We start from the raw sequence: 72089 nt of genomic DNA, 5'->3' as shown, positions 1-72089 counted from the left end.
GTAAATATATAAAAAATAAACCTACTTGACATACTAAGAATAATATGAATGGAAGTAAGGTTCGTATAATCATGGATATATATTAACTAATTATGCCAAAACATTTTTTATTCAAATTCATTGTTTTAAAATGGGGGGTTTTAGTTTCAGATGGAATATAAAGACAATTAAAAAAACAAATTTTGTTGGATTATAAAAACCGTTAATTAAAATGGTCGGGAAAATCACATAATAAAAGCTAATTTTAACACCAGGACAATTTCTTGATTCGATTCACCTTACAATCATTAATGGTCACGGTGCAATGATCCTTTTAATTAATAATTTGTAATAATACTAGACGTCACGTCGTTCCAACATCACTTCATCTGATGTCTAACCAAGCACAGTTCATCAATTAGAGTCACACTCAACCCACTACTCTAAGCTCGCGTCGTTTAGATCTTAGTGTGCAGGTTGCATGATAGAAGTATTAGGTATAATTAAACACTCCCATCGTTTGGAAAATTTAATTAGATTATATGATTCTATAATAATTTGGGGATCAAGGACAAACTCAAAATATTACTTGTTACTTATATCAAAATTTAAAATCTGATTAAAGTTTTAAATAATGTTAAACTTTATTAGAAATGCTAGTAAGTTGATCATGTTTATTAATTAACAAACCAATGTTTTTGTGTTTCACTTAGGTTTATGAACATTGAAAATAAACCATAATGTTGAAACTAAATAATTCTAGCCTGACATTTTTTTTTGGAAGGAATGGATCAACCGGTTACCTTGGCAGCCTCTAGGCATATCCGCTCAGGTTCGAATCCGCCGGCCCGCAATGCGGTACCTCTCGGTTGGTCTGGCCTAAGCCCCGTGCAGGAACCTTACTGGCCCGGGATCGAACCCGTGGCCTGTGGGTAAACCGTTACACCTCTTACCAGCTGGGCCGGACATGACCGTGAAAATAAATCAACAAAAATACGAAACAAAACATTAAATTGAAAACTTGCGAAACAAAAAATTAATCGTCTTGAAACCCAAAAAATTTCCAATCGCTACTTGCTTCTCAATCCCTTGCCGTCCAAGATTTTGATGGTTTCATCCCAAGTTTCACTATATGCAGCCCAATTAAGTAATTGATCCATAGCCCGCTTTGACTTTAGTAATTGCTATCTCTAGAGCTTCAGCCCAATTGAATTTCTTTCTTTTGCTACATCAGACTCAGAGGTGAACAAAATAATCGGTTAATTCTGTATCCGGTTAATAACTGTTTAAGGAATAACCAGTTAGTGAATATTTTTAACTGTAGGTTAGTAACCGGTTATAAATATTTAGTATGGTACCCGGTTCTTTTTAACTGGTAGGCCGGTTAACCGAAAAAATTCAAAAAAGGGCCAAAAAACCGGTTATTAACCGAAAATAACCATTAATTAACCGAACCAATTAAAGTAATTAACCGGGCCGGTTAAAAAAATAACCAGTTAAAGTCAAAAAGTCAAATTAACCGGTGTAACCGGTTAACCGAATTGGTTATTGAAATTAACCGTTTTGTGCACCTTTACAATAAGCTAGAAGGATCTTTCCGTGCTTTGCGACGGGAATTCAACTTACAGTACTAATATTCATATAGCAATTGAAAGAAAAACACAAAAGTAGAGTAATTTTCACTTTGTTTTATTCATACTTGGTTTTTTTATTATACTATTAATGTAATACTAATAATAATAAATTAAAAAATTGGAATAACTATGTTTGGGAACTGCATAAATAAATCATAGAAAAATGATAAACTATTGTTTAAACCACTTTCTCATCCACAATTGTTTCAGCTCCTTCCGTTCATAGTTACAATCGATATCTCCAATGCTCATTATATTTCACAAACGACACAATGACCCACACACATAAAAAATAAACCAAAAACAAGTAAAAGTAGATTCCGTTTAAATAAAACTATCAACAAGATCTGCGCGTGTTGCGGCGCGAATACATACATCGAATAAATTAATTCACATTATGGGATGCGTTAAGCATATGAAAATGTGTGTTTCGACGTATCCGATTGATCTCAATGTAACCTATATAAGCATTGCGATTGGATCAAAACGTAAAGTAAACCGAGTTTATATCGTACAATCATAATGTGTTATATGTGATCCCACTCATACATAGAAAACATAACGGGTATAAAGGAAAAACTGACACGTGTAATCAAAAGTGATTAATTAAAGCTTTTGAAGAAAAAAAAAATAAGAAACCACAATTTGACTCCACTCGGTTGGAAACAAAATTTACGAAACATCCATAAAATAAGAACGACAACATATTATATTTGACCTAACTCATTTCCCAAAAGAATTAACGTCCAATCGTAGGCCAACTCGAATTTATACGAAAACGTACATAAAAATATGCACCTAACGTAACAATGTTTTTGTAAACGAAAATGTATTGTATTTGACCTGACTCATTTCCAAAAAAATTTTACGTCGAAACGTAGATCAAATCGAGTGTATACCGACACGTAAAAAATAGTTTTTTAAGTAAAGGAAGTACAGAGGTAAACTCAAAACAAACTATTAGTAAAAAACTTAATACGTTAACCCGGTGGGCCCGGTAGGGAGTATCGTGACGTAGTTGATATCATCATACACAATTATATAACCCTACAAAAAGTAACTTGGGTTGTCTCTCTAAAATGAAAAGTTGCAACTTTTAAAAAAATCACACACATCCCTTTGATTAACACATACCTTTGTTTAGGTTGTCTCTCTAAAATAAAAAGCGACCATTTTAAAAACAAAACTACACATACATACCTTTTTTATTAACACATACCCCTTTATTTAACAAGACATACCCTTTTGATTAAATCTTGCCATAATAAATAATTACATAAGATTGGATTAGTTTAACATGCATACATGATACACCATCGGCTACCGAAACGTCATGCCTCTTCAAACCATAGCTTCAAAAAATATACTATTGAATTAATAAGACAACGTTTGATTTATACCGATACGTCTCATCAAATCACACCGTTCAAAGAATATTCTATTGATAAGAACGTTTGATTTAATCTAATAACTGTCATTTGAACACACCACCTTCAAGAAAATATCTGTTAAATTAAAATAATAATATTTGCTCTTTACAATCTTCATTCCACGTATCCCACAATCACATTCCCCGTCATAGATATCCACTGCAAATGAAATAACTAATTAAATGAGTACATACAAATGATATTATATTACTATGGTATATATTTTCACCAGCATTAATACATAATACTTATCTTAAATAATCATCCACCTAATTCTTAAAACCGTTTCATATATCCAGACCCCAATCGCATTTTCCCCATCTTCTTCCACAGGCCTTCAAACGCTCTTCATCAGAAAATTCTACTTCGCCATTACGTACATAACTTTTGATTCTGATGATTCAATTCATCCATTAAATGTTCATCATATTTGCCCTACTAATTGAAATTGAATTTCAATCATCATACTGACTCCCACTCGGCCAAGTTGAATATAATTAGGGTATATACTTTCCGATATTCTCTCTATTAAAATCAAATTAGTGTAAATTTCACATCCAATAATCACTGGATCAATCAGTCGGTTACATTGTATATTGGCTTAAATTTATTGACCCTCACATTGTAACCTTTTTATATGTCTTCTTTCAATAAAGAACCAATTCTAACAGTTTGTTGTAATATTAGGAATTTTGTATGCATATTTTAAGAATTAAAACAGGATCACTCTATGCATAACGATTTAAAAAGTTCCATAAGGTACCAATTCTACTAATTTATTGTAATATTAGGGCCTTAGGGGTATTTTTTCATGATGTAAGAATTAAAAATTATATCTCACTCTACATATTGATTTAAAAAGAAATAAAAAGTAAAACTTAAAGGCTGATATGGTATACACAATTATGTTATAGGGTATATTGATTGTCTCAGATTAGGGTATATGTATTCCTATTACAATTTATCCACTACGCTTTAAAGGTACTGTCGACTTAAATCACATTAGTGATTTAGTGTAAAGGTTCACATTCATATTTCGTAAGTTTATATTTTTTATGATTATGTATGAATTTTTTAGTCCACTTTATTCATTCTTTAAACTTTAATTATCTTAAGGTAGAATTCACATCTGATTATCATACGATTATAGTTATGTTTATTTCTGTGAATTGTTTTTTTTTCCTCCAAAGATCATTCTTTTTCCATGCTTTTCTTACTTGATGTTCATGTAATGAGAACAAAAAAACTAGAAACTTAGAAGATCATTAAGTTGTACTTATTCCATTATCGTTTATTGTTTGAAATCATAAGAAAACTGAAATTCTTTCAATGTATTTAATTCCTTCTTTGGTCATGGTTTTGATTTAGATGATGAACCCTGTCACTATTTAAGTGCTGAAGTGTTGCTAGATTCTTCACTTTTGTCATGATATTAAGTGCTGAAGTGTCACTATTTAGATGATGTTCCCTGTCGTTTTTATCCTGGTATGATGTATCACTTATTACAAAACTACATTAGTTGGTGCTTCATATTGTTTGCATACTTCTCGAAGGACAACTCATGTGTTTTACGTGTTGTGTTTAATTACAATTTTTACTACTGATCCACTTATTCAAATCTCTTTATTTACCAAACATGAATTTTATGTCTTATTATAATTTGGAATATATATATTTAATCATTGTATACTCTTTTTACCATTACATTGGATCACATAGGAACCTCAAAATGTCATTCATTGAAATATCAGCGATTCGACCACATGACAATGCTAAACCTCTTCAAATAAGAGTAATAAGAAGATGGATAGCATACGGGAAATTACAAGAGCTTTACAAATCAAACAGCTGGTCTGTGCAATGGAACGAGACTTATAATCACACAACTATTACCTAGAGTTGTTGAAGCACCAGTTATCACTGGTATCGCATCCGCTCATCGCGTATACATTCCTTGCATATATCTGACCTACAAAGATAATGAACTACCGTTCATTTTCAAAAGAAAACAATTTCCAATTAAGTTATGTTATGCCATGACAATTAACAAAAGTCAAGGCCAATCTTTAAACAAAGTAGATGTTTATCTTCCTCAGCCCATTTTCGGCCATGGTTAGCTATATGTTGCCTTCTCTGGAGCCACCTCTCCAGATGTCTTAAAAGTACTCATCGTACCACAAGAAAATGACCTTCCTAACATAACAAAAGATGTTGCTCTCTCGGACTTCCTAAATCAAATACTCCATACATAGGTATGTTCACCTCAATACATTTGATGAGAATATACATAAATCATTATGACATTCGTTAAATATCACATATATTTACTTTATTTCATTGATTGATTTACAGGGAACTTCTAATGATATTCAAGGAGATATTTGTGATTAACCTACAAGATACTCTAACTAAGGGTTATAAGGAGATGGATGTTATGCTATCTTTTAGTAGATAATCAATCATGTCAGCTTCATAAAATATATGTTAATAATTATACATTGTTCCTTTCAAAAATAATATACATTGTTATTATTTTTCACACACATTAATTTTTTTCCTCATTACGCAGATCATACTCCAACAATAACTAAACACCATCAACCACTTGATAATTCTCATATGAGGCAACAATATTGCTATGCTATTAAACGTTAGTTATGCTACACTTCAACACCATATAGGCCCCTTACCAAATTTCAACTTTGTACAACAATTGTGAGTATAATAATTAGTGTGCCCAATAATATCAAGATATTATTAATATTTGTTTATATGGTTTGCCAAATGTTGTGTATGTTACTATGGATATAAATAAATTTAAGCTAGAAAGAAGTTTTGCATATATAAAAGAGCATTCACATTTGATTCTAAAAAGTTTTATATTCAACTTCCGCCGCAACGCGCGGATAGTGTCAACTCGTTAAACACAAAATTGCACAACGGAAGTCTTGGAATAAACTTACTATTACAAACCGAAGTGTTCAAGTACCAAAAATAATATATAGATGGTTGTAATAAGAATCCACATGCGGATCAAATAAAACGTATACAAATGATGTTCAACAGACTTTAGGCATTCTAAGGATTTGCAAGATCCTCTTATTGACACCGAGCAGCTTCCAGCCTATTTAGTCTTGTACCTGTAACTTGGTCTTTTGAAAATACGTCAGTTTACACTGGTAAATACAATTAACTGACACATTTGAAAACATTTCCAAAATTGATTTAAGTGCACATGGCACATGAAAATCTTTTATAACTTGGGACAATTAAGAATTTTAATCTTGTACACAGTTTTACACGTTTAACAATACATATGGGGCCTAGTATAGAAACCGAGACATGATTAACTGACACACCACTTTATAAACCCACAAAGGAGTTATCCCCAACCTTGTGGGAAAAAATATATTTTTGCATTTGCATCTGTCAGGTGTATGCCTACACCCCGTGCATAGATCGTGGCCACTTGCAATTAAATGAGCCGAGGATATCCAGGACACGGTCGCGTTAACCCCCAATGTTTAAGTTATCAAACAAAACAGGTTAAAACGGGTTATGCAGATTTGATAGCCACAATCCAGCTAAGTGATCCCATACCCGACCAAGCGGTAATAATTTACCGTATCCCAAGCCCGTATAGGGAAAATAAGTTAAAAGTATTTACCTGAGCTAATACTCGATTCAATGCAAGATTTATATAACTCAGTCGTATAATTCACTAGACAAGTGTAGGTAGCTTTTACCGGAAGGCTCTAGTCTGGAATGATGGTAATATTAACCAATTGGAATGCTAACGAGTGCTATTTAAGTCATAGACTTAGACCAACTAGCTTAAAGGATGAAATACGGTATAATGCTAGATTAGGCGATGACCGGAATAGAATGAATTTAGACCCAACAAGTATGAAGACTTGTATAATGTGAGTAAACTAAATACATTCTGGAATTTGAAGTTAAAACGATAAGCTTAAACCCGTTTTGGTTAACTTGTGTAAACTAGTTACATAAGTTGAACCGTACGCTATTAGCATTAACGGGTAGCCAGATGAGCTATATATAAGTTCCAAATGTTATTATACTTAAAACATGTTATAATATCAGTAGGATATCAACATGTATGTCCGTTAAGGTTTTAAAATCGAATTAAGCCCCGTAAGAGCGTTTTGGTCATTTTACGAGTTATAAAAGGAGCTTGTAAGTAAACTGATGTTATGCTCATAAACATTCTAGACAAATATTTAATTTATGATATAATATCAGTAGGATATCAAATATATGTGTGGTTTATGCTTTAAGACCAAACTATGCACCGTGTGGGCATTTTGGTCATTTCACACATTGTTATGAGAACTTATTTAGGATTCTGAGTTCATGACTTATACCCACTGTAAAAATATTTAAAATTATTTATAAAATCAGTAGGTAACAAGTCTTTGTTCATAAATATGGTTTAAAACCATACTATGCGCCTAAACGGCGTTAAAGTCGTTAAATGACAATTTAGGTGATGGTTTAAGATATCTGATGTTATGACCAGCATTGAATAGTCAAAATATATTATTTATCATAACATATCAGTAAGCAAAGGTTTTGTATGCATGTCATATTTAAAACCCATTTTAAGTGCTAAAAGGGCATTATCGTCATTTAAGAACATTAAACAAGAACTCTAAGTTAAACTCAGAATATAATCTGACTTAACTCTAAGTTATGCATGTTGACACTTTTAGTCCCTCCACATACATCTTTTCATCATTTGGCAATAATAGTCCTTCTTAGTCAACGTTTGACATATTTATGATCAAGGACACGTGTCGATACATTATTGGACACGATTTTACGAGGTGTTACATAACCCGACATAGATACGAGAGTGAAAGCCAATATGAACGCCGCCACCCCATTATCATGCTTCACATTTATGCTTGGTATTTTCCTTGAGAAACTGGTGGCAACAACTTCAGATTGAGAATCAATGTCAATATATCAATCACTAAGTATCATGTGTAATAGATATATAATCAAAACAAACAAATTGGGATGAACTTAATTTACCAACGAATAGAACAAGGGAACCAACAACAACGGGTTTAACTGTTGGCCCGAATAGATTACCAAGTGATTTGGCCCCGACTCCTATAGCACAACCTAGTAGAGTTCCCCAACTGTTGTTCAAGCATTTACGTAGGCTTTCACCTAAATTCACAAAACATCAAACGTACACATCATGATAAGACTTAAATTTGAATAATTACCTTATACATTATAATATCAAACACACACACACACACATACACACACACACTCACCCACAGTGTAATCAAAAACCCCAATGACAGTCACGATAGCGCATATTCCGGCATCGCCTAGTCCTTTATACAATGGGCGAATATAGTAAACCATAGAGATGAGTGTAACCGACAACACCGCTTTCAAAGAATGTGTAGAGGTTCTTGGATCATCAACCCATGTTTTCTTGATAGTCACGGCAAAGTCGACTATCGTCGTTAACTTTTTCTTCAACATATTGCTTAATATCATCTTCAGGTAAGTGAAAAAAGTCATTGCAAGAGTATTGAGGTAAGTGATCAACGGAGCCATGGCTAGAAACTTCACACGAGTGGGTGCAGATAGTGATGGTTGTTCAGCCGCATTCTCCATGTTTTCAAACGATCGAGGTGGTGGTCAACGATGGAAAAGAAGTAAAAATGCAGCTGAGCAGTGAAGATAGATGATATAATTAACTTGACTCCTACTCATTTATTTATATACTAAATTATAATTATAATATATAAGAACACTGTTCACCTCATTTAATTAAAACTAGAACAAAAAACGACGGTTTGGTTTTATGTTTACATAAAAACCAAACCTTCAGTTTGGTATTGGTTTTGCATGTAATAAAAACTGAAAAGTTGGGCCTAAGCTTGAGGAAGTTCAAGGCACGGTCGTCTTCTCCTGGCTCTAGCGAACCTAACAGGAGTTATGGATTTCAAAATTTTATTTAGTTTTAAGTCATTTTAAATAATTTATGAATCAGTTATTAATTAACAAAAATACTAGTATTGGGACCCTCATGTTGAAACAGGCCAGTAATTGACCACCACCTACACCCTTCCCATCGTTGTCTTTGCAGTCACCCAACGTGCCTACTTTGCTACCCATCCACCTCACCCCGCCACTGCCCCGCTATTTTCCAAACCAACCTTGCCCACCACCCCACTATCCATCACATGTGCCATGCCTGCTGGATCTGCGACCGTTGCCGCCATAGTCAATTCCTCCATTGTCGCCCTGTACCCACCGCCACCAACTTCTTTTCATTCTCCCCTCAAAACCCACTTTACCCACCGCCACCAACTTCTTCTCAACTTCTTCAATCTTCTGCTTAATCCTTTTGTTGTTTTACTTGATTTCTTTTCTGTATCTACAATTCTTTAATCTACAAATTGAAAGTTGTGTTTCTTTTAATTTGGTTTCATAAAACCTCAATATAGGGTTCCATAAATACTAATTAAAACCAAGAATACAATATCTCAAAGCTTGGATTCAGTTCATATATCCAACAATCAAAACTTTTGTAATCAAAAGATTTTTGGGTTTGATTCATACAAAGGTGTAAGGAGATAGAAGATTAAAGAAGAAGATGGTCAAAGAGAGAGAAGAATAGAATGTTAGATGGTGAATATATAATATGTTTGAAGCAATAAGTACTTGTACACCAAGCTTAAAGGTTTGCAAAAAGTTAAATAGTAATTTTACCTCACATAGAAATTTTGATGAAAAATATATATGAAATTTAGGTCCAAGTATATTATTGTGAGACAACTATTTTTCGTCCCAAAAATTTCATGATTAAATGGCAAAACCGAAAAACCGAAAAAACCAAAACTGAAGCAAACCCAAATGGTAACCGAAAAAACCGAATTGTTTTCGAAAACTCAAATATCAAAATTTTTGGTTTTGGTTTGGATTCAACGCAAACCAACCCATGCATACACGTACTTCCATTCCAATTGTCCAGTCTCACCTCAGCATATGTTCTTCTCTCGCTTGGACTGCAAGAGTATATTAGTTCATATCAAATATTATTGTGCATATCTTTATAATATTTGTATATTATATTCCGCTCTAGTCTTAGCATTTGTTCTTCTCCCGCTTTAATTGCAGGGTATATTAAATCATACCAAATATTATTCCCCATATATGTAACATCCGCAAAAATGGGTGCTAGAAAAATCCGACCCGTTTTGAAAATCGGATCATAACCTTAAGAAATATAAACGCAAATTCAGATGGATATCCTTTAAATTTTGAAACAATAATTAGTTGTCATGAGCTATGGGCAATCATCATGCCCCGTACCTTTCCGCTATAGGTCGGGGTGTGACAATGTAGTTATAATATTTGTATTACATTTTATAATCTTATCTCAAAATATGAGGCTCGTATTGTAATTATATATATAGTTGATTAATAATACAAAACAATCAACTTTGGGCCAATTTTATTATTAGGCTTTGCATAAGGAAATCGACGACTTGTCCTTCCAACTGGATGATAATGACGATTTGAGTAAACCCGATGAAGATGAACAAGACGGTGGTGGCGATAAGCACGAGGAGGCGGATATGACGGATGCGTTCAAAGTATTTGATAAAGACGGAGATGGATACATATCGGCGAAAGAGTTACAAACCGCGTTGGTGAAGTTAGGGTTTGCGGAAGGTAATGAGATTGGAAGAGTGGAGATGATGATCTCATTCGTTGATCGAAATCATGATGGACTTGTTAATTTTACAGAGTTTAAGGATATGATGCATAATGTGATTGTTCTCAGGTGAATTGCGGTTAACGTCGTCGTTATCGTGGCCGTATTCCAGTAGTTTTTGTGTGATAACGGGTTTTTTAGGCGACTGTAACAGATTCCGACAACCGTGACATTGTATTTGGAGGTTATTTTCTGTATTTTGTTTAATCTTCGATATTGTATACTTATGTAATATTGTTACAATTAGGTGATTGGAATTTAAAAAATTTAAATTAAATTATATAACTTTTAATAAATGATTCCAATTAATTTTACATAGTATTCTCTCATCCAAACTCACAATTTTTACTTATACTTTTAGAAAAACAATCTTAATTTTTTTATTATAATAAACGATTATAAAGAATGCCACATATCAGCACCAAACCCATTCTCCCAATTCGAATATTATATATATTTGTTTCTCAATTTAATTTTAATATATATATATATATATATATATAAAATTTAATTTAATTTTTACCCTAAAAATTGATCAAACTTTCTAATATTATAAAATAAATATTATCACAAAGACGTTTTTTACAATCGTACAAATAATATTAAAATTTTGATATATAATATTATAAACTACCTCCTCTGCACAAATCGTATAAACAAAAAACGATTGAATTGATCACACGAAAAACTTATATCATATTATAATTAATGGAACAATTGATATACTTATCAACAATACACGATATTCAACAGTGTGACAAGATTATAATATTATTACAATTATTAACCACGTTACACATTTTATAAGATTATAGTTACATATCCTCAACTTGTGTGATCAAATTCATAATTATAATATAAATGTATTAGATTATAAGATTATCACTTTTTTAGTTAATGTGATAAGGATTATATAGAAGTTTATAATTTACATTTGTTTCAATATTTAACTCGTAAAATACACGAATTTGTAATACATATATATTAAAATAATACTTGATTAATTTTTTTTATATTTAACATATTATAGTACAGTATAGGTACGAATAAAGGTATCGGTACCGGTTCGCTACAATGCCCGATTTAGTACTATTTTGTTTTTTTTTTCTATCTTTTAAGCACTCATATAAGAACTAAATAGGTAAAATCGGTACGAGTACCAATATAGTACATTTACCAATAAAGTAAACTGGTATGAGTAGTAATACAATACGGATACTAAAAAGGTAAAATCGATATGGATAGCATAACATGAAAATAAAATGTAATATCAAATTCATTCATAATAAGGGCCCCTTTTTCTATTTCTCAAAAGAAATATAACAAACTTATAAATATCGTTTCTTGTAACAAACCTACAAAATTTATTGAACTGAGTATATATAAAATTTCAACCATATATGATATTTCAAGAACTATAGTTATGAATTTACATCGAGATAAATGATCGAGTAATTCTTTAGAATTTTTTTCTCACGTTAGTATATAACTAGATTGGTTTGAAAGAAGCAAAATAGTTTGCAATGTTATGGACAAAAATTTGTTTGTAGCAAGTTTTGCTCATAAAGGTGTACGCAGTGGTCGCGTCAACCCCTTTTGCCGCTCGGCAAACACCGCCGCCACCATTGTATGCCGCTCGAGGAGGAGAGTATTTGGGGAATGGTTGCCGCTTGCGGGGAAAGGTGATTTGACCGTTTGAGTTTGATTCAACCAATCATGTTTTTTTAAATTGTTTGGGTGAAACCACCTCTTATGTTTTTTGGGCAAGAGGAGAGAATCAGAGGGGAAATAACATGACATAAAATGATTGGGTGGGTGGAAAGTTTGCTCCATCTTATTAGGCATGCACCCCTTACACCCTAACGTTCTAATTCCATGCCAAATAAAATTTTAAATATCAATAACAAACCTTTGGTCATTAAAAAAAGAGGACTATGATCAAATATAAAGGAAAAAGAAATAAGAAGGGTAAGAAGTATTTTGGTCCATCTAAGATTTGGAGGGTTAGATTAGTTTTAAAGAAAAGATATAAAAGGAATCATACATTTACTTACTTTCTCTATCGAGATGCAAAACACATGTCAATTCCCCCATCAATTTAAAACGTCCATAACCTTTTCATACGATATTTTTTTTAAAGTTCACCATAATAACAAGCGTTTTTTATCTTTAATATGAGTATGATATTGCTATATAAAAATTAAAAAAATATCATTTTTACTGGTTTTTTTTTGTACTGTGTTAAAGGTTCAGATCATTGTGTCTTTTAACTGGGTGTTGTTCATTACGTTTTTACTAGGACTTCTATACATTGTTTTATTATCAAAACTTATAACACAATGTTAATTTGGTATAGAGTTTTCTTTTCTTTCTTTTTTTTAACCGAGCTAGGTTAAATATGATATATTTTTGTTGTTTTTTTAACATACTGTTTTTATCTACACTCATTTTAATTTTATTAGTCAAATATCATATATTTTTCTAATAAAAATTCATGAAATTCAATTTGGGACTCTTTTAACTCTCATTTAGATATTTTACTTTTGCTTTAAATTCATTTTGGTGTTTCTTGACACTCATTTTCACAACCACGTAATTACCCTTGTGTCGTGCTAATTTTTATTCAAGTCTTAGTATAAATTTTATTTTAAATCAAGCAAACTCTAAACGACCATTGTCCCATTGTGGTCACAAATTACTACAGTTCATAGCAAAACTGTATATAATCAGAATACAACATAAAAATATACAATAAACCAAAGCAAGTCAAAGTTTTCTCATAATTAGTCGTTCTTAAACAAGTTCATACGTATCACAATCAACAACAAAAGTTATACAACTTAAAATGTGAAAAATACATGCCACAAATTCTATTTTGGCAAAAATCAACACCACATTGATGTCGACTGATTAGTGAAAGTTAACATTGGCTTGGTAAGTCAACCCGACGTTCCAATTAGCCGGGGCGACATTGTAAGCCGTTATGGTCTGCTTGGTTGTGTACGAGGTTAGCCTAAACGACAATGCTTGACCACGAAGTGTTGCAAAAGCTTGATACGATGCTCCCCAGTTATGGCTCATGCTTATCCAAGCCGTCTTGGTTCCCTTAACCCACATGCTCTTGATGTCACCCGCGCCACCAACGTTCATTACATAGACTAGCAACCAGTAGCCATTTCCTTGGAAAGAAAATCTAAGACCACCTTTCCTCACACAAGGCACCCTATACAAAAAAAGGAATATAACTGAGTTATTAGAAATATATTTGGATATGATTAGGGCGGTTTGTTAAGAAATATATGTGTTCACGAACTGTTTATGCGACGAACTAAAATGAATGTTGATGAATACAAATGAGAACAAACTAATGTTCATGAACACAAATGGAAAAAAAACAAACACAAACAAACGTTCATGAACATAATATATAATACACTGACACTTATTAAATATTTTATTTGTAGAAATTTTGAAGTATTTAAATAAAATATAAAAACTGAAAACACTAGTGAACTATCGAACACCTTACCAAACGTTCACGGACATAAATGAATTACGAAACGGGCTCTGTTCATGTAACTAACCGAACAGAATTTCTTGTTCGTGTTCATTTATTTAATAAACGAACAAACACAAACGAATTTCCCGCCGAACGCTTCACGAATTATCCGCCGAACGTTTGTTTCGTTTGCAACCTAGATATGATTGCATTATTTCGTTATTATATCTATATGTTTACTTTAATAATTATCTTGTTCTATATCTATATGTAAATAGATAAAGAGCTTATTAAGAGTTATTCAATATAAAAAAATAACATTCATTATGTTTTAGTTTTCTCTAGTTATTCAATTAGTACTCAACGAAGAAACATACCTACGATACATGACGGGGACAATGCCGGCTTTCCATTGGGCTATTTGCATAAAAGCGGGTTTGGCCATGTCGAAATGGGTCCTAGGCGGGTTGCACCATCCACCGTTGTTAGAATCCTGAGACCAGTTTGGAGGGCAGAGGTTGGTGGCGGTGACCGTGGCAATGCCTTTCGAGCACCATGGAGATTGCACACACCGCATTTGATAACATTGCCCGCATGCATAACCGTTGTTAAACATTGTCGAGCTCAGTGCGGCTGTGTTCGTGCCATATCCGTTAGTCATCAAGTTTCCATATCCACATGCACCTCCTGATATGTTCAATATTATCTTGAAAATAAGAAATCACATCGAGATAGAAGGTAAACGAGCAACAAGCTGTGCCACTACCCAAAAATTCGTTATGAGAATTTTCGAATTTTTGAAAGATAACATGAGTTTATGTACTATGTACAAAAATAGATTTATAGGTTAGCCCCTAACATGTCCTAGTCATGTTAGATATAATATTTACCTAGAATAAAATAGAAATAACGAGCGTTATTTTATCGGTTTTAACGATAAAACCTTTATAAACAAAAAAATTACACTCTTTGTGTGTGTATAAAGATAAAGTAGTACCCATGGTTGAAGAGGCGGACTCGTCTCCATAAAACGTGGCATGGGCGAGAGTCCATGGACTCGGGCGGTACACAGTAGGTGCACGAGGGACCGCATACGCAGCTCCAGCTAAGACCGATCCAAACGGGATGAATATTGTGATCATAAAGAAGAGGCAAAACATTGTTGAACGTTGGAATGAAGCCATTGTTTTGTGCTTATGTTGTTTTTTGCGTGTTATACTTCAAAAACGGTTGAGAGATATTTATAGGCCCAATACAATGCTAGAAAAGAATTAGTTTGTGAATTGTGACCCTCACGAAGAGTTGTGTTTTTAGTCAACTTTTGACTTGTTTATATTAAACAAAAAGAATTAAGACTTGGACATGTAGGCAACAAGGGTTTGTATAAATGTCAAGGTGAAATTTAGTGACAACGTGCAAGCAGGTTTTATTTATTGTTATTATAAAGATAAAGCATGGGGTGTTACTAATAAATTAAAAATATTTATCTCAAATGGGCTTACGTTACATTTTGAAGCAATATGTTAATGACCATAGAATAATATTTGATCTTTTAAGATCCGAATTCTGTATGGTTTCTGAAGATGGCTAACTACTACTAAAAAATGTAAAATTATTTAAATTATACTTAAAAAATTTAAAAACTAAATAAAATTCAGTCAGAAGTTATACTTTGCGTAAAAAAAGTTTGGTAGCAAAAAAAAAGTCTCATCGGTCTGTTGCGGCGAATGTATAAGTGACCGTCAAGATGGTGCATTTACGATCGTTGTAACTGTTGCAAATTGTAGTTTTTGTAGTAGTGTGGATACGGATTCTCAAAGTAAAGCTCTTATAGATCAAAATTGCGAGGTTGAACATAAAACTGCTTAACAAAAAAGGAAAAGTCAAAACCATTTAATTTTAAGTAAATTACACGTTTCTCCTTGTGTTACGCAAAATATGAAATTCTTGAACAAATTTCATTATAACACGTGTATAAATTTTATATATAGAGGTGAGGGGTTTGAAGGATGAACTTGTAGCACATTTGTGGAACACTACAACATAGCATGAAAGATTAGAAACAAACCATACCACTCTGATCTTCTTACCTTAAAAAATATTTTAAGAGCATTCTAAGTATTCTATGATCACTTAACTCTCCTATCATTTCTCTAAAATCGAGGGAGGTGGTGCACGATATGGGCCGGGTCCGAGAAAATGATTAAATAAGAGAAACGATTAAAACAATAATAACCCTCAAAAAAAAAAAATATCCATAGCTGTGAGACTTGAATTCAAAACCTCTAAATTTAGATGTTCTTAAAGCCTTTGGTTTTCTCAATCGTCCATAGCTCCTAATAGAAGAATAACAATTAATAGATTGCATACTAGCATAATAGCATATTGCACAATTAAACAAACAATAAATCACGATGTTACCCAAGAAACAAGATTAAACAATAATCACAAGTAAATAAATAAATTTCAACCTTACAATTTTTAAACAACACTTCCAATTTTCGAAATCATTTGGTCTATATCGCGTCAGTGGAGGGCGAAAATCAGTGAGACGACCTGTAGTAAAGTGTCCGATCGGCAGTGAACATAGGAAACTACAACAATGCGAGAAGATTGATAGTGGAGGGCAAGAAGTGTCGGTTGCTTCTAATTTGAAAGAATAATGTTTTCCAATTTTCGGTTTTGCTTCTCTCGTCTCTACGAGTTAGTACTTAGTAGTAAATTCTTGAAATCAAACACAAAGGTCATGACCTACATCCATAATGATGATTTTTCTTTCCATCACCCTTTACAAAGAGTTTTACTATTTGAAAGCACAAATGATATTTCTAGTTAAACGATTATAAGATTTTTAATCTTAGTTTTCTTAGTCTAACTTATGATATTTTGTTTGTCGAAATAAGCAAAAACAATCATAACAATTTGTATATCCTTTACATATAACAATTTGTATATCCTTTACATATGATCTTCTAAAAAAAGTATCAAGTAAAAGTCCAACAATCTGCCAATTAGGTAGTGATGGAATAGTTGGGAAAAGAATTGGTGTTTCTTGTGACCCAGGTTCGATTCTCACTCTTCTCATTATTTTCTACGGCATCCAGGTGACGAACGAATACGGGTGGCGCCGGTTCGACTTGGATGAGAGGCAATGTTTTACCAATTATTTCACTGTCGTGCCTTCGGTTGGGTGGAGGTCGGGTTTCCGCGCATCTGGGGAGAGCCAAGGGGCTGGCGGCGGTCGAGTAGTCGACCTTGGCCACAGCGCCCGGTGTCACGGTGGTTGACACTTCGTTCCTTGCCGTTCAAAAAAAGTCCAACAATCCAGTGGTCAAAAGGTCCACCCTTCCAAATAGAGACGCAAGTTCGATTCCCGTTTGGACCATTTTCGAGGGACATCTGGGTGAAAGGACGAATCAGTGTTTTAGTCTCGGGTTCGAACCTGACGGGGGACGAGTGTTTACGAATTCCATCCGATTCCCGTGCATCAAAAGGGCACGGTCTTATGACGGTCAATGAGATAGCCCCGAGCAGAGTAGATTTACACGTGAGATTAACCTATATATTTGAAACAAAATTTAATTTTCATGTTATTAAATTGTTATCTCTTACTTGAAAAGCTTTTGGACCAAACATACAAAACCCGAAACCGAAACCCAAAATTTGGGCTTTTCTCAAAATTAGGGCACAGCTTATCCGAACGCACCATCGAAATCCACTCGAAAATCATCGTTCTTCGTAAAAAGGTACTGTATCTCGTTAATTTCATCATCTGTTTCTTAAATTTCGTGTTAATTTCACTGTTTTTCGTCACATTTCGATGTGTAAGTTCGTTTTCACCACCAAATTTCGACGAATGTGTTGTTTGTTGCTGTAATCTGATTGATGCTTTAACTTTCAATGCCGTAATCTGTAGTTTTGTAGTTTAGGGTTTATGACTTGTTTCAGTAGAGTTTGTTTTGTTATTGAAGTGATGGATACAATAGGAAGCGTACAGCAAGTGCTAACGTGCACTGGATATTGTTGTTGTTGTTGTTCAATAGAAAGTGTTTTGCAAGTGAAGTGTAGGTTTGTTGAGTGTTGATACTGTATGATTTGGTTGCCTGTTGGTTCAGTTATTTGAATTCTAGGGTTTGTTCACAGTAATCCTTGAAAATATGAGGGACTTTGTGTCACAATTAGTAATTCGAATGCCGAGAATCGTTTTTTTAAATATACTTCAATTGCTACATAGTACACACAAGAAGTAGGATGGTCAATTCACTTGGTGATGTTACAATCTGATCATAGTTGTCAATAGCGGCTATAGCGACCGCTATAGCGCGCTATGTAGCGAGGCGACCAAGTGTCGCTATTTGGGTCATAGCGACCAATAGCGTGAATAGCGACAGTTAGTTTTTTTTTGATGTAAATAGCAATTAGATATAGCTATAAAATAGCTGGATTTATAAGTTTCTGTTAAATATACATGTAAAATAGCATATATACCAGGATATTTTGATGTAATATACATATAAAAATTTTCATAATTCTTTTTCTAGTGTATCGCTATTTATAAAATAGCGGTCGCTATTTGTCGCTATTCGCTATGTAGCATATAGGTCCCTTGTCGCTGTTTGTCGCTATTCGCTATTAACAACTATGAATCTGATTTATTTATCTATAAGGAGCTTTACGAGATTAACCTAAGTAAGGTGTATCGGGATGTAGAATAAAAAGGCAGGGATTTATCGTCAGGAACGTGTAAAAAACAAAATGTGAATAATAAACAGCAAGATTGCAGTCGTAAAAGATGCCAAATTTCGATCTTTGTTATGTAGTTACGGCCAGTGACTTAAAATAAATAAAGGTTATCAGTACTTATCACACAATAATTTGGTTTATTCTTTGTAATAAATTGCTTAATTCGAACTGTGTTTATTCTTTATTATAAGTTGGTAGTTTGAATTTCTACTTCCTTTTGTTGATAGTGATCTCACTTTATCTTGTTATGTTAAAGCGTGTGTTACTCTCTTTATGATATCAGGAAACAAAAAGGGTCATGTCTGTTGATAACTCTGTTGTTGATTCTTCGGTGACTGATTGGAAGCTTGACGTGGAGAATAAAAACAATCGAGGTATCATTACTAAACTTAACTCATTCTAAAAAGAATCTTACTATGATGTTTTATCTATGGTGGGCCCCCGTTAGTCACTCTTGAAAAACGTTAGATTTATGTCAAGTATTAGTTAAATCTGTCTGTTCTCACTAAATATGATAAAATTTGATCATGTGTCGAAATATTTTTTTAGTAGTTAAAATGAATGAGCTAGAATGTTGTTATAGAGAGCCCAAATGAGAAAGTAGACAAGGATGCTTACCGTTCTGGGGCAGAAGATCAAGACGTTTCCTGCGAACAGGTCGGGACCTCAAACACAAATAAAAGGAGTAAATCCGGTGATACGAGATATTTCATCATAAAGAGTTTAAACCTCGAAAACATCCAATTATCAATTCAGAGAGGAATTTGGGCCACCCAAGTGATGAACGAACCGATCTTGGAAGAAGCTTATCACGTAAGTTGTTCATTGTCCTCTCTGTCAATATCTTCCAGAACCTTCTAATAGTGCGCACCCACGTCTTGCAGAATTCTGGTAAGGTGATATTAATATATAGTGTTAATATGAGCGGCTACTTTCAAGGGTATGCTCAAATGATGTCATCGGTTGGTTGGAGAAGAGACAACGTTTGGAGTAATGGATATGGCGGAAGCAAACCGTGGGGTCGTAGTTTTAAGGTAAAATGGCTACGGTTACATGACCTGCCGTTTCAGAAAACTCTTCATTTAAAGAACCCTTTGAATGACTACAAACCGGTTAAAATCAGCAGAGATTGCCAGGTATGTTTAATGTCATACATACGTATGTACATTCATGCATATATATAGGGGTTTGAATTTCTGACACGATCCGAAAATACAACACGAACCTAACACGAATTTCACAGGTTTGGGTTTAAGTCTAAACGCGTTTGGGTCAGTTTCAGGTTGAATCCATGAACACGTTTAGCTAAACGGGTTGGGTTCGGGTCAATCCGGTCGGGTTGGCGGGTTGACCTGTTTAAACCATTTATATGGTATTATATTTTTTTACAATATGTTTTATGTCATAAATTAAATTAGGTGTGTATTTTATACCTTAATTATAACTTAAATAGAGATATTGACATAACATTTTATAATTTAAATGTAATTGTTTTTTATACATTTGTGTTTTTTTTTAGTAAATTTTAACTTCAATACATTAATTAATCAAAAAATTAAAAGAATTCGGGTTGAATGGGTCGTGTTCGGGTCAACCCGCGAATATTTGGGTCGTGTTCGGGTCAACCCGCGAATATTTGGGTCGTGTTCGGGTTCTTATGTATGACACAATTTTGTGTTTAGCACCACTAAATATATATATATGTGTGTGTGTGTGTGTGTGTGTATTATTTGTATGCATTTGTTTCAGGAGTTACCTCAAGATATTGGAGAAGCTCTATGTGAACTGATTGATGGGGAGGGGGAGGGTGGAATGGACGAAAACCAGACGTTTTGCGGTTTACAAGATATGGGCCCCATGCATTTAGGACCATTGATGTATCCTTCGTTCTACCAGCATGCATCACCGCAAAACCCGTTTATTAGCAGAAGCGTTGATGATGTGGATATTGGCGGCGATGGTTCTTCGTTATATGATGGGTGGGATACGTCTGCAGAAAGAAGCCTACATGCTAATGCTCTTACCGATGATGATATTCTTGATATGGTATGTAATTCTTTGTTTATTACTATAAACATGCACAAATGAGTTCATTTACATTTTAGAGTAAAATGCCATTTTCGTCCCTAAGGTTTGGCTAGTTTTCCGACTTTCGTCCAAAGGTTCGTTTTTCCGCATCTGGATCCAAAAGGTTTGAAATACTTCGATTTTCATACGGTCGTTAACTCCATCTATTTTTCTCCGTTAAGTTAGGGGTATTTTTGTCTTTTTTTTGTTAACGTAAAGGGAAATTCGGTCTTTTGAGTACTTGTACATTATGCTAAATGCTTGTACATAAAGCGAAAAAGACCGAATTGCCCTTTAAGTTAACAAAAAAGACGGAAATACCCCTAACTTAGCGGAGAAAAATGGATGGAGTTAACGAGCCGGATGAAAATGGCAAGATTTCAAACCTTTTGGATTCAGATGCGGAAAAACAAACCCTTGGACGATACTTCGATTTTCATACGGCTCGTTAACTCCATCCATTTTTCTTCGTTTAGTTAGGGGTATTTTTTGTCTTTTTTGTTAACGTAAAGAGAAATTCGGTCTTTTGAGTACTTGTACATTATGCTAAATGCTTGTACATAAAGTGAAAAAGACCGATTTGCCCTTTAAGTTAACAAAATGGATGGAGTTAACGAGCCGGTTGAAAATGGCAAGATTTCAAACCTTTTGGATTCAGATGCGGAAAAACAAATCTTTGGACGAAAGTCGCAAAACTAGCCAAACCTCAGGGACGAAAATGGCGTTTTACTCTACATTTTATATTCTGTAATTTATGATGGTCTCATTGTTCATGCACTTATGTAGACATATGAAGAGTACCTCGAAGCGCATAGCAGAGGCAACCGAATTTCACATCAATCGGTCAGTAAGCTTGTTTAAGTTTATTTTCGTTATCGTAAACTTCTTTAAGTTCATATTTATTTCATATATTATTTTCACATCATACCAATCTGTAAACAAGATGTTTTAAACAGGTGAACGAGTCTTCCCGAAAAAGTCGAGATTCATCTGTTAGCAAAGCGAACGATGATGACGCGTAAGCATCTTTCCTTTTACTTCCAAACCATCCAGAATTTTTACTAAAATTTAAAAAAAAAACTGTTACAGTTATTCACGATCCCGCTCAAAGAAGAGGGCTCGCCATCATGATGGCCATAGTCATGATGATCATCATAGTCGTCGTGATCATCATCGTCACCATTCGTCCTCTAAATGAGAGTAGGATGAAGTTAGTTTCCGTTTATTCATTGATTGGTGGGCGGCGAAGTTATGTGACAAAGGAAAATGTTTTGGTGATATGTAAAGTACCATTTTAATTGATAATATGTGTAAACTGAATTTGTAAATACATGTTCTACTGTTTTTGTTATCATTTAAATAGTGGTGACCATTAGAGGCAAGTAATTTATCTTTTCTTGTATCTATTTGCTTATAATTCTTTAATTTAATGTGTTTATTTATTTTTCTAGAAAATTGTATGCCGATAAAATGCACCTATACTATTTGTTTTCACGTTTTGATCAAGTTTATGGATGTTTCTACCATTATATAGAAAAAAATCAAGAATTATGTAAATGATCTCGATTTATATTGGATCTTAGTTTTTGGTTCCAAGTTGAATATCACTCATAGTTTTATATAATGACTATTACTACGTTATAACCCTCTGTATTACACGGGTTAAGTAAATAAAAGAGTAAAATGCACGGATAGCCCCTGTGGTTTGGTGAAATTTCACCTTTAGTCCCCAACTTTTCAAAATTACACGCTTAGTCCCTGTGGTTTAACAAGTTGTTACTCGGATAGTCCCCAAAGCGGATGGAGGTTAGTTTTTCTGGTTAAGTGGGTGTCAAATGACAAGGACTATCCGAGTAACAACTTGTCAAACCATAGGGACTATCCGAGTAACAACTTGTTAAACCACAGGGACTATCCGAGTAACCTTCATCCGTTTTAGGGACTATCCGAGTAACAACCTGTCAAACCACAAGGACTAAGAGTGTAATTCTGAAAAGTTAGGGACTAAAGGTGAAATTTCACCAAACCACAGGGACTATCCGTGCATTTTACTCTAAATAAAATATCAAATATGATCAAAATTTGTGATGTTTGTCAAGTTTATAAATATGAAGGCATTTGAACCATCGATTAGAAGATAAACTGTATCATCGACTTTCTCACAACGTGAACCTAAGTTTTATATAAATAATAGTGGTCTTAATTTATTAGTTTTAAAAATATTGTTGAAATGTTTAGATTAGGCATATAACAATTAGCCAATTAGATAAGGTTATAGCTACAAAATAATATTTAAATTAATTAGATAAGTATAAATTAACGGTAATAATAAGATAATTTATGGAACTTTATCTGTAAGTTCTTAAATGTTTGAAACATATATTAAATTTAATAATTTAAATTAAATAATAATATCTACAATTAAGTTATACTAGATGATCTTGAAATAATAAAAAGTGTCATTTTCTTGCTTTCTTTTGTTATATCGTATAGATATAGATTACGTGACATAAAAAATGCGTATTATTAAAAGAAAAGGATTAAAAAAACTGAATAAAAGGCTAAAAAAGTCTTTCAAAAACAATAAATATTTCATCGTCATAAAAAAGTCACCAAATAAATATTTCATAGTTTTATATAATGACTATTTTTGGTTCCCGTTTTTTTTCTTCTTTCCTCTGTTCGACACTTCCCCTCCTCTTCTCTAGGGTTTTCAAGCAAAGGAATTTTAGGGCGATTTCGAGTCCGCGCAAGGTCAAGATATCAAACTATGGGGGTGTTTGGGGTTTTTTTTTTCCACATCCTTTTAACTTATTAACTTTTATAAGTTAATAAGTTACAACAATAGTGTTTACCTAAGAAAGTCCTTTTAATAAAAAGACAAATTTGAGAAGTTAAGATTTGTAACTTCTTAAATAGAAAAGGACTTGTGAAGAATATATGACCATTACACCCTTCCCCTCCAAACACTGCCGTCATATTCAACAACAAACATATCTTCATCTTTCAACAGATCTTCATCATTAATGCATGCCTCCTACCCCATCTTCAACAACATTAACTTCAATTCATCTTTCAACCCATCAAATCAAACCTCTGTTCATCAATTAAGGTTACCAGCCGCCTTCATCATCAATCTGCAGCAAAACAGAACAGCTTCGTTAATACTAGCACCATTAATCCTCCAACTACCGCCTTCAATTACCCCCAATCCACCATGCCAGTTTCGTTTATATCCAACCCTTACATCTCCCCCCTATATATCTACCATCAAACCTTTACATCTCAACAACAAAACAGAATCACCATCTCTGCTGTTGCTCGTTGCTGCCGGAGCCATACCGGAGATAGAATCATCTTCAAAAGGTAATAATCAATGCTGCTGCTGCTGTTGTTTCTTATTTATTTATTTTTTTGTTTTTTTTTTTTGCTTTGTTTTACAGTTTTTCGAGATTTGACTACACTTAGCATTGTGATATTTATGAAACCTCTTTTATGCTTTGTTTATGAGTTGTGTTTGCACTGTCTGCTACTTGGTATTGAACACAAGGTTGTTAATTCTGATAGGAGATCGTAGCTTTTCAACTGCACTAACATTTTTTTTTTTTTTTTTTTTTCATCGGCAAATTTATAATGGCTTCTGCAACCTAAAAGTTGAAAAATGATACAGTTTATTAAAAGTAAAATGCTAAAAAAAATTAAAGTAATAAATAAAGAAAAGTAGATCTAATGGCTTCTGCACTAACTAATGTTTCTTCTTGAACAAGTGATTAGGGTATGTTGATAGGTAACACAAACTCTTTTAATTGTTTTGATTTTAATTACTTTACATTTGTGGTGAAGAAATTGATTTTTTGGATCTGAAACCAGGGTAATTTAGTTGTAAGTTTTTATCTGAATTATTAGGAGTAAATTGATATTGATTATGGTCGAAATCAGGAGGTTTCAAATGATTAACAAAAAATTAAAGTTTCATTAACTTTAAAATAAAACAACACCTTGAAAATCCCCACGATTCTTTCAACATAACGTTTTCTTTTGAGTATATCAGCGAATTCTTTTAATTGCCAAATAATGTACAACAAGAACAAGACAAAAATGATTCTTGGTTTACAAATCGACTAACAAATGCTTGATGTTAATATTTATTTATTTTTCAAAGTTTTGCATTATAACCAGCCCATTTGTTTTTATAACCTTAATACTTGCTCGCTGCTGCATCTTATTCTTCTCCATCACGACACCATTCTTCAACTCCATAAGCCAGTTGTTCAAGCATTCCTTTCGGTCTGGTTTGATTTCCATTTTCCGATACAGCCTTTTTAATTCCATTTTCTGACTCAGCCTTTTCCTTTTACTCGTTTTAATATTTCTACAATTTTTTAATTCATAGTTTGTAAAATCGCAGGAGTCGACGATCGTTGTAGCTGAATATCAAATGGTTTTACTTGTTTCGTGTAAACTCTTTGACCGTGATTTCTCTGTTTAAAGAAATCTGTATACCGGAACCAGATGATCGCCTGTATGAGGTACATATTGTTTTTTAAAGTTATTTTATTATAGAGTTAATTACTGTTTTCGTCCTTGTGATTTGTCAAAAATCACTATTTCAATCCAACAGTTTAAAAATTGCGATTTCAGTCCCTGTGGTTTCACTTTCATAATCATTTCAGTCCACCTCGTAACCATTTCAGTCACTGTACTTACAGAATAAATGGATTGAAATGGTTACGAAAGTGAAACCACAGGGACTGAAATGGTTACGAAAGTAAAACCACAGGGACTGAAATGGTTATGAAAGTGAAACCATAGGGACTGAAATCGCAACTTTTAAACTAATGGACTGAAATAGTGATATTTTACAAACCACAGGGACGAAAACAGTAATTAACTCTTTATTATATTTTGAGGAACATCTTAATAAAAAATGACCACATTTATTTTGTTTTAAATACTAGTTCACAACTTCACATGTGTGTCGTATCTTGTATCTTAACTAGTTTTTGTCTCGCCCGCGTTCCGTGGCACTAAGTCGAATATTTCTCTTTCATAACATGTACGTCTGTATTTCGGTTATATACTACTTACTCATAACACGATCTTAAAAAATTACATCGAGTCAACCAATTAAAACGAAACACTACCATACTTTTGCTAAAAAAATTAAAACGATGGAAAAACTATAATTTTAAACTGTGGGAAAAATTGTAATTATTCAGGACAGGACAAATGAGCGTGTCACATGCAACCGTCTAGCAGAATAAAAATTATACCGATTCGACTATTTATAACAAAACACTACCATAGTTTTGTAAAAAAATATAAACCAAAACAAAACACTACCATAGTTTTGTCAAAAAAAAAAAAAAAAAAAAAAACTATGGCATGATTATAATTTTACATGGGGGCAAAATCATAATTTGATAGAAAAAAAAAAACAAAAAACGATGGCAAAACTGTGAACTTGAACTGGGGGCAAAATCGTAATTTGGCCGAGAGAAAAAAAACAAAACCCATGGCAAAATTGTAAATTTAAATGGGGAAAAATTGTAATTTGGCTGGACCAATGAGCCGCCTGACACTATTTCCCTCCTTGGTATTTGTATTGTATAGAAATTAGTATGTATGTAACATATTATCGAGTTAAATGCTTGGTTGGTCCCTGTGGTTTGCGAAAAATGCAGAATTGGTCCCAAGGGTTCACTAATTACACATTTGGTCCCAGTGGTTGTAATTTCATACCTGCTCGACCACCATGAAGCGCAGACCAAACAGTAACTAAAACTACGTTAAACCGTTCCTAGTGTGACTTTTGTATGCTTTGTAAATAACTATTACGTTATGTATGTCACAACAATAGACGCGTGTACTAGTAACTAAAACACGTACCTAATGCCAACCAATGGTTTTTATTACGCAGCAAAACAGGTCTAAACGTCGCAAGCTAGCAAACCCCGCAGCAAGACATGGAACAGGAGGTCACAACAGAACAACTAAGCCCAAAATAAATACTTGAATACGAAAGTACAAAATCAAAATAGTCAACTTACATACCATCAACCAAAACAAATTCAATTCTCAAAAGTCTAAATCTTAACCAAAGCATAATCTGGAAGTCATGGTTAATAAGCTCCGGTCTTGATCGACCAAATCGCAAATTTGGGCACGTGCAAACCCTTCTTAATCGGGCAATACGCTTCCAGCGTTATTCCGCAAATTCCTCCGTAGCTGTTTACATTACGTTCCAACATCATGAAGCCCTGTTGTTTAACCAGTTTAACCCTCAAGTCCAAAAATAGTAATTTACTTTTTATTTTATTTTAATGTTTTTATTAATATGTACATTTTCCTTGGTAGTCTGCCGCTGTTGAAGAAGCTAACTTCACTGCCTTGAAATGGGAAGTGAAATGTTTACAAGTAAACACCTTAATTTCCCTAAATCCGAAATTTTGAAATGTTTAATAATGGACACTAACTCTTGATTGGATTTAATGCTTCAGGACAATCAGCTGTTAATGCTACAGAATGAACGTTTGAAGCTTAAAAATGAGTTGAAGCAAAAGATTGGAAGCCTCGAAAAGGAATTGCAGAAGGAGCAATCCCAGTTGCATGCAAGTGAACAGTCTGCATCAGCACAGACTAAAAATCAAGCTGAGCGGGTTAGTCTTTCAATAGTAGAGATTAAAATCAAGTTATGATTTCTGCATGATATTTATCTATATGTATTTTTTTAACAGGAAATTTATGTGCTTACTGGCTGACTTGACTCGTCGGATGCTAAATGGGAGACACGACTGCAGGTCGTGAAGGCACAGGTGGAAGCTTCGAAATATGAGGTGACGAAATATTGTGTTGGAGCGGTAATATCGGTAGGGGGTCTTGTTCTCGGGGTCGTACGTTTTTTGATGGCGGGGCCACCAAGTGCTTAGGATGTTGTTTGGCTATGGTGGCGTCTTTTTGTTTTGCTTTCAAAGAGTTCCCCTCTCTAGCTTGTTGAATGTGGTGTTTTTATGGTTTTATATGAACTGATGGATTGTAATAGTCAGAAATGCATCACATTTTGACATTAGCAGCGATTCAGGTCCTTTAAATCAAGAAAACACAAGACTTTATAACTTTTAGGAACACAAGATAAACAATTAATTTAAGTAAGGATTAACCATCTAAACTCTAAAGATCATCAAGAAGCACATGAACCCCAAAGTATCATATTAGTATTATTTTATTATACATGTTTATAGACCATGTCCCAAATCATACTATTTCATGTGCATATATACACACACAGAATATATACACATACAATTATTACCAATTAATGGATAACTCTTCCTGAATTCTAATTCCGTTTAATCAGAAATGTAGATTAGTATCAAAATAATGTAGTTTTAGGAAAAACCTTATGCACTCAAAAAATATATGTAAAGTGAGATTTCAAAGCAGTAGTATGGAAAATATTTAAATTAACTAACCGACCTCCGGGTATCTTCAACAGCAAGATTAGTCCTCAAAGAATCACAAAATAAATCAACTCACTCAGCCTTACCTTACTATCACAAGCACGCAAAGCCACCCTTCATCACCAGAGAAACTACATAAAATAAAAAACAATAACATCGACTCTCATTTGACACAATAGACAAAAAGCCAAATCAACCCATTAATAGTTGTTAATAGCGATGATGGTGAGTGCTGTAGCGAATAGCGTAGCGTTGGATCATCGCTATCTGATGTTTAGCACTCATTCTGCTCAATAGTGACAATTAAGGCTTTTTTTCCTTTTAAATATTAAAAACCGAACTTTTAGGCATTTTATTGGTGGGAAAAGTGCCCATGTGGCACCTAAAAACATCACCAAAAATGTCTATATTGGTGATACTCTTAGTAAACGGGTCAAAATTGCCACCTCTTGTGACCTATGTATAAAGGACAAAAAAGTAAAATGTACCTTGATATCTTTCAGATCTGATCTAACACGTAGATGTAATCCCTCTTGTAGTTCACGATATACGGGCCCGTGCCTTAATCTAAGTGCTTTGGCCTTTTCCTCGTCAAATTTACCTATAACCACAGGCAACTCACAAATGTACAGAAAAAAATATCACTGGACTTTATTGCAAACTCGTCTTCTTTGATCCCATGGGTTTCGGGTCACAACAAAACAACTGATATTTTGACTTCATCATCAATTAATTCATTTGATCATTTATTTTTTAGGATTATCATCTAATAAAACCCTATCAGATTTGGATGATGGACCAAAGCATCGAGTGTGAACCAACTGCATTTGGAATGAGAGATTACACTGCAACAACTATATATTATTATTTACAATCCGAGGGTCCCTATACAAATACCTTCATATACCAATCAAAATGAATATTGGCAAATATAAATCATTTCAGAAATCAAAGAAACCATTAAGAAAATAATAATTCAATCTATCATTATATGTATGCTTACATATATATCCCTTCTTCACCAGTGTCAGCTAATCTCAATAAAAGACCTGCGAAATAAATTTTATAAACTTCAAATCTAAATTGAAAAAAATACGCAAGCTTAAGAAAATGCACAGACCCAGTAATCCATCAGCAATTTTAAGGCAGACATGTGAAAGAAATATGTGATCGATCTAAAACACAAATGCTAGCCATCCCCATTGCTATAAAAAAGTCTTTTTGTACGTATTTATGATGGCATTTTTACCTTTGAGAGTGAAAAAAAAACCACATTATAAAGAGTTTTGCTTGAGTACAAGCAAAGATTCAAGTGTGGAGATATTTGATGGAGATGTGAAAGAAATAGGATTGTAAATAGATAAAAATAAAACTTAGTAAAGATCTTGGAAATCCCGACACTCTATGACAAGCCCAAAACCTTTTCTTCTACCCATTCCATTTGGTAGTGAAAAAAGCCACATTATAAAGAGTTTTGCTTGAGGACAAGCAAAGATTCAAGTGTGGGGATATTTGATGTGCAAAAAATGCAACATATAAATTACATCAAATATGGCATAAAACTAACCCTTTTTAGTACTAATGTTGGAAAAAGTATGTTTTTTCTTCCTTTTGTATTTTCAGGATTAAATGAGCTCAAATGAACAAAAGAAGCAAAAAGGCAGCTAAATCTAACATAAATACAAGAAAAGGAACAAACGTGGCATGCCCAATCCCCCGACAACATCTTCCCAAGCAAAAACAAGAAGGCAGCATGCTGAACACGCCCCGTGCTCAGTGAGCACGGGGCCGTGCCCAAGTGTCAGTAGAAAAGACAAACTCATAGAAGCTTCCACTGCTTACCACGGGGCCGTGCCCGGCAGACACGGGGGCGTGGTCAAACCTCCTGCAAGCGCATTTATTGTAATTGCGAATTACAATTAATGAAGAGAGAAACAAAGTTGGACACGGGGCCGTGCCCGAGCTGCTGATCATGTGACAACCCTCTCAAAAACCAGGTATCCGTACGACTTAATTAATTATTAATTGTTGCCTAATTACTGTGCTTTACTGAGTTTGCTGATAAACTGCTACTTGATTGTTGATACTTGTACATATCTGCATCATACTTTGATATTCCTGTCACTACACTACTTATTTACCGAACCTTAGTGACAAACATGATGCACAAAAGCACAGTAGCACTAAACGGATACACAGTGAACATGCTGATATAGCCAGCATCAGGCAAACACTGCCTCTAAAGGCCTGAATAAGCCAGAATCATTTTACTACACCCATAGTGTGTGTAGGGATACAAGGGTTGTATGATTACGTCTCTAGGAATAAGATATAGAGATTTGGATGTGCCTAAAACGAACTTTAAGCACGAAACACAGCACTTTTATCAACACACTAGCTTCTAGCTAATTAATAAAGTGCCAAAATATGAGGAATTATTCCCGACACTTTGCAGAATAAATTGTGTCGCTAAAAATATTATTTATGACGCTTAACGGATATCTTAAGCACTTTAACGGATTACTATCCGACCGAACAACCGGACAATACCCGGAACATAAAAATATTGCCAAAATTAATATTGGTACTTTTCTGAGCCAGTTAGGGTCCCTGATTACCCTAACACCCGCTTTTAATACACTAAAACAACTAACGGGGTTAGACCTTAAAAGTAACGCACTTAACCAAACTAAACCGTAACTGAACGATTGGAAACGAACCGAGCACCATTACAACTCAATGGAATCGGCCAACTAGTGGGGCCAAGGAGAGTACGCTTTTGAATATTTAATTGGATTGCACGAGGATCGAGACAACTTTTTCTATTTAAACCCCTCACCTCTCACACACACAAACACACACACCTCACCTTCACTCTCTCTCCCTCTCCCTCTCCCTCCTCTCGGCCGAGATCACCACCACCCCACATCCGTTTTTCGGTTCAAGTCTTGACATTCCAAGCATACTCAAGTGTCGGTGGTTACGTACAACGGAGCTCGGAACAAACGGAACGCGGAGGACCTCTACCGTTTGCTATTATCCACGCAGTTTTCGACTAGTTTCTTCCCTAGCCCCGAGCTAGAGGTATAACGTTTAAAACTCATTTTTGGTCATGTCTAAAGTGGTTAAAAGGATATTTGTCGGTTGAATGTCGGTAACCCGCTTAATGGAACTTTAAAGTTTACTAAAACGTCTATATCGTTGGATAAAAGCTCAAAACGCGTGTAAATGTCGTAGTATTTGAACATGTTGATTAAAATGGCCCGATCTATGATGTGGTGGCTCTCATCATCGTTTAACCCGACTTTGTTAGGATCACGTATCTTGACATACACTGGTTTCTTTGGTACAAGGGTTAAAAGGTGAAACTCCACCACACGGGAAACATGAACTTGTGTAAAAATGTTTTAACGTGAAAAATAGTATTTAAAACAAGCCGATCTACGTATGTACAAGTGGTATATTCGTAGGACCGGGTGTCGAGAAAATCATGTTTTTATAAAAATGGATAAAGTGTTAACAAATACGATTTCTATAAACTACAAGTGTAGAAACACTTGTAGAATGAAAGATCCGACGAAATAACAATGTTTACAAAAATTGTCGGGAAGTTGTAAGAAGTGATTTGTTCCAAAAACGAGGTTTTTGCAAGACTAAGTTATGCTATATATAGATCCACTAAAAATAACGAGATCTACACCGTAGTTTTTGTAAAAACTACAAGTTCATGAAACAACGCGGTTTTACATACTAGTCTTCTATTTGAAGTGTTGAAAATTGATTCGGTTGATTTGATAAATTGTTGAGATGATTTTGTAAAAGAAAATGATACGCTTGAAAGCGTGGCCACCTCCAGTTACAGGGGAAACTCTGGCGAAATTTTCTAAAAATCTAACACTTAGAATTATTTACAAGTGTTAGACTACCTTGACATGTTTCCAAATATATTTCGCCACAACTTTATTTATAAATAATCGGAGGTGGGATTTTCACAAAACTAAAAGTGATAAATATTTATTCGGAAAATATATTTTGTCACCTCACTGTTTATGATTATTTTGTGAAGATATATAAATATTATTTTTAGAGTAAAAATAATATTTACTAACCTTGTCAAGCCCGAAATAATACAAACGCCTTCACGGCAAACATATAAGTTACAACGGTAATTATCATTACCACTTAATCACCAAAACGTAACTTACGCTTTATTCGGAAGTATTCATAAGCATGTATTGTTAAAACATTATTTTGGGAAAATATTATGAGAAAAAGGAAATATATTATTTTTGAGAAAAATAAATATATTTTGAAATAAGAAATAAAATATATTAAGTGGGACTTAATAAAATAAAATAAGTATACATGTATTTGATTCCCCCATCCTTGGGAAGGAGAATGCGTATCAAATATATATACGAAACGGTTGACTAACTGTTTCCCAAAAATATAATCTATGAAGCTAAAGCACGGCCATCCGTCTAATAGAATTAGCACATGTAGGTCGTTGCACAGCACTTGGATATTTGGATTGCTTGATTTTGTGACGCATTCACTGTGAGTTCATGTCCCCCTTTTTCTCTTAACTGTTTTCAGTTTTATAAACTGCGGGGGTGAAATACATGTTACAATGATTATGGATATGTTATACATGGTATGGTTAGCATAAGGAGGGTTATTACTTAGATCATGTGAGTGGGTAGGCAGAAACTTGAGGCCATTAATCCTCGTTGAGGACCGAGGGACAGGAGCGGTAGATCTATCTGGGTGTAGCGAGCCCAGCCCCAGGTCCAGCTGAACGGACCTCGGGGTGACTTAGTGCCCGACGCATAAATCCGCTAGGTTTGAGTCATCCCTACTTGCACTTCACACATATCAGTGGACTTGCAACCCATTGGTGATCTCTTTTATTTCCTTATTTGCTACATACCAGGATTTTTGATAAAGATAAAGGTTTATTTACTCATTTTCGCATGAACTCGCTCAACATTATTGTTGATTTTTCAACTTACATGTATTTCAGGGAATTAAGGATCTGGCACGGTTTAGCAGGATTTCCCGCTGCATTTAGATTCAGAGTCATCCGGGTTCAAGGCTTATGGCTCTTTCCTGGACAAGCCATAGCCCCTGAACCATGTTTATTTTTGTTGCATTATGGTAGTGGTTGTACTGTTTAAGACAAGTAATGGTTGTTGGGTGTTTACCCATTTAGACAATGTTTGACGATTTTATTTTCAATGGATGACTTTGCATGATTTTAAATTCATATAGCTTGTTATGGTTAAGCTATGGTATTAAGAAGTCACACCAAATTAACCACGCTTCCGCAAAGCCAGGGTGTGACAGCTTGGTATCAGAGCTCTGATCATAGCGAACTAGGATTCTTTCTTGAGTCTAGACTATGATCACTAGGGCTCTCACGAAAATGTTTTTCTGCATACCACTTAGGTCCAGATCCAAAACTTTTTATAAACAAATGTTGAGCATATTTTATTATTTTATGCTCGGTCTGGGAGGCTGAGGCTCGGTCTGGGAGGTCGAGGCTCGATCCAATCGATCGAGGTAGTTGTCTAGTGGGACTAGGGAGTCAGTCTGGGAGGCTGGGAAATGTTTGTCTAGTGGGACTAGGGAGTCAGTCTGGGAGGCTGGGAAAAGTTGGCTAGTGGGACTAGGAAGGACAGTCTGGGAGGCTGGGAGGCTAGTGGGACTAGGAGGAATATGTGATTATTATGTGGTAACTTGTGTGATTACCTGATTTACTGATATTTGTACATACTTGTGATTGTATTACAGACTCATGGATACCTCAGATACCGGAGATTCGGACACTACTGGACCCCGACCCATGGAGTCAGACGAGGTTATGTCATCAGAGCACGAGGTGCACACCTCGGATTATACCAGTACAGACGACGACGACTTTCAGCCGTTCGCACTACCTGACGGCGTCGATGAGCCCATCGTTGGTGGTCCTGCTGCGGATCTTCCTCTCGCTGTGATTCCCGCCCCGATTCCTCTTGCATCCTACCCAGCCTATGAGCTTATGCTTGATGCCGAGGCTGGTGACGATATTGATCTTTTCGATGACGAGCTATACGAGGACGAGGTTCCTGACCCAGCTCTTTTGCCCGCTGGCGGTCTTTTGATGATCGCCGGTGCTCCTGTCGGAGACTCGCCTGTTCATTCTCCAGCTCCAGACTCCTTTGAGTCTGTGGCATCTGCTCCATCACATGTGGCGAGCACGCAGCTTTTCGTTCATGACTCGGATCCTGACCAGGCGTCATCTGCCGCCCCTATGCCGAGCTTTGTTTTTGAGCATGACGATATCGAGGATTCTGACCCTGTATTTCCTCCTGGATTCGATCCAGACCGTGATATTGAGTTCGTTCATATGGACCAGCCTGTAGAGGACCCCGTTGACCCTGCCGACCCTTTTGATCCTATCGATCCGGACTTTGACTTCGATATGGCGTTTGACGATCCCGAGCCTGCAGTAGCTCCAGAGCAGGCCGCTGCTTTCGATCCCGCACATGAGCATGGTTTGGCGCATGCTGATGTTCCTGTTGATCCTATTTTGGTGGGTCAGCCACTTGGCGATGTTCCTGTTGATGATATTCCTTTGTTAGATGCTGACCATGTTGTTGATCCTCTTGTTGACCCTCTGATCGCTGACATTCCAGTTGACCCTCATGTCGATCATATTGATCCTATTGTTGCTCACGTTGATCCTGTTTTAGCTCCTGTTGATCCCTTACCTATTGAGCCCGAGCATGCTCTGTTTGCAGAGCACATGGATCCCCCTGACGAGGAGGCTCAGCACGGTTGGATACCGGCTGACGAGGATGTTCCGCCGCTTCCTCCTCACCGCACTGATGCTCACCATCCTGAGTTCTCGTTTCAGATTCCTTCTGTCATACCTCCAGCGGGGCCTGGAGAGGGCTCTTCCGCCCATCCATTTGGCCATGTACCGATGCCATTACCTGTCATGCCTCAGATAGCATCCATCCCATCTTCTGTTGCACCTATCGATCTTACCAGCACGCCATTACTTTGGTCCTCTTCCTCACCCATGCCACCCACAGATCCATACCACCCATTTCATTTGGGCCATACTATTGAGGACCTATTGATGTCATTTGTTCTTCAGCATGATTCCCATTCTCAGCGTTTGCAGGAGCTCGAGAGAGCTCAGATGCCTCCTTGTTCTGGTCCGTCATCCTCATCTGCTCAGCCATTTCGGTCATTTCCTCCTGACATTGCTGCTCGACTTTCGATCCTAGAGCAGCAGATTGCATCCGTGATCCGCACCCAGCAGGCCTTGGAGGAGGATTGGCTTCTCTTTCGCCGCCTACATTATCCTCCACCACCACCCTTCTAGAGATCATCGACGTTACCAGGGTAGACACGGGTGAGACAGCCGCGATTGTTATGCACAGCTTTTGAAGACCATTTGACTACACGGATTTTTGTTGATACATGTGATGTATTGATTGTATGTAACACTGATATGATGTATTTTGTACAGGGGTGATGTAACCCCTATGTGATTGATGGATGTACTAACACACTTACTATGCTTATGGTCTTGATATATATGCAATCGCCGCATTCTCATCATATCTGATTTACTTGATTGATTATTTTTGTATTTGGACATGGGATGTTGGACATGGGATGTTGTGTGTGATATATTGATAACATGAGATGTTATATGCTATTACTATTACTATATACGTATGATTTCTATGGCCTAATCGACGTACACATCTTTAGAGAATGGCACCAAGACGTCAACCGCAGCCGATGCCCACGACTCAAGAAGAGCTGCAAGGAATCATTGCTGCCGCGATTGCTCAGTATGCTGCATCGCAGGGAGGACCCAGCTGGAGTAGCTCCAACGGCAATGGCAACCAGAATCCCACTCATGGGTGCACCTTCAAACAGTTTCTGGACTGTAAGCCCACAAACTTCGACGGCACGGGCGGTGCTGTTGCCTTCGTTCGTTGGGCAGAGAAGACTGATTCCACCATCCGCATGAGCAAATGTGCGATCGACCAGCAGGTCACTTACATTTCAGGGCTGTTTCTAGATGGAGCCCTATCTTGGTGGAACCTTCAAGTGCAAACTCTAGGCGAAGCTGCCGCCTACGCCCTGTCTTGGGCCGAATTGAAAGAGCTTATGCGAAGGAAGTACTGCTCTCGCGCGGAGATTCAAAAGCTTGAAACTGAGTTTTGGCACTTAAAGATGGAAGGGTCGAAGATAGCGGAATATGTTCAGAGATTCCACGATCTGTCTCACGTGGTACCTTATATGGTAACACCCGAGTTTAAGAGGGTTGAGCGCTTCATCTGGGGATTGGCTCCTCAGATAATCAGTATGGTGACTTCTTCCAAACCCGCAACCATCACAGAAGCCATTGATCTCAGTGTGGCTCTTACTGAAGAAGCGATTCGGTTAAACAAGTTCGATGAGATTGAACCCAAGAAAAAGGAGACTCATGTGGAGTCATCTAGTGGTAATAAGCGGAAGTTTTCAAGTTTCAAGCAAAGCACCGGGACGGTGGTCAAGAAGGGAGAATCGAATGCACCAGCTCAAGATTCAGTTGGTGATAGAAAGAAGAGCAGGGGATACATGGGTGCACAGCCCAAGTGCAACTCATGTCAAAAACATCACTCTGGTCGCTGCAGTCTAAGGGTTTGTGAGTCTTGTGGGAAGACTGGTCATACAAAAGATTTCTGTTGGGCTAATGCTGGCCGGGGAGGCCAAGGAGGAAGTGGAAATAGAAACAACCGTGGTGGTAATGGGAACCGCCCACAAGGAAATCAAGGAGGAAATGGAAACCGTGCTAACCAAGCAGGCACCGTGAACCGAAACCAGGGAAACCACCAGGCTGGGAACAATGGTGGAAACGGGCAGAGGCCCGGGTGTTTTAATTGTGGAGATCAAGGGCACTTCAAGAGGAACTGCCCGGAATTGAACCAAGCTCGTGGAAGAGTTTTCAACATGGAGGCCAGGGAAGCGCGCCAGGATCCCAATGTTGTTACTGGTACGTTCCCTGTAAACCAACGCTATGCGTCTGTTTTGTTTGATACTGGTGCCGATTATAGCTTCGTATCGCTAGAATTTAAGAACATGCTTGGTTTAGCCGCTAGTAAGTTAGATATTCCTTATTCGATCGAGCTAGCTAATGGGAAGTTAGTAGAAGCCAACGAAGTGATTAGAGGTTGCGTAATCGAGTTAGGAGAGCGTGAGTTTGCTCTCGATCTACTACCAGTCCAGTTGGGAAGCTTCGACGTGGTAGTAGGAATGGATTGGTTAGCAAGTAACAAGGCGGAGATTGTTTGTCACGAGAAGATTATCCGTATTTCGACCGACGATGGTGAGACCATTGTTGTTCATGGAGAGAAGCGTGAGACGCCGTTGCGGACTATCAGCTGTCTGAAAGCAAGAAAGTGTCTGAAGAAAGGATGTGTTGCCTTTCTAGCACACATCGTGGATAAAAAGGCTGCTGAGCCGAAGATCGAAGACATCCCTGTCGTAAGGGAGTATCCGGAAGTCTTTCCAGAAGACTTGCCTGGCTTGCCGCCTCAGAGGCAAGTAGAATTTCGCATCGACTTAGTTCCAGGCACCGCGCCTGTGGCTAAGGCACCTTATAGACTTGCCCCTTCTGAAATGCAAGAGCTATCAACGCAACTTCAAGAGTTGTTGGATAAGGGTTTTATTCGACCAAGCTTCTCGCCTTGGGGAGCTCCAGTTTTGTTTGTCAAGAAGAAGGATGGTAGTTTCCGTATGTGCATTGACTACAGAGAATTGAACAAGCTGACGATCAAGAATAGGTATCCTTTGCCAAGGATTGATGATCTGTTCGACCAACTTCAAGGTTCAAGTTTCTACTCAAAGATCGATCTTCGATCTGGATATCACCAGCTTCGGATACAGGAAGAAAGTATTCCAAAGACAGCCTTCAGAACTCGATATGGGCACTACGAGTTCCTTGTCATGCCGTTTGGTTTAACAAACGCACCTGCAGTGTTCATGGATTTGATGAACCGAGTTTGTAAGCCGTACCTGGATAAGTTCGTGATTGTGTTCATCGACGACATCTTGATCTACTCAAAGACGAAGGCAGAATACCAGAAGCCTTCGGGACTTCTGCAGCAACCAAAAATTCCCCAGTGGAAGTGGGAAGAAATATCCATGGATTTCATTACGAAGTTGCCAAGAACGCCTAAGGGCCATGACACTATCTGGGTGATAGTGGATCGCTTGACGAAGTCAGCACACTTCTTGCCTATCCGTGAAAAGGATCATACAAGCAAATTGGCTGAGATTTACATGAGAGAAATTGTCACTCGCCATGGAGTACCCCTCTCGATTATTTCTGATAGAGATGGAAGGTTCGTATCGAGGATATGGCAATCCTTCCAGGAAGCTTTTGGCTCGAAGCTGAATATGAGCACCGCGTTTCACCCACAGACCGACGGCCAAAGTGAGCGGACGATTCAGACATTGGAAGACATGCTGAGAGCATGTGTGATGGATTTAGGCGGTAGCTGGGATAAGCATTTACCCCTGGTTGAGTTTTCATACAACAACAGCTACCACACCAGTATTGGTGCCGCGCCATTCGAAGCTTTATATGGGCGCAAGTGCAGGTCGCCGCTCTGTTGGTCTGACGCAGGTGATAGACAATTGGTAGGTCCCGATGTAGTTCAGGAAACTACAGATAAGATCGCGCAAATCCGAGATCGCATTAGCGCGGCTCGCGATCGCCAGAAGACCTACGCTGATCTGAAGAGGAAACCTCAAGAGTTTGAGGTTGGGGATATGGTTTTGTTGAAGGTATCACCCTGGAAGGGTGTAGCACGCTTTGGGAAGCGTGGGAAGCTGAATCCACGCTACATTGGTCCTTTTAAGGTTTTGAAGAAAATTGGAACAGTAGCATACAAGTTGGATCTACCTGCCGAGCTGAATAGCGTTCACGATACATTTCATGTATCCAATCTTAAGAGGAGTCCAACTCAAGTTAACGTTGCCATTCCTACCGACGAGATTCATGTTGATGACACGCTCCACTTCGTTGAAGAACCTGTTGAGGTCACGGATTGGAAAGTTAACAAGACCCGCCGGAGCAGTGTCAAGCTCGTCAAAGTTCGCTGGAATGCTAGACATGGTCCCGAATTCACCTGGGAGCGTGAAGACCGAATGAAAGAGAAATACCCCCACCTGTTTCCTAAGAACCTTGCTTCTTCAAGCAGAACCTAAATTTCGGGACGAAATTTATTTAACGGGGGGAGAATGTGACAACCCTCTCAAAAACCAGGTATCCGTACGACTTAATTAATTATTAATTGTTGCCTAATTACTGTGCTTTACTGAGTTTGCTGATAAACTGCTACTTGATTGTTGATACTTGTACATATCTGCATCATACTTTGATATTCCTGTCACTACACTACTTATTTACCGAACCTTAGTGACAAACATGATGCACAAAAGCACAGTAGCACTAAACGGATACACAGTGAACATGCTGATATAGCCAGCATCAGGCAAACACTGCCTCTAAAGGCCTGAATAAGCCAGAATCATTTTACTACACCCATAGTGTGTGTAGGGATACAAGGGTTGTATGATTACGTCTCTAGGAATAAGATATAGAGATTTGGATGTGCCTAAAACGAACTTTAAGCACGAAACACAGCACTTTTATCAACACACTAGCTTCTAGCTAATTAATAAAGTGCCAAAATATGAGGAATTATTCCCGACACTTTGCAGAATAAATTGTGTCGCTAAAAATATTATTTATGACGCTTAACGGATATCTTAAGCACTTTAACGGATTACTATCCGACCGAACAACCGGACAATACCCGGAACATAAAAATATTGCCAAAATTAATATTGGTACTTTTCTGAGCCAGTTAGGGTCCCTGATTACCCTAACACCCGCTTTTAATACACTAAAACAACTAACGGGGTTAGACCTTAAAAGTAACGCACTTAACCAAACTAAACCGTAACTGAACGATTGGAAACGAACCGAGCACCATTACAACTCAATGGAATCGGCCAACTAGTGGGGCCAAGGAGAGTACGCTTTTGAATATTTAATTGGATTGCACGAGGATCGAGACAACTTTTTCTATTTAAACCCCTCACCTCTCACACACACAAACACACACACCTCACCTTCACTCTCTCTCCCTCTCCCTCTCCCTCCTCTCGGCCGAGATCACCACCACCCCCACATCCGTTTTTCGGTTCAAGTCTTGACATTCCAAGCATACTCAAGTGTCGGTGGTTACGTACAACGGAGCTCGGAACAAACGGAACGCGGAGGACCTCTACCGTTTGCTATTATCCACGCAGTTTTCGACTAGTTTCTTCCCTAGCCCCGAGCTAGAGGTATAACGTTTAAAACTCATTTTTGGTCATGTCTAAAGTGGTTAAAAGGATATTTGTCGGTTGAATGTCGGTAACCCGCTTAATGGAACTTTAAAGTTTACTAAAACGTGTATATCGTTGGATAAAAGCTCAAAACGCGTGTAAATGTCGTAGTATTTGAACATGTTGATTAAAATGGCCCGATCTATGATGTGGTGGCTCTCATCATCGTTTAACCCGACTTTGTTAGGATCACGTATCTTGACATACACTGGTTTCTTTGGTACAAGGGTTAAAAGGTGAAACTCCACCACACGGGAAACATGAACTTGTGTAAAAATGTTTTAACGTGAAAAATAGTATTTAAAACAAGCCGATCTACGTATGTACAAGTGGTATATTCGTAGGACCGGGTGTCGAGAAAATCATGTTTTTATAAAAATGGATAAAGTGTTAACAAATACGATTTCTATAAACTACAAGTGTAGAAACACTTGTAGAATGAAAGATCCGACGAAATAACAATGTTTACAAAAATTGTCGGGAAGTTGTAAGAAGTGATTTGTTCCAAAAACGAGGTTTTTGCAAGACTAAGTTATGCTATATATAGATCCACTAAAAATAACGAGATCTACACCGTAGTTTTTGTAAAAACTACAAGTTCATGAAACAACGCGGTTTTACATACTAGTCTTCTATTTGAAGTGTTGAAAATTGATTCGGTTGATTTGATAAATTGTTGAGATGATTTTGTAAAAGAAAATGATACGCTTGAAAGCGTGGCCACCTCCAGTTACAGGGGAAACTCTGGCGAAATTTTCTAAAAATCTAACACTTAGAATTATTTACAAGTGTTAGACTACCTTGACATGTTTCCAAATATATTTCGCCACAACTTTATTTATAAATAATCGGAGGTGGGATTTTCACAAAACTAAAAGTGATAAATATTTATTCGGAAAATATATTTTGTCACCTCACTGTTTATGATTATTTTGTGAAGATATATAAATATTATTTTTAGAGTAAAAATAATATTTACTAACCTTGTCAAGCCCGAAATAATACAAACGCCTTCACGGCAAACATATAAGTTACAACGGTAATTATCATTACCACTTAATCACCAAAACGTAACTTACGCTTTATTCGGAAGTATTCATAAGCATGTATTGTTAAAACATTATTTTGGGAAAATATTATGAGAAAAAGGAAATATATTATTTTTGAGAAAAATAAATATATTTTGAAATAAGAAATAAAATATATTAAGTGGGACTTAATAAAATAAAATAAGTATACATGTATTTGATTCCCCCATCCTTGGGAAGGAGAATGCGTATCAAATATATATACGAAACGGTTGACTAACTGTTTCCCAAAAATATAATCTATGAAGCTAAAGCACGGCCATCCGTCTAATAGAATTAGCACATGTAGGTCGTTGCACAGCACTTGGATATTTGGATTGCTTGATTTTGTGACGCATTCACTGTGAGTTCATGTCCCCCTTTTTCTCTTAACTGTTTTCAGTTTTATAAACTGCGGGGGTGAAATACATGTTACAATGATTATGGATATGTTATACATGGTATGGTTAGCATAAGGAGGGTTATTACTTAGATCATGTGAGTGGGTAGGCAGAAACTTGAGGCCATTAATCCTCGTTGAGGACCGAGGGACAGGAGCGGTAGATCTATCTGGGTGTAGCGAGCCCAGCCCCAGGTCCAGCTGAACGGACCTCGGGGTGACTTAGTGCCCGACGCATAAATCCGCTAGGTTTGAGTCATCCCTACTTGCACTTCACACATATCAGTGGACTTGCAACCCATTGGTGATCTCTTTTATTTCCTTATTTGCTACATACCAGGATTTTTGATAAAGATAAAGGTTTATTTACTCATTTTCGCATGAACTCGCTCAACATTATTGTTGATTTTTCAACTTACATGTATTTCAGGGAATTAAGGATCTGGCACGGTTTAGCAGGATTTCCCGCTGCATTTAGATTCAGAGTCATCCGGGTTCAAGGCTTATGGCTCTTTCCTGGACAAGCCATAGCCCCTGAACCATGTTTATTTTTGTTGCATTATGGTAGTGGTTGTACTGTTTAAGACAAGTAATGGTTGTTGGGTGTTTACCCATTTAGACAATGTTTGACGATTTTATTTTCAATGGATGACTTTGCATGATTTTAAATTCATATAGCTTGTTATGGTTAAGCTATGGTATTAAGAAGTCACACCAAATTAACCACGCTTCCGCAAAGCCAGGGTGTGACAGATCAGCCTATAAATAGGAGTGTTTGGAGCTCTTGCAACTCATCCCTTGGCACACCACCTCTCTCACACTTCATCCACCACCCACCACCATCACAACACCATCATCCACCACCATCATCCATTGTCCATCATATGTGTGAGTCGTCTCGGGATCCAAGATTGATCGTAAGAGTTCTTGACAATCAAAGGCCATGTTTGCCTAAGTCTCTTACATCACTTGGTAAAGACAAGTGTTTAGTGTAATACTTTTTATTTTTTAACCTTTTACACTTTTTAATTGGTTTTGTATTAATAACTTTAATTACTAGTTTCTTATGTTGAAGGTGATTCTTCCTTACAGTTTGTCCGTGGTGTCTTGGCATTATTTTACTGTCTATATAAAATAAAAGATTTTCACCATTCATATCTCCACGGTCTATATGGAGGTATGTTGGCTACCTGGTCGGGGGTTAAGGGAACGGTTTGGTAAGAGTCTTGCCATTGTTCAGTGTATAGATCCTGCAAAGGACCTGGGTCAAATTTAGTAGGACCTCCTTCAATACCCACCGGTATTGGATGACGGGGATCCAAACTCTTTGATCCCCTCATAAGTTAAACTACTATTAAAACTTTAACCCAGCTACTTAGGACTGTATCCCTGCTGACTCTGACTACTTAGCTGAGGGTAACGTCGCCTTCAAAAGAGGGGCCTACCACATTACGCATTAATAACTTAATTAATTATCTTTCAATAATCCGACCCTTTAGGATTGTATCCTTGCTGACTCAAACTACTGGGTTGAGGGTAACGTCACCTTCAAAAGAGGGGCCTACTACAATAACTAAGATAATCTCTTAAATAAGTGCAAAAGTGCGAAAATAATCAAAGGTTACACTACACACGAGTCGGATCCAAGTGATTCATCTTGTCTATCTGTTTTTTTTTTTACTTTTATTTGTATTTTCAGCATTTTAGTTAGTTTTATTTTTCTAGTTTAAAAATCCTTTTCTAACATTTTGATTTGATTAGACATTGAGGATAAATTGGTACTAAAAGCTCTTGTGTCCTTGGACGACCTCGGTATCTTACCAACACTATACTACATCCACGATGGGTGCACTTGCCCATATGTGTGTTTAGTGTTAGTAAATATCGTGTTTTATAAATTTAAAACTTGGCTAAAAAAAGTGTAAAAGGGCTTAAAATATATACCTAAAATATATTACACTTAACGCACATCAGTTTTCAACTTGTTGGTACATGAGATGAATATCAACTTGTTTTTGCATAAAATAATGAAAGACAAAGATGGAAACAATTTGTTGCACTTGGCTGCACAATTGGCACCTATACATAAACTCAATGTGGTTTCCGGTGCAGCTCTGCAAATGCAAAGGGAGTTACAGTGGTTTAAGGTGAATTAGCACACTGTTGTTCTATATATCAATGTGTATGATTTCTTATTATTTACATTTGAAACAGTAGTTGATTTAATTACATGATGTTGAGAAGTTCGTCGAACATAAGTACAAGGAAACAAAGAACAAAAAAGAAGAGACGCCAATGATGGTGTTTAGAACATAAGGAGTTAAGAAAAGAAGGCGAAGAGTTGATGAAAAAGACTGCAGATTCATACACGATCACAGCTACACTCATTATTACAATCGTTTTTGCAGCCGCTATTACTATACCTGGCGGCAACAATGGGGACACTGGGAAAGCTATTTATTTAACAAGACCCAGTTTCATCGTATTTGCAATCTCGGATGCAATCTCACTGTTCACATCAACCACTTCGTTGTTGTCGCTTTTGTCAATTCTCACAGCTCGTTATTGTGATGAGGATTTTCTCTACAAGTTGCCAAAGAGATTAATAGACGGCCTTGTGATGTTGTTCTTATCTGTGACATCACTTATGGTAGCCTTTAGTACGGCTTTGTATACTGTATCTGGGCAGGAAAACAATTGGATTTTGATTCCGATTGCTGCTTTAACTTGTCTTCCGGTTGCTTCATTCGTGACGTTACAGTTTCCATTGCTTGTCGAGCTCATTTCTTCAACTCCATGGTATCTTTGGCAAACAAAATGATAATACGACAGCAAGAACATGATTTGTCGTGTTTTTATGTGTTTGTTTTGATCTTTAATAAAACCATACATAAACGCACACTCCAGATGCTTTGTGTTTTAGTGTCCTTTTGAATCTATCTGTTTAGACTCACATTGTGGGAACCTTTATGTCAATCCTATATTCATCTTAAGATGCTTAATACATGAAAATGATAGGGGTTGTTTGTTTACGTTTGGACTAAACTGGCAAAATGACCCAATACTAAAATGAAATTTAACTCTAATCATTATTTGTGACAGGGGTTGTTTGTTTATCTAAGACTATGGGGTATGGGGCAGGGGTTGGGGCGTGGGTTGGGTACAAACGTCCAAGTCACCACCTCGGGTGAGCTTGGGTTTCGGCGTGGCCCCTTGGGCCGGGGTTTCATCCCAGGCGTTGGGCGGGCCTAGCGGTCTTTCGTGGCCGGCTCTCATTGGCTGGTTTGGCTAAGCTATAGATGGCTAGGTTTTTTTTTTTTTTTTTTTTTTTTTTGTGTATTTTTATAATAATTGAAAAAAAATTTATAACAGGTGGCCAACCCACGCGGGCTAGCTACGCGCCGCCATACCGACCCAACATGCAACTTACCAGTGGTGCCCCTCAAAGTCTACGTGTCAACACATGCCTCAAACCCCCGCCCCACAATACCCCATGGTCTAATAGTGTTCAGTTCATGCTTAAGGGCATGTTTGGCTAAGCTTTTCAAAACAACTTATTGGCTTATTGACTTATCAAAAAGCCAATAAGTTGTTTTCTTGTTTGGCTAAGCCAAAAGTCCTTTTAGAAATAACTTTTTGCAAAGAAGAAAAATGAGATTTCAAGAAGTCACAAAATATTGTGACTTCTTGGCCAACTTTTAACTTTTCAAACTACAAATTACCAATATATCTATTCTTTACCCCCTTATATCTAAAAGAATGCCTAATTTTGTTATTTTACATCAATAAGCTAATTCAACCACTTTTTTTAAAAACTTCTTTTCACAAAAGCCCTTTTCCAAAAGTCTTTTTTTTAACTGTAATAAGCTTAGCCAAACATGCCCTAAATCTGGATGAAACTTTGTACTGGTATCCCTTTGCCCTAAACAAAATACGCGTCTCCCCCATCTAGTTCTTCTCCAAGCCCCTATCTCCTCTCCACAGCCCCATCTCCTCTCCTCTCCACAGCCCCCATCGCCTCCACCACAGCGGCCTCCTCTCCATGCCGCCCTCCTCCTCCACGGCCGCCCTCCTCCTCCACGACAGCCTCCTCCTCAACCGTCGCCTTCCTCCTTCGATTAAGGTACTTGTGTAACAAAAAATGGTTATAATTTTGATTTTGGCTCTATCAGCCTTCGATTAAGGTACTGCTGTTTGTTTATAATTCACTGATCATGATTATATTCTTAGGGTTTATATGATTCAGCAAATTCTTTTAATTGTCAAATAATTCATCTTCCCCATCACGATACCATTCTTCAACTCCATCACTGTAACACTCTCCCACCGGAAAAAAAAACACTCAAAATAGTTATTAATTCACCATACACAAACACAAACACAAACCCTTATTGCTTTATGCCGCTGTTCATGTTCACCTTTTAGAAGCTCTTCACTTCATATCAAGATGAGCAAGCATTCCTTTCGGTCTGGTTTGATTTCCATTTTCCGATACAGCCTTTTTAATTCCTTTTTCTGATTCAGCCTTTTCCCTTTTACACGTTTTAATACTTATGCAATTTTTTAATTCATAGTTTGTCTGTAAAATCGCAGGAGTCGACGATCGTTGTAGCTGAATGCCAGATGGTTTTACTTGTTTCGTGTAAACACTCTTTGATCGTGATTTCTCTGTTTAAAGAAAGAAATCTGTATACCCTGGAGTCGTGTGTGTTACCGAGGTACATATTGTTTTTTAACGTTATTTTATTATATTTTGGGGAACATCTTAATAAAAATGGCCACATTTATATTGTTTTAAACTAGTTGGACAAGTTTAGATTTTGAATTACATACACCAATTGACGCCTTAGAAAAATTTAAATATTTATACATAAAGAATTTACAATCAGAACAGATTGTAAAGCTATAGTTGGATTTATTAAAAAAATGACTTGGGTAAAATGGTTAAGAGAACAAGATGGGTTTATTTACAGAATGTTATACAAAGAAATGGATATGCAATAAACTTTGAACACATAAAAGGGTTAGGCTTTTGGGTGGTGGTGGGGTGGGGTGGGGTGGGGGTGGGTGTTCAGGTTTTGGGTGGTGATGTAGTGGGTTTAATTTTAGGTTATTGGACACTTGTCACTCTATAAATCCTTCTTACACTTCTTACAATTAGGAGCATTTGTAGAATAACTTGACCTTACAATAGAAATGAATGATTTAGAGCAAAACATATTATTAATGAAGAAGAAATAGAAGACGTTGTTGATATAGACCCCGGATCACCACCCTCAATAGACAGTACACAGAGTTTTTTAATAGACGTAGGCAATGACGTCTATAAAAATCAATTATTTTACTTGTCATTTTAAGTATATTATAGAGATGGGGAATCAATTGCGAATGCTCTAAGTAGAACTAAGTTTCGATATGCATATGAATTGTATACAATATATGCCTTTGTCTAAGTACCACTTTATTTCTTTCTTTCTAGGTGATGTTCCTCCATAGCTGTTTACATTACGCTCCAACCTCATGAAGCCCTGTTCTCCCCAGCCCGTTCCCCAACTATTCTTGATTATCCAGTAATCCACATCATCTTCTCTACCATAACCGACTATGGTTATGGTATGATTGATGGAATCAATGTCTTCACATGGAGCTTGGAATCTGTAAATACCCTGTACATTCAGTGAAACAATGTTAGCCAAATGAATACCTTATTATTTTCTATTGATTAAAAATGCTAAAACGGTCTCTGAGTTTATGTCACTTTTGCCACTTTAGTACAAAGATGAAACTTTTTGTTTGTGGGACCTGAGGTTTCATTTTTATTGCCATTTTCATCCAATTTGCAAACTTGGTTAGAATTTTCTGCTAACTTCTCCCATTTTTTGTCGTCTTCCTCATTAAATTAAAATTTATTATTGCATTAAATGACGATTATACCCTTCATTTAAATGAAGAAAACGACAAAAGGGAAAAAGTAACAGAAAATTCTAACCCAGTTTGCTAATTGGATGAAAATGACAACAAAAATGGAACCTCAGCAGGAAGCTAACCTCTTGTACTATTTTATGGTTTAAATATAATGGTTGATGTTCGAAAAGAAAAAAAAATTCTGGCTCATTTAATTCTTATTATCATTCAGTGAACAAAACCAAATAAATTGACAAGTGTAAACGGAATCATATAAATTACTATGAATGTTGGATATGACCGACTTTTCATGTATGTGACTGACTATGCCTCATTAGATTGTAATACCTCCTGTTGTACCGTTTTAAAATAGGAAGATAGCATAAAAATATAAGCAAATTGTTGTCTTGCGTCTAATAATTCTCACTGTATTTAGGTTGGGTGGTATGGAACATCATTGCCATCTACGTCAGCCAATTTCTTATCAATAGCATCCTCCGACCATACCATAGGCACTATTCATGGGGCGCTATTGAATGCTCATGATTGCCCACCTTTTACTTTTGCATTAAACTAACACCATTTCATGTTTTACTACTTTATCAGTTTTATGTTCTTTCGTTTTGTGGTGGTATATCGTTGACGTTCGTTTTCCTTTTATAAATTAAAGAATGGTGCTTTTCGTTGTAATGTCATTTAAAATTATGTACACTTAATATAGATTAACTTTGTCTGTGCGTTGTTCAACGTAACCCGTCCACCGGACGGGTATTAAACTAGCTTATCTTGTGTTAAATGAGTTAAAACACAAAGAGTTAAACGACTTGGAATTTCTAATCTTTTCTAATCTCCTGTTCTTTTTTCCTAATGTTTTGGAAAGCAATTTACATGTCGAAGAAATTATCTGGACTCAAAAGATAATAATATTATTTTATCAACACAAGTTTTGAATGATTGTGTAATTATTATTTTTTAATAACTGACTTATTAGTTGAAGTTCAATAATACTTAAAATTAGAAATAAAACATAGGTATGGACATTATTAATAAAATTAATACGTAATATTTAAATTAATAAAAAAAATTCAATTTTAATTTTAAACATATACATTTATAAGATGCTGATGTCATTCGGTAATAGTTTTGGTAGTCGATTCGCCACTTTTGGCGGTGGCCTTGACTTTTGTGGTTTTTTTTTTTTTTTTTTTTTTTTTTTTTTTTTTTTATTTCAGTTGTTTATAGGTGATGCCAAAATTACAATTTTATCCCATGTGTAAAATTACGATTTCGCCCCCGATTCAAAATAAAATTTTGCCTTCGCCCCTTGCTTAAATTTACGATTTAGCCCTCAGTTAAAAAAATACAATTTTGCCCCCAGTTTAAAATAAAAATATGGTTTTTCCCTCAGCTAGAGTCCTGCCAAATTACGATTTGGTTCCCAGTTTAAAATTACGACTTTGCCCCCAGCTAAAAATTACGATTTTGCCTGCAGCTAAAATATTACGATTTTGCCCCCATTTCAAAACAAAAATAAATGCTTTTGCCCTCAATTCAAAATATTATTTTACCTCCATTTTAAAATTATGATTTTACTTCCGTTAAAATTTGCAATCTTGCTATCGTTTTTTTTTCTTTGGCAAAATCATGATAGTGTTTTATTTTACTTTGTTGAGTTAATTTTGTTTTTATTCATGCCAAACAGCTGCCTAGCACTCGCTAATTGGTCCTGACAATTATTGTTTTGCCCCCATCTAAGTTACACGCTTGTCATCGTTTTAGTTAAATTTTTTTATCATAACTATCCTACTGTTTTTCTTTAATTGGTTAACTTGATTTGTCTTTTTTTATATCGTGTTATAGGTAGCATGTATAACTAACCGACATAAAGGCGTACATGTTATTAACCTAAGAAATACTCGGTTTAGCAGCCCACAACGCGGGCGGCGCATAACTCTAGCTGCCTAACCTTGGCTCATTAGTCCTGAAAAATTACAGTTTTGCCCTGAGCGAAAATTTACGGTCTTATCATCGTTTTTTTTCTTAGCAAAATTATAAGTCTTTTTTTAATTGGTTGAGAATTATTCGGTCATTGCCCCGCAACGCGGGCGGGGCATCTACTAGTATACAACAAATGCAATTCATATTTGTAATTTTGTAGTAGGTATGGACATATTAAGATATGAGCCAGATTACATGTTAAATGGGCTTTAATGAAATGGTAAATAAACCCAAACTAAGGAGCTTGGTTAAGGAAAAGGTGTTCCAATGTGGCTGAGGCACATTTTTTTCCCTTAGATGTACCTAAAAAGAGTGTAATGAAAGGGGCTTGGTTTAATATTATTTTAATTCCATAAATTTGGAATATTTTTGTGCATAAGGAGTTATAACTCATGTCTTTTGGGGATTAAAAAAAGAGTTTGATATTTTAATTTTAACTCAAAAGTTTTTATGTTTTGCAATTTTAACTCACAATAAATTCTTTTTTTTTCACTTTTAACTAAAAAGTTTCATTATTTTCAATTTAGCCACACAATATTTTTACCTTCAACTTTGGTCCCCTACACTTTTCATCTTTCGCAAATTTTCGTTTTAGATTTTGTGAGTTAAGACGGCGCGACGTGCGTGTGTCGTTTAACTTTTTTTTTTGTTTCGTTCAAAATTATGCGAGTTAACACGACACAAGTCACACAACATGCATGTGTGGTTCAATGTTGTACTTTTCTTTCTTTTGGTTTGATAAGTTCATCGCAACGCGCGGGTCCTAGATCAACTCAGTGTTGGTAGTCGCTGACGATGATGTGGCGTTAGTGCTATTTGGCTTAGTTTTACGCCCTCGCCGCAACGCGGGGGAGCTTAAATCTAGTTTGTGTTAGTTTATAAATTAACAAAAAAATTATAGTTTCATTAACTTTAAAATAAAACAACACCTTGAAAATCCCCACGATTCTTTCAACATAACGTTTTCTTTTGCGTATATCAGCGAAGTCTTTTAATTGCCAAATAATGTATAACAAGAACAAGACAAAAATGATTCTTGGTCTACAAATCGACTAACAAATGCTTGAAGGTTGACTTGGGCTTATAACCAGCCCATCTTGTAACCGGCCCATTTGTTTTTATAACCCTAATACCTAGTGGTGCACAAATGGGGTTTTTTTAAAAACCGGGTTTCGGGTAGGATCGGGTTTTACAAAATCGGGTTTTTTTAAAAACCGGGTCGGGTCCGGGTCCGGGTTCTCTACCAAAAATGTATACCCTATATACCCGGGTTCGGGTCGGGTTTTATAAAACCCGGGTATTATAATACCCTATTTCCGGGTTCGGGTCCGGTTCGGGTATTCATCGGGTAGGGTTCGGTTATGCATCGGGTTGGGAAAAAACCCGCACCGGGTATTAAAAAAACCCGACCGGAACTATGCTTATAAAATGTATCAAACATAACTCTCACACATAGACATCAAATCTATTGATAAACAGAGGCACAATTTATAGTTCTTCATGTGGTTATTCTTGAACTTTATAAACAGAGGCACAATTTATTAAATACAGAAACTAATAATGATATTAAACAAACAAAGAAAATAGAAGGGCCAACATATATTGGCATATTTGTTTCCACTTGTAATGAAAAATACTAAATAATTAAGTAGCAGTGGCAAATATCATTAGAAACCTAATAATTAAACAAGATTACATCAAAGTGCATACATAATTTTGTTAAATCATAAGAACTAGAAATCTTAATGCATACATAATTAAACAAGATTACATCATAATCGGGTTTTTTTAAAAACCGGTTCCGGGTATTTATAAAACCCGGTTCCGGGTTTGGGTTCGGGTATTTATAAAACCGGGTTTCGGGTATAAACCGGGTATAAAAAACCCGGTTCCGAGTTCGGGTTTTAGATCAAATATGCATACCCGGTCCCTACCCTACGGGTAGGGTCGGGTTCGGGTTCGGGTATAAAAAACCCGGGTTTTATAATACCCGGTTCCGGGTTTTTTTTTCGGGTCCGGGTCCGGGTTTTTTGTGCACCACTACTAATACCTGCTCGCTGCTGCATCTTATTCTTCACCCCACCGGAAAAAAAAAAAAACACTCAAAATAGTTATTAACTCACCATACACAAACACAAACACTCAAGATGAGCTTCTAAAACTCATAAGCCAGTTGTTCAAGCATTCCTTTCGGTCTGGTTTGATTTCCATTTTCCGATACAGCCTTTTTAATTCCATTTTCTGATTCAGCCTTTTCCTTTTACTTGTTTAATATTTCTACAATTTTTTAATTCATAGTTTGTCTGTAAAATCGCAGGAGTCAACGATCGTGCTGTAGCTGAATACCAGATGCGAGTAAACTCTTTGACCGTGATTTCTCTGTTTAAAGAAATTTGTATACCGGAGTGGTGTGGGTGGCTGAGGTAGATATTGTTTTTTAACGTTATTATTTTATTATATTTTGTGGAACATCTTAATAAATAATGACCACATTTATTTTGTTTTAAACACTAGTTCACATCTTAATAAAAATTAGACCGAGTCAACTAATTAAAACAAAACAAACAATCGATGACGTGATTATAATTTAAAAAAAACGATGGGAACTTGAACTGAGGGCAAAATTGTAATTTGGCTGAGAGAAAAAAAAACAACCAATGGCAAAACTGTAAATTTAAACGGAGAAAAATTGTAATTTGGTTGGACAAGGGAAGTGCCAGGCAGCTGTCTGGCACTATTCTCCTCCATGGTATTTGTATTGGGAAAATTTGTAATTGTGCCAGACAGCTGTCTGACACTATTCCCCTCCATGGTATTTCTATTGTATAGAAATAGAAATTAGTATATATGTAATATATGGGTTAAGATCCTGTACAAACAGCACATACTGTGAGAACCATAAGAAGAAATCTAAACCATCTATATTCTAGATCAACAGTTTGTGTTGATTACAATTAAAAACCTTTGAATTAATAGAGATTATTATGCAACAAGTGTTGGACAATATGATGGGAGGAAGTTATGATAGTAAATGTAACTATTTTAAATTATTACCAGAAATTACTATTTTAGCACACTAATATTAATGCGTATCGAAACAGACAACTGCTTTATGTCAATATTTGAGAGAAACTAAACACCCAGCTGCAGAAGACCTATTGAGCTGTAAACCAACTAGATTGGAACTTAAATGGAGAACAAGAAATAATTCGAATGATTGTGGTATCTTCGCGATGAGACACATGGAATATTTCAAGGGAGAAACAGCGAAAAATTGGAACTGTGGGTTGCGAATAGAATCACCAGATCAAGTATACAATTTAAATGATCTACGGTTAAAATATTTAGCCAAAATCCTACTGTCAGACCTTAACACGAACAAAGAATTTGTGTTGGATGAAATCCGTCAATTTAAAGCGTTGGATCTAGCTTCGAGAAAAGAACACATGAAAGATGCATATAAAAGGATAAACACGAGGGTGACCGACCGAATTCTAATTATTTAGTTGGCACTTTTTTCCGAACTCATTGACTATGTTATTTTGGTAATACTTTTAGAACATTGCATATGGTTTTTTTGTTAGCAAGTATTTCCATGTTTAGAACAGTACATATGGCTTTTGGGTTTGTCGGTATTTTGAAGTTCTTGCGTATTTTAGATGATAGTATGCGTCTTATCAATTTAAAGTTTTTTAGTTTTAAACATAGTTCATAATATTGCACACTTAGCACTTTTGGTTATGTCACACGAGACTGAATTGATGTTGTTGTTGATTTACAATTGACGTATATGTTTGGCTATGACTTTGTGGAGGATATGGAACAAATCTGATGACTGCATTCTGTACTGACCAATGATGTCTGCAGATTGAAAGTCAGCCGATGTGAAGTTGGCATGAATCGGGCACGTTTTTTTTAATCTGATTTGCGGGTTGAACAATCACCGGGGCTGGTGTGTAAAGGTCAACTGGGTACAGTTGGCTTACCGATTGGGCAGGTTACCATTACCACCGTTTTTGGCCTTTTTTCTATCGCGTTTTGCAAAATTCGTCTTTATCAGTAGCGCGACAATGGTCAGCACTTGAAATGCCATTGCCCCAAAAGAAATACTTTGACTCGTTTTTCATGAAAACGGGCCGAATAAGGACATTCTTTTACCAACAGGGGTTCATGTTAATCAAATCACAAGTTAATACGAAACTTTACCACATCTTGTTGTGCTATGTCAAAACTAGCACGTTTGATAACTTATAAAACATATGAATCACACCAAATTCTTACTGTATTATAAATATTAAAGGCCAGTTCAAACAAAATACTACCGAAAAAACGCATATTGTTGTGCTATGTCGAAAGCAGCACAATATTTACTTATAGACGTTTGAAACACACCAAAATACTCACTGAGATAAAAATGTTGACGTCCAGTAAAAACAAAACAATACGAACTAACAGTTGGTAACAATAGTCATAATTCGGAAAGAAAAGCACTTGACTGTAAAAAACATAAAAACTAAAAATTTTGATTAACTTGCTTCTGGTTGTTTATCACATTTACGCTTGTCGTGCTCGTGAGAACCACATATACCACATGTCCTTTGCTTCCTTGGCTGTTTAGTAGAAACTTGCTCAAAAGTAGACTTAATCCGTTTTTTGAAACCACACCCCTTAGTTCTAATACCAACCGGAGCTCGAACAGTATCTTTATCAGGTTGCTTAAACCCAAGCAAAGTAGCAATTCTGTCCTTCTTCTGTATAGGTTGAGAAGACCCGCAAATCTCATCTAGTTGAGCTATATCTCCTTTAACTTTATCTCTATACAACGCCAGCTTCTCCATGTCCTTTGACAATTTATCAACAATATACTCGGTCCCAATCATAATTTCACGTACAACTTTATTAACACCGTCCACTGTCTGATTAGCTTCGGCGTTCTCCTTAACTGACGTAACAGTCTTCCTTGGGACAACATCTCTTGTCCATCTTCTCATAACATATTTTTTAGGAAAAGTTTCAACCTTAGGCATCTTTAGCACCAAAAATATATGCCTACATAGCACACCATATTGTTCATACCTACCACAGCTACATTTTATTTCCATATCATCTTCTCGAAAAAGCACCTGAGGAAAAAAATATAAGAATAAATAAACATAAAATAACTATGGATGCTAGTAAATTTGAAATTTAACTAACTAACCTCACGCAAGACTGAACCTTCAACATCTAAATCCTTAATTGAAAACTTAATAACACCGACTTGTTCAACGTTCATAGAGTGTGATTCTGTAACACCAAGGAGTAACTCATGCTGAAGATCGTTAAATATATTCCTGGTATGTATTTCATTAGCTTCTCTCTCAAAATTTAAATCCGTAACCCAAGCCGGAGTTGTATTCCTTGTGTCGTGATCATTTTTCCGGTGCTTGTATCGTTGTGACTCAATTGCCGTTTCAAAATGACTGATGAATTCAACAAGGGTATGACTGCTGCTTCTAAATTGCCCAAAAAACGATTCTCGCTCTCTGAACGAGATGTTGTTCGCATCAAACCTGACATGTTCTCGTGACGATAATAAGCAGGGATCCAATCATTCCTAATTGCATACATATTGGACAACCATTTGTTTCTAGTCAAATGAAAATCACTTATGATTTCTTTCAATTTTTCCTCAAAGTCCTCCGACTGACTTGCATCAGTCCAAACAATGTCACAAATGCGTTGTCTAAAAGACTTATCTTTCTTCAACGTCGGCCCAACCTTTAAACCAAAAAATTATGTTAGGAAAATACAACTACATTAACATAGATCGAATTGTATCATCAAATAACAATTAATATCCCGTACACTTATGAATATTATTACCTTTTCGGCAACCTTTTTCATGATGTGCCACATGCACAGCCGGTGTCGACTCGTAGTAAACACCTCCCGTATCGCCTTTTTCATCGCGGGGTCTTGATCAGTAACAACTACACGTGGTTCCCGTCCATAACATTTTTTAAAAGCAGATAATAACCAATTACATGACTCAGCAGTCCCCGATGCTAACAGAGCAGCACCAAAGGTAACGTTCTTGTGATGATTATGTATGCCGGTGAAAGGGACAAATACCATGTCATATATGAAAAATGACCAACATTAATAGTGAGCATCACTGCATGATATAATACAAATAGTCAAGGATATAAAAACATAAAAAAACCTACTTATTTGAACGAAACGTGGAATCGAATGCGATAACATCCCCAAATTGCATATAATTATGCTTCATTTCTTCCTTAGCCCAAAACAGACCACGAAGCTCACCTTTCTCATCATTGAGATACTCACATGAAAAATCAGGTAAATAACGTTTCTTGTCCATCAAACGAGAAACAACCATTTCAGCATCGTGTTTTCCAATGTAAGCATTAATATCTCTCTTCAAGTTCTTACAATCAACTGCTGTGGCGCCAACTTCCTCAAAACCACCATAATGAGTTCTCATAATGTTGAATGCTTGAACAGGTCCAATATTCAACTTTGACAAGTTCTGAATAAAATCTTCTTGAACAACAGAAAAATTTCTAGCAGCACTCAAAAACTAATAATCCCCCTCTTCCACAAGTGTATGATTATGCTCTTTGTAAAAAGAGTAAATCTTGTAGGTCATATCGTCCAATCTCTGAACCTTTATACTTGCAAGACAACCTGTACGTATAGAAGGCCTTGTACGACATTGTTTACCTTTTACGTTATCCACATCCATATCATTGACTGTGTCAATTTTCTGAAATGTTTTCTTCCCCTCCTTAGAACACGTAAAGTACTTCAGTGTAACAATACCTTTAATCATTTTTTTGTGTGTTCTTGCGAATTGTAAAACCACCCAACTTGGCATAATTCTCGTAGAACGCATAAGCTTCATCAACTGTCCTAAAGCGCATACCAACTTCTGGTCTTTTAGATATATTTACATCCGGAATATAACTAAGTTTACATGTACGTGGTGATTTCCGGACAATTCCAGATCCATATCTAGCACTTCGCTCTACATATCAAATGAAAAAATTAAATTGGATTAAACATCATACACCTAAACGTAATGGTAACTAACAGCACAAGCTGATGAGTCAGCGAAAAGATCATATATTTTCAAACATCAAAAATTATAAAATGCACATGTTGTATTTCTGGAAACAAAAAATCCTATATTTTCAACAATTTTTTTAATTTAAAATCAGCACTTTGTATTTAATGATAGCACATTTTGTATTGCTGGAAAGAAAAAAACAAAAATTTTCAAACATTTTTATTCAACGTAAACCAAAAACTTTAGATATGATAATAGCACATTGCGATTCGTATCAGCACATTAACATAGCACATGAAACAAAATATGAAAACAACATTTGGCGATTCGTATCAACACATTCACATAGCACATGAAACAAAATTTGAAACGAGCGTTTGGCGATTCGTATCAGCACATTAACATAGCACATGCAAAATATGAAACCAGCAAAATGAGTATTTGTAAACCCAGACCTTGCTGTAAAAAAACATATAGCACAAAAAAACAAAATCGTACAAATTGAGATTCGTATCAGCACATTAATATAGCACAAATGGTTTTGGATAAAAATTAATGAAACCAACCAACAAACACAACACAAACGGATCTACAAAGCACATACGCCGGCTATATCAGCACATGAATAAACGTAATTTTTAGAACATGCAGATTAAATAATAACCTGGGGTAACTTCCATGGCTGATGATCCTTCCACTGAACTTCCTATGTTTGAATCCATCAAATTTACCTACCAAAACAAGGAGATGAACACCACGCAGATAATGGGCAAGTGAGATGGGATAATTAAAATTTAGAATTAATTAAATACAAAAATTAGGGGATAATTTCTTGAAATTTTCAAATTTTGATTTGAAAAATTGCATGAATATAGGTGATAATTAAAATTTAGAATTAATTAAATACAAAAAATAGAATGATAAAGTCTAAAATACCCTTGTCTAATTTTTTTAATGAAGGACACATGTCTAATAGTGGTTGGTTCTTATAGTTCTTACCAATATTAAGGTTTGTATTTGATCCCATCTCTGTAATATATTATCATATATACATACTAAGTTAGAATACATATATGTACTGTTATGTTAGAAAACACCCACCAGAGATTGGTAAAGTGAAATGATTTTGCTTTTATTTTAAATGGGTTAAAATGTTCCAAACACAACCAATACACTTATGGTACGTGCGTGACTATACATATTTTTACAATGAAATTACACACGAATTGGTTTTAAATTTATAAAAGTGATTATTACTTTTACATCAAAACACACACGAAAGGGCAAGTGTACCCCGTCATATATGTAGTAAAGTATCAGTAAGAACCAAGTATCGATCCACGGAAATGGGCGGAGAAATAGTACTAGACCTTTGTCACTAAATTACCGGTAAAAACATAAATTGTCTTGGTTTTGATTAATCTAAATTAAGCATAAATAAATACTTATAAAACATAGTAAAAAAATATATATGAATAGCCTTGCTTAATACACAACCACAGTATGTCAACTAAGTCAGTTTTGGCACTAGAAGCATTCGGTCAATTTTCCATTTTGAGACAATTAGTATCCCTTTCGGGAATCCTAACATGACAATCATTCGGAAAGTTAAAACGATAAACACACTTTAACCACCTAAAATTGTTCTTTAACGTGCGATTGATAAATGTCTATGAAAATCTCCTAAAAATAAGTTAGTCATCCGTTAGGAGTTTTCTAACCTCACTTAATCAAGGAAAGCAACACCGATGAACACAATGCAACCATCGAGACAAGCATAAACTAGATTAAATCACAACCGAGTTCATTTTACAAATCTTGCACATAAATTCACCAAGATAGCAATTTTGGCCGAAACTACTAACTGAGCTAACAAATCATGGCAAGAATTCGTAACAACACCATCTAACCCGTTAGAGTCCTTCCGTGAGGGCAAGCTCTCTTGATTAATAATAATTGCATTTTATTAAACCACTAACCCGTTAGAGTATCATGGTGCCTACATTTTAACCAAGTTAAACTAGTTAACCAAATTAAAAGTTTACTAATACATGATTAAATAAGCTTCATTTTTCAACTATCTTACCTAACCAAGCACCAATCATCCAACACAATTACTTATAATCAAGAAATCAATATCAATAACAAGGTTGCAAACTAATCATCAAAGATAATCATAGAAAACACTTCAAAATGTCATTACAAACATAGATTGACATACTAATAGCTATAATCAAGCAAGGGATTGTTGTGTTTTTGCCCAAAGGCTACAATAATACATAAATATTAATCTAAATGCTTGAAACATTAACAAAATTCTGGAAAGGTTAGAAATCCAAACCATAAACAAGCACAAGATTAAGAATCTGGATAGTATATGAGCAAAACCGGGCAATGTGGCTTGAATCCGAGTGAAAGCAGCAGCCTTCGGAGCCTCAAAATCGCCTGCAGAGCTCTCCAAAATTCCAGAGTTCCGTCTAAAATGCTTCTGTTCTGTTTAAATGGTTTTTCTGATCGGCACGGTCGTTCTTGGTTTGGCACGATCGTGCACTTTAAGCATTATTGGTGGTGGGCCACCATACCGCATGACGTCACAGATCGTTGACTGGTCTTCGGACACGCACGGACGTTCCAGGTTTGGCACGGGCGTGCCAAACCGGCATTTGGCTTGCACGCTTTGTTCCTTGGCCGTTCAGTTCCGAGGTTATGTTGGTTCTCGGATACGCACGACCGTTCCACATCCGGAACGACCGTGCCTTTTCGGATTGGCCTTCAGAGCCTTGCACGCCGTGCTTGCACGCCTGGTTCACCGCCGACACTTTCTTGTTTGTCGGATATGCACGGTCGTGCGGATGCCCGCATGACCGTGCCAAACGCCCAGGTCAGTTTTGTTCACAGAATCTTCGCAGCCTTGTCGTTTTGTCCGGAAAGTCCTCGTTTTCGCTGTCATCTTGTCTGGTATGCTATTCTAGGCCTGTAAACAAAAATGTAGATAATTAAGTATCCGAATGACGGTTTTACGGCCGAAAACGCATAAAATGGGGGTAAAACGGGAGACTAAAATATGTGTAAATTAGCGAATATCAAATCTCCCCACACTTGAACCTTGCTTGTCCTCAAGCAAGCTGAACTAAAAAGCAATAAAAGAAGGAAACAAACAAGTACGATAATTTACGCACTATTTTATTTAAAACTACTATAAACGGTTGGCCGGTTTGTCGAAAGACATCATCAAAAGACTAAAACCCAACAAGCATATGCAATTATAATAGCGACAACCAAAAAGCCGTGACTTCACATTTAATTGACTCGACATGTTAATCTTCACACGACTCACAATATTCACACACACTCGGTTTTATTTATGAAACATACATAAAATGTGTATGTGCAAACACTCAACGCCTAGTCAATGAAACATGTAATATCATAAGCTTGTCATAAGATCTCGTCTCCACCAACTAACATGCAAATAAGTGTAAATCAAGAGGTCTTTACGGGTTGTAACGTTAGGCTTGGGCGAAGGGTATGGAAGTGGACATTTAAAATGGCGAAAATGGTTAAAACTCGGCTTTAGCGTTTAACTAGCAAGAAAATAATACAACTATACATACAAACGCCTTTAAAAGGCGACTAAAGCGCAATCGAGCTTATCAACGAAATTTTAACATTTAAGCATTCAAAATCGCTCGATTTCTATCAACTTCACCCTATTTTAGGGTGTTTTATTTATTTTATTTTATTTTTTTTTTTAACATACTATACAATAAACTTAAACAAACGCTAGTTAAACGATTATTTTGTCCGAGTTTTAACACTAAAAAGGGTTTAAAACATACAAAGGCTAAATTTGGCTAAGTGGGCGATAATGTGGGTAAACAAAGGTAAACGGGAAGGCTCGACATGGTTAATCCTAAAGGGTAACATAAGGTGAACGGGAAGCACAACACAAAGAACAAGGTTTACAACAAAGGGTAATCTAAGTGCCTCTATCACTTTTACACAAATCCGCACATTCATGGTCTTAACAAGCATACTAGTGACAAGTTCTAAATTACACATAACATCCGGCTCACTCCTATATCCGAAATGAACAAATATATAACAATATCAAGGCTCAAACATGCTCACGTAACGGAAGGAATGGGTAAAAGTATGAAAACTATCATGCAAGTCTTTCTTTGTTTGTCACGCTTTCCGGTTTCCTTTTTCAAAAATATTTTGCTTGTCAAGTTTTTATCAAGTCCGAAGCTTTCTAAAACACAACCAACCGGTTTATTTACTAATATATATACAAAATATAGGTATTTTTGAATGATTTTCTGAATTTTCTGATTTTTTTTTTTTAATATATATAAATGAGGACAAACAAAGTTAACAAAGTTAACCCCCTCCCCACACTTGAACTTCGCATTGTCCCCAATGCGAAACCCGAAATATAGAGAAAAAGGATAATAATACTCCCCTCAAGATGATGTTATGAAACGAGACTTCCAAAGCTGAATCTGTGATCTGCTCCGGTCAAAGACTTGATAGCCAAAACCTGTAAATATGTCATATGGCATAGCAACACCGAACAGTAACAGAATAAATACAAATAAACCATAATATACATGAATACTAATAATCCAAATAAAAACATACATAAAGAAAAGTGTTTAAAAGTACAATATAATCCGAGGGTGTTCGAAATAGTATGCAAAAAGAACACCCGAAATAACAAATACTAATAATAACCATAAAAACCACCAACGAAAATCACCACCAACGCCTACTCGTCATCGCCGTCATCATCTCTCGTGAATGAGGGGCCTGCACCACCGTAACCAGGAGGGTTCCACGGTGGGAACTCTGGAGGGTTCTGGAAGTAGTTGGGATATGCATGGTGCATTTCCCCAAATAGGTACGAAAACCCGGCACTAACCCCCTGATACAAGCTCTCCTGGCTCTGCCTCAGCTGATCCTGTGTGGCCCTGAGCTGATCCTGACCAGCTCGGATCTGGTCCTGGCTGGTCCTGATCTGATCAATGTATGTACCATGCTGTTCCTGCGTGACACGCATCTGCTGGAACTGCTGATAAAAGTCAGGCCAGTCCTGGTGCTGGTAGAACTCATGGTGCTGCGGCTGGTGTGGCGGTGTCTGGTGTGGCGGTGTCTGTGGCTGATGCTGCTCATGCATCTCTACATCTTCTTCCTCTTCCTCTGATGGGAGCGGAGGTAACGGGTCCCAGACCTCGTTATTCAGCCCCCTCAACCTATCCCCCTGATCAGTCTCTACAATCAAACCCATTGCCTTCAGCGACCTGATGTCAATATGGACCCCCTCAGTGATCAGAGTGAGACTCTGAAGTACCTCATCAGTCATAAGATGCTCATTGTAAGCAATTTCGGTCACATACTGACCGCCATGTATTTGACTGCTAGGAGTCCTCCCTGAACACTTCACAAAGTATTCAGCCATACGCGCCGCCAAGTTGATGGGCGCCTTATCCACCAATGCATACAAGAAAATCAAATCTGGTGTTGGACAGTTACCGAGACTGTCCATGCGCCCGCATATGGTGTGGCTAAACACATGGTGCATCACCCGCACCAGAGGGTCTTTAAGGCGTGAAGCCTTTGACATCCTTGGGTTGTATGGGTCCCCAACAGCGTTTTCAGCCCAAAACTCATCCCTAGCTGCATCAGACGGGAAGGTGAATTTATCTGTGAAGACATTGGGATCATCCATGTCTTCCCTAGTGTAGATCCCAAGTCTCCTTCCCAAACGACCGACTGACCACTTGTGCCATCTTCCACACAATCTGAAAGCTATGCGATCCTTGTAGCGGAATTTGGGTCGTCGAGCAGCAACTGGCTTCTCGTAAGCATACGATGCAAAGAACTCGATGGTAAGCTCCAAGTAAACGGGTCGGTTGCAACCGACCAAATTTATTAATGGACGACTCATCATATTTTCCAAACGATCATATTGATTCAGTTCTTGCATCACTTCCCAATCAAGCCATCTTGGGACTCCGAATTGCCCCCTCCGGGCCCATAATTCGTCTCTTTTTGGAATGCACAAAGCTTCACGCTCGTCGTTGGGGTCAAACTGTAAGAAGGGATGATTCATCTGCAATGGGGAATATTGTTAGAAAGACAGAAACAGCAGAAAATGAATTTGAAAATAACCGAGCAGCACATTATGAAGCTACTGTGAATCTGATCTGCGCATCATGCACGGTCGTGCGGCCATATGCACGGTCGTGCATCACCGACGACGTGCACCTTCTGCCGATCAAGCTCGGATCCGCACGGCGTGCGGCTAATCGGCACCACCGTGCAACACCGAGATAATGCTGACATCGTGGAACAATCCGGAACGGCACGACCGTTCCAGACAGGGAACGACCGTGCAACTTCTGATCTGCAGATTTCGAACCCCTGAACTTTAAATAGCCTGATTTTTCCAAAATCAACAACTTTTTTGTACAAACAGGGGTCGAAAATTCAACCGGTTGTTCACGATAAGCATGATTCAAACAAGGGTTAGGGTTTCGATTTGTTTATGAAGAGAACCCTAAGAAATCCCTTGTTGAATCGGAGAAAACCTACCCTAGAACGCAAGAAACAGGAAATCTAACACTAGAGACGTACCGTGCGAAGTTGGGCGCGAGATCGTGCGAGGAAACGTGCGATTTCGTGTGAAAACGGCTCTGGAACGGCTGCAGTTGCTAGGGTTCGCGAATGAGGGCTTTTGCAACAGGTTATGGTATATATAGTGTGCAAAATGACAAAAATGCCCTTAGCGAGCCGCACGGTCGTTCGCCGAATGGCACGGTCGTGCGGTGCCGGTGACTTCCATTTTCCTCGGTGATGCACCGAGGGTGCGACCCACCGTGCCAGAACCCCGGAAACGCACGGTCGTGCGGATCCTGGCACGGTCGTGCATCAGCTGCAGATCAGAATTTTCTGCAGAAGCCATTTCCAGCAACTGTTTCGGCCGTTTTTCGCCGTTTTTTCGATACCCCAACTGTTCTAACAATATTGCACTACAGAACCTTCGCCCGGCACGAATCGAAACTGTACAAACTAACGGAAACAACCTAACTAACCTAAATTACGCTAAAACTACAAAAACCTAAAAATGGACAATTTTGCCCCTATAGCGCCAAAGACGCTCCTGCTACATTTTTGTCGGCGAGTCAGTAGCGTAGACTCATGCTAAATTTTTGTCGACGAGTCGATAGCAAGACTCAAAGCTAAAACTAGAAAAATAAATCCTAAATGACTAAACTACCCCTAAAGCGTAAAATACGCTCTTGCTGCATTTTTGATCCACGAGTCAGCAGCGTAGACTCTCTCCTCCCCACACTTATGATGTGTGCGGGGTTTGGAGTTCAATAACCTCCATCACCGACTCTGTCGGCCCGGTAACGTATAACTTCAAACGATGCCCATTTACTTTGAAAATAACGCCGTCCGCGTTCTCTATTGCAACAGTCCCATACGGAAATATCTCTTTTACCGTGTATGGGCCTGTCCAACGTGAATGGAGCTTTCCGGGAAATAAGCGCAACCGCGAGTTGTAAAGAAGGACGAGATCGCCCGCTTGTAATTCTTTGTGGTCCTTCAAGCGTTTATCATGCAATCTCTTCGTGCGCTCCTTGTACAACACGGAGTTCTCATAAGCGCATTGTCGCAACTCCTCCAACTCGTGAATCTGGAGGAACCGGGCTTCACCTCCGGCTTTTAAGTCCAGATTTGCGGTCTTTAGCGCCCACATCGCTTTATGTTCCAGCTCAACCGGTAAATGGCATGCCTTCCCGTAAACAAGCCTAAAGGGAGTAGTCCCAATAGGCGTCTTGTAAGCCGTACGGAAGGCCCACAACGCTTCATCAAGCTTATCTGACCAATCCTTGCGGTTTGCACCTACTGACCGCTCAAGGATTCTTTTCAGCCCCCGGTTCGTGACTTCCACCTGCCCGCTTGTCTGCGGATGATAGGGCGTGGATAGACGGTGATGCACACCGTAACGGGACAAAGCTCTCTCGAGCTGAGTATTGCAAAAATGCGTCCCTCTGTCACTGATAAGCGCTTTCGGAGCGCCGAACCGGGCAAATAAGCTTTTCAGAAATCTCACGACCACCCTGGCATCATTGGTGGGTAAGGCCTGTGCCTCCGCCCACTTTGATACATAGTCAACCGCGACCAGGATGTACTTATTACCTCGTGAGGGGGGAAATGGTCCCATGAAGTCTATCCCCCAGATATCAAAGACTTCACAAACCTGAATCCAGGTCTGAGGCATTTCATCACGTGCCGATATATTTGTCGCTCTCTGCGCATCACGAAATATAGTAGGCCAATAAAACCCGGAGTCCAATACTTTCTTGGCGGTAAAGTTGGCTCCATGGTGGCCTCCAGTAGGTCCCTCGTGACAGTGGCGCAGAATATCGGTCGCCTCCTTTCCTGAAACACACCTCCTAATCACCTGATCAGCACCAACCCGAAACAAGTAAGGGTCATCCCAAATGTAGTGCTTGACATCCAAAAAGAATTTCCTCTTTTGCTGGTGAGTTAACCCTTTAATCAGAATCCCGCAAGCAAGGTAGTTCGCAATGTCAGCGAACCATGGCGACTCATCGCATATCTCAACACTCATCAATGACTCGTGTGGGAAGTTGTCATTTATGGAATCCCAACGCGCGTCCACGATGTCTCCATGCTCTAACCGAGATAGATGGTCAGCCGCTACATTCAACGCACCCTTTTTATCTTGTATCTCGATATCAAACTCCTGCAGCAACAAGATCCACCTGATCAGACGTGGCTTAGCGTCCTGCTTGCTGAAGAGATATCGGATGGCAGCGTGATCAGTATACACAACTGTTTTCGAAAGCACCAAGTACGATCTAAATTTGTCAAATGCGAAGACGACCGCCAAGAGCTCTTTTTCAGTCGTGGTATAATGCTCTTGAGCGTCGTGAAGAGTTTTGCTCGCATAATAGATCGGGTGAAAGTGCTTTTCTCTCTTTTGACCGAGAACGGCCCCTATGGCGTAATCACTCGCGTCGCACATAATCTCAAACGGCAAACTCCAGTCCGGTGCAACTAAAATAGGGGCCTCAATCAACTTTTGCTTGAGAAGGTCAAAGGCTCTCAAGCAATCATCTCCGAATATGAACGGAGCGTCTTTCTCCAACAGACGGGTCATGGGTCTGGCGATTTTTGAAAAATCTTTAATGAATCGCCGATAAAACCCGGCATGACCGAGAAAGCTCCGTATCGCTCTAACAGAGGTGGGAGGCGGAAGTCGGGAAATGATATCCACTTTGGCTGGATCGACCTCCATACCAGCATGCGAAATCTTGTGCCCCAGAACTATGCCCTCCTTCACCATGAAGTGGCATTTCTCCCAGTTCAGGACCAGATTCGTCTCCTCGCACCTCTTCAACATTTTCCTCAAATTTTCCAAACAGTGATCGAAGGAATCCCCAAATACCGAAAAATCATCCATGAAAACCTCCATGGAATCCTCGATCATGTCATGGAAAATTGCAACCATGCATCTCTGGAAGGTTGCTGGTGCATTACATAACCCAAAAGGCATCCGCCGGTAGGCGAATGTGCCGAAGGGGCATGTAAAGGTAGTCTTCTCCTGATCCTCAGGAGCGATAGGAATCTGAAAGTACCCAGAGAATCCGTCAAGGAAACAGTAATATAACTTCCCCGACAGACGTTCCAACATCTGGTCGATGAATGGAAGCGGGAAGTGATCCTTGCGAGTAGCATCATTGAGCTTGCGGTAGTCAATGCAAACTCGCCACCCAGTGACGGTACGGGTAGGAATTAGCTCATTCCTATCATTCGAGACTACAGTCATACCACCTTTCTTAGGTACAACCTGCACCGGACTCACCCACACAGAGTCAGAAATAGGATAAATCATGCCGGCATCCAACAATTTAATCACCTCCTTCTTCACCACGTCCTGCATATTTGGATTTAAACGCCTCTGATGCTGTGCACATGGTTTGTACTCGTCTTCCATCAGAATCTTGTGAGTACAAAAAGAAGGATTGATGCCCTTGATATCCATGATTTTCCATGCAATGGCTCTCTTATGAAGTCTCAGAACCTCGAGAAGCCGAATTTTCTCATCCTTTTCCAACGATGCCGAAATTATGACCGGTAGACGACGCTCCTCGTCTAGAAATGCGTACTCGAGATGTGGCGGGAGTTCCTTCAACTCCAAAGGCGTCGGATCATCAACCGAAGGCTCTGTTTGTAACACCCCGTGTTTTCCAAAAGTCAAAGTCAAAGTCAAGTGTTGACTGTTATTGGAATTAAAGTTTAATAAAGATTAATTTCATTTTAGTTTCATTTTGATTTTCGTATTATTTGGAGTAAGTGTTGTATAATCAAACTAATCGACCGACAATCGAACTGTGAATCAACGACCGACTGTGAATGATAGGAAGTAACAACGCAATAAAGCTAGTCAATCAATAATCAAGCTAATCAAATCAATCATCAAACTCAAGTGTGGGGATTTTAGTACCTTTTATACGTGTGTGTGTGCCTTATGTGTTACTTGTGCATGTTTACTTTTATGTTAAAGTGTGTGGTGAATCAATCAAATCAATCGAGACTCAAAGGTGAATCAAACTCAATGGAAATCGAACCCGAAATGGTTGTAAGGATGCTTGTATGTTAGATATAGTAGTTGGAACTAAAAGTAATTTGGTTAGGAATTCTATCATCCTCAAATCATCACTCATCGAACTCGAAATATCAAAAATCGTCGCGAAACACTCAAAACTAGGCAAGCCGTTCGAACAGGGCAACCTGATCGAACAGGCTAGCCGATCGAACAGGGCAACCTGATCGAACAGGCTAGCCGATCGAACAGGCTGTTCGATCGGACAGCTGCTCGATCAGGGATGCTGTTCGATCAGCTGACCCTTTCCTCTTTTGGAAGCCTATAAATAGGGCTGTCCTTGTCAAGCTTTCCACTTTTGGAAAAGCTCTGACCGACCAGCCTCTTCTTTTCACTAAATCCCAGATTTCTCTCAAACCGGTAAGTATTTTGCTCTAATCCTTGTACGTTTTTGTTCATTAATCGATTCTCCATCTTTCTATCTTTCGAAATCTGAATTTCATCCATGAAATCACCAAGATCTAGGTGTTCTTGAGTGATGTCATCAGGGTGTTCTTGGTGTTCATCAAGAACTTCATGTTCTTGACTTCATTCAACCATGAATAAGCTAGATCTAACCGATTTCCACATAAATAACCTAAAATCTTCCAAAGATCTTAACATTTCACGGTGGAAAAGGATTGGAAGATGGGTTTTCATCTATCTTTCAACTCTTTTACACTCAAAAAGGTGAAAACGGGACTTGAACCGATTTACAAATCAATCTAAACAAACACATGGTTCAAGATTCGGGTTCTACCAAGAGATATACCGATTTCGGGTTAAACGTTAAACTTGGGTTCCAAACCGTCTCTGACCGGGTTTGGGTGATTCCTGCTCGAGTCAGTAGGCTAAATGGGGACTTCAGTTTTGTGGTTCAACTCGTAGTCAAAATATCTCTAAAACATCAACAAATAACGGGAAAAACCAAGTGTTAAGTGATAGGTTAACCGAATCGAAGAGCTGGCCGAACGGCTAGGCTGTTCGATCGAACAGCCCAACCGAACGACTATGCCAGCCGATCGACTAGGCTAACCGATCGACTAGCACTTAGTCCCCCAAACTCACAAGGTGTAATATTGACGAGGTACTGTTCGATCGACTACGCTACTCGATTGTAATCAGTACTATTCGGATCATGAGATACTACACTTAAACACTTAGACTTTTCGAAACATTGGAATGTCACCCGATCGATCATGCCAACCGATCGAGTGACATATTTGAAAACAAAGAAGTACTAGCCGATCGGTTGGGCTAACCGATCGAACAGCTGTTCGATCGGCCAACTTGAAAGGTAGTACAAACCATCGTACACAAACACATCCTTCACATCAAAGGAAGAAACAATCCACTTGAAGGAACCAGCCGATCGAGCCAGCCGGCCGATCGAATGGATGTTCGAACGGACTTTCAAACCAATCGAACAGCCCACTCGATCGAACTACTGTCCGATCGAATGGCCTACTCGATCCAAGTACATTGTTTACTTTTCCGCGTTACTCATCGTTGTGTTATCGAACTATTCAGGCTAACCTATTCTCAGTGCTCCCTTCAATCCACATCAAATCACTGTGAGTATACTCGATCCCTTTTTGCTTTCAGCACTATTGGGTGTTACATACGTAATCTATCAAATTCACAAACAACACAAACTATTTGAACGCTAACTTATTTGCATGTATTACTTGTCTAAATGATTGCTGTTTATTATGTTTACACGTGGAGTGCTATCTACCTGCTTTAGCAACGTAGTACTATAGTTTGGACTCAGCACCCGTTCACACGGGGGTTGCTAAGGACAATTACTTGCATGGATTACAGTGGTAATCATGTATTGCGAACTGTCTCGGACAGTCAACTCGAAGTCGTTGGTATCGATGGTCCCATGTTGATAATTTACATGCATCGTTTGCCCTTGTGTACGTGCTTGGTTATGCGTAAACTATTCGAACTCTATATGCTATATCAAACTTGTGTACTCACCTTTACATTATATGTATTGACTTTTATTTTAACGTATGTGACAGGTGTTTAAGCTACTAGCGTGCTAGGGAAGCGAGGCAATAATAAGCTTCTAGGAGTTTGTGACCTTAGGACAGTGTCCACGTACCTGATCCAGGGCCATAATTATCTGTAGATCTTGTACTGGCACCTGTAGTCAGTGAGATCTATAGTAAGTCGTCTAGAAGTCTTAAAACAATATTTACATTCGGTCTGTAATAATTAAGAATTTGAGTTGTCGGAACAGTTCCCATATTGTTTGGTTGGTTTCTATGATAACTTGTTATTATTTGGGACACGGTATGGGACGTGTTATATAACTGAATTGTATGATAGTTGTTGTGGAAACTTCTGAACAATCTGTTTCGCTCAGTGCCGCGCCCCGATGATTCCGCCATCGGTTGGGGTGTGACACTGTTTCCCCATTTTTCACATGGTCAATTTCAAGAAATCTCTCCGGACTCTGGGAACCATCGTCACCAATCTGATAGACTGGCTGCTCGAAATCGTGGCCCTCCTGCGTAATGCCAATCAGGTCCCCACACGACAGACGTGTGTCCGAATCAATCTCATCAATAGTGCCTTGAAAATGAGAGCAAACACATGCATCGACAATGTCGACGTAATAAAGCTTGTCATCGTGACATTGCGGGTGCTGCATCGATCTTTTGATATCGAATGTCACGTGCTCATCATTCACTCGGAGCGTGATTTGGCCAGCTGCCACATCAACAATCGTCCTCGCTGTATTGAGGAAAGGACGTCCAAGTATCAAAGGTACCCTTGAATCTTCATCCATGTCAAGGATAACAAAGTCCACGGGGAAAACAAATTTATCGATTTTTACAAGAATGTTTTCCACAAATCCGCGCGGATACTTTATTGAGCGATCTGCCAACCGAATGCTCATCCTAGTGGGTGACGGCTCACCCAGATCCAGTTTAGTAAAAACCTTATATGGCATAAGGTTAATACTCGCTCCCAAGTCAGCCAACGCATGGCTAACAGACATGTTTCCAATCAAACACGGGAGCGTGAAACTACCAGGATCTCCCATTTTCGTGGGCAGACGGTTTTGCAGAACGGCGGAACAAGTCTCATTCATCACCACACACGATATATCCTCGAGCTTCTGTTTATTTGAGAGGATATCCTTAAGGAATTTCGCATACTTTGGCATCTGGGCCAAGGCTTCAACAAACGGTATATTGATGTGTAGTTGCTTAAACAACTCAAGGAACTTACCGTATTGTTCTTCATTCTTCTGCTTCTTCAGCCTGCCTGGATAAGGTACCTGAGGAGTGTAATCTTTGACCGGCTCCTGGACTTGTGCTGTACTTGCTGGGCGTAGCCTGGCTTGCACCTCGTCCGGTGTGTCAGTCGGGACCGCTTCAGTGATCGGTACTGAGTCCGATATGACGGGTCCGGTAGTTTTTCCACTCCTGGTCATCACAGCATTTACATCCCTCTGTCCGCCCGGGTTTGGTTCTGTATTACCCGGAAGACCGCCTGGGGGCCTTTTGGACATCATCTGTGCCAGCTGACCAACCTGATTCTCGATATTCTGAATCGAGGCCTTCTGACTCCTCATTTCTCCCTCGTTAGCCAGAAAACGATCCTCGCTTTGTTGGTATCGTTTTTCGGAGCTAGAGAGAAGCTGAGCCATCATATCCTCCAGCTTGGAATTGGACTGAGGGGCCTGTTGCTGGGAGCTACTCCCAGTGCCCTGATTCTGGTACGAATATGGACGCTGCTGGTAGGGTTGATTGTACTGCTGGTACTGCTGACCCTGCTGAGGCGCTGGAGCACGCTGAGTGAACCCCAATGGGTTCTGATTTCCTGCATTCGCTCGCCACCCAAAATTTGGGTGATTTCTCCATCCGGGATTACAGGTGTTGCTGTACGGGTTGTTCTGCGG

General features: G+C 37.5%; 3 protein-coding genes and 2 long non-coding RNA genes across 8 annotated transcripts; 3 read left to right on the top strand and 2 right to left on the bottom strand.

Annotated features, from left to right (window-relative positions):
* Nucleotides 1-13564: 13564 nt before the first annotated feature.
* Nucleotides 13565-15514, bottom strand: LOC110864362 (expansin-A7). Its single transcript, XM_022113411.2, has 3 exons — nt 15314-15514; nt 14694-15003; nt 13565-14040 (listed from the first exon to the last, which is right to left on the bottom strand). Exons 1-3 carry the CDS (start codon nt 15498-15500, stop codon nt 13728-13730), a joined length of 810 nt encoding a protein of 269 aa, XP_021969103.1. The 5' UTR covers nt 15501-15514; the 3' UTR covers nt 13565-13727.
* A 2415-nt stretch (nt 15515-17929) lies between these two features.
* On the top strand, nt 17930-22528 carry LOC110864363 (3'-5' RNA helicase YTHDC2). The gene is made up of 8 exons (XM_022113412.2): nt 17930-18062; nt 19343-19433; nt 19643-19872; nt 19944-20195; nt 20809-21105; nt 21913-21969; nt 22083-22144; nt 22216-22528. Exons 2-8 carry the CDS (start codon nt 19358-19360, stop codon nt 22322-22324), a joined length of 1083 nt encoding a protein of 360 aa, XP_021969104.1. The 5' UTR covers nt 17930-18062; nt 19343-19357; the 3' UTR covers nt 22325-22528.
* A 23887-nt stretch (nt 22529-46415) lies between these two features.
* On the top strand, nt 46416-48263 carry LOC110864364. 4 transcript variants are annotated; one of them, XR_004859884.1, is made up of 3 exons: nt 46416-46629; nt 46737-47224; nt 47986-48263. It is a non-coding gene; the product is annotated as an uncharacterized LOC110864364 (long non-coding RNA). The 4 variants fall into 4 exon arrangements; XR_002549807.2 differs by having other exon boundaries at nt 46450-46973; nt 47100-47224; XR_002549806.2 differs by having other exon boundaries at nt 46454-46629; nt 47100-47224.
* Nucleotides 48264-52531: 4268 nt separating this feature from the next.
* On the top strand, nt 52532-53441 carry LOC110945143. Its single transcript, XR_002595058.2, has 3 exons — nt 52532-52606; nt 52726-52831; nt 53385-53441. It is a non-coding gene; the product is annotated as an uncharacterized LOC110945143 (long non-coding RNA).
* A 1493-nt stretch (nt 53442-54934) lies between these two features.
* On the bottom strand, nt 54935-56525 carry LOC110866064 (protein FAR1-RELATED SEQUENCE 5-like). The gene is made up of 4 exons (XM_022115417.1): nt 56274-56525; nt 55961-56168; nt 55609-55694; nt 54935-55531 (listed from the first exon to the last, which is right to left on the bottom strand). The coding sequence occupies exons 1-4, from the start codon at nt 56523-56525 to the stop codon at nt 54935-54937; spliced, it is 1143 nt and encodes a 380-aa protein (XP_021971109.1).
* Nucleotides 56526-72089: the final 15564 nt, after the last annotated feature.

This window comes from Helianthus annuus, chromosome 6, assembly GCF_002127325.2.
Source record: "Helianthus annuus cultivar XRQ/B chromosome 6, HanXRQr2.0-SUNRISE, whole genome shotgun sequence".
NCBI lineage: Eukaryota > Viridiplantae > Streptophyta > Magnoliopsida > Asterales > Asteraceae > Helianthus > Helianthus annuus.
This window is presented reverse-complemented; position numbering and strand designations above follow the sequence as displayed.

Bases quoted from the DNA above. Each gene is read 5' to 3' on its own strand.
- LOC110864362 (XM_022113411.2), bottom strand. From the start codon at position 15,500: ATGGCTTCATTCCAACGTTCAACAATGTTTTGCCTCTTCTTTATGATC. The intron at 15,004-15,313 runs GTACTACTTTAT...TGAACATATCAG, and splicing joins GTCCGCCTCTTCAACCATGG to GAGGTGCATGTGGATATGGA. The intron at 14,041-14,693 runs GTATGTTTCTTC...TTTTTTGTATAG, and splicing joins GTCCCCGTCATGTATCGTAG to GGTGCCTTGTGTGAGGAAAG.
- LOC110864363 (XM_022113412.2), top strand. From the start codon at position 19,358: ATGTCTGTTGATAACTCTGTTGTTGATTCTTCGGTGACTGATTGGAAG. The intron at 19,434-19,642 runs GTATCATTACTA...ATGTTGTTATAG, and splicing joins GGAGAATAAAAACAATCGAG to AGAGCCCAAATGAGAAAGTA. The intron at 22,145-22,215 runs GTAAGCATCTTT...AAACTGTTACAG, and splicing joins AAAGCGAACGATGATGACGC to TTATTCACGATCCCGCTCAA.
- LOC110866064 (XM_022115417.1), bottom strand. From the start codon at position 56,525: ATGGTATTTGTCCCTTTCACCGGCATACATAATCATCACAAGAACGTT. The intron at 56,169-56,273 runs GTAATAATATTC...TTTGGTTTAAAG, and splicing joins TGAAAAAGGTTGCCGAAAAG to GTTGGGCCGACGTTGAAGAA. The intron at 55,532-55,608 runs GTTAGTTAGTTA...TTTTTTCCTCAG, and splicing joins AAGGTTCAGTCTTGCGTGAG to GTGCTTTTTCGAGAAGATGA.